The following is a 72089-nucleotide window of genomic DNA, read 5'->3' on the forward strand; positions in this document are numbered from 1 at the left end:
GTACAGGCTGCTGGAGCCAGAGCTAGTCTGCACAGAGCTCTCTGGTGAGTCTTCGCATGGCATGACAGGGCAGGCATACTCTTACCTGCTATGAATGCTCATTTAAAAAACATGAGTTACGTTATACAAGTGGTTGCCTGTTACTGATGCAAGTTGGGCAGTGTCAGAAGTCTATTTCCTGATGAGAAGCATAATGTCAGCACTAGCAGCAAATGAAGGGAAACCATGTTCCTCAGGTGCAAGCTCAGGAATGGCACTGCAGGACTGTCACTGTCTTCTGCATGTCTGGGTTCTCTACGAGCCCCTTCCTCACTCCCCCCCAAAAAAATTGAGCCCAAACAAGGAAAGCTGTGAGAGAGCTGGTTAATGTGTGAGCAGGAGAGGCTGTGGTGACCATCCCAAGCATGAATTCAATACTACTCTGGCCTGAACCCCTGCATCTGAAATTCTTTTTCTTTTGTCTTCCTCTCCTCTCTTAAGCAGTGTAGTGGCTGAATCTAGAGATATTTTGCAGAAACATAGAGATATGTTTCTATAATAAATCAAACTGGAAGCTGTAGATATGAATGTAGCTGCTTCACAGAAAGGGGGAGTGTTGGATTTAGATGTTGATTTCCACAGCTAGGTTTTTCCCTCTGATTTTAGCTTCTGTATAGCTAAGGATGCTTGTACTGTATGTGCGTGCATGAGTGCTCATGGAGGGTGCTAACCCATGCTGATACTATTTGCATGGTAATGAAAGTGCTTTCTCAGAATCATTAGCATTATAGCACAGGGACTCATGGACATGTATGCAATACTTGAGGGAAATGAATATTTCCAGACAATAAAATCTGAAATGGTCATATATGGTTGTAATAGCCAGAGCATTTATTTGTAGTAGAAAGTGAATGTATCAATTCTGTCTGGCTTGGTGTGGAAAAGATGTTGCCATCAGAAACATCTCCACTTGAAGAGAGAGGAGTTTGTTATTTTGAAGGACTGAAGTTACACACGTGCACAAATCTCCCAGGAATCTGGAGTCTGCAGCAGACGGCAGGTGAGGGTGAAATAATGTTATATTCCTTTGAACTACCTTTACTTACAATCAGAGTGCTGTGCTTACAGTGCTTTCCACAGAAAAGAGATATGCTTCTCTGGTTTTGGATACTAAGAGATACACAGTGGAGAGGGAACTGTCCTGGCTGTCCTCTGGGAAGAACACCCCTGGGGAAATCACAGCTTTGAGACTGGGAGGGCTGAGCAATGCTGAAGGCACTATCTTAGGAAAAGTGCCATGTATGGGAAGAATTGCATGCTTTCTGAACTGGCATCAAAGAATGGCTGGTGTGACCTCTTTGAGCGTAAGTGGTGGATGACTCTGAGGCATTAGGAGTATACAGTTTGCTGTGCAGAAGTGGGAGAAGCAGCTAATGTGCATAGCAGTTGTCGAAGGCAGGGGGGCCTTTTGAAGCAAATAAAAATGGAGTGATGAGATGAATGTAGCAGATGATGGGAAAGCAAGAGACTGAGCAGGAGAAACCAAAAGGAAGAATTAAAAGAACTACAGTATGATCTCAACTAATTTCATGCTCGCTAACATAGAAAGCTATGTTTAATGCTTTGTTTCCCAGTGGTCAGTGGAGACAGGCCACACAAGAGGCTGACAAAGAAATACTTAAGTCTCTTTCATAGTTTGTGATGCCCTCCTGCTGTTGATAGTATAGGAAAAGTCTCCTAAGTTGAGTTACCCAGCTGAGTAATGTGTTTATCCTCAAAAATCATGTTTCCCATATCTAAAGAACCATCTCACTCTTAAAACTGTCAGCACAATACTACCTGAGTTATGCTGCGCTGTGAGAGCTCACCTTGTGATGTCTTCTTTTCAAAACCATCTCCAAATAATGTTTGGCAACAAACCAGGCTGATTAAAAAAAGCAGCTGGGCTAAAGTTCTCTTCCTTTTTCAGCAAACAAATGACCAAGGCTTTTTACATGGCTTAAATTACTCTGCAGATGAAATTTTGTAGTGCCTAATTCAGCCACAGTCACCCAATCAATTTGGTTTATGGTGCCTCTATCTGTTTAAAGCTGGTCTTAATAAGCTGTCAAAAAGCTGGGTGCAGTGGTGGGTGATGTTGACACATCAGCTGAAGGAAAATGTAGATGACGAAGCTGATCTTTTAAGTGTTGAGGTTGTTTCTTCTCATCAGCTGTTGCTTTTTATATCAGCAAGCCAATTATATAGCTATGCAGATAATCAGCAAATATATAAAATAAGATGCTTCTTTACTTTTGAATGTGCATGTTCTGTTGATAAAGTGTTGGCTGCTTTTTGGGTTGGAATATTGTGGAAAGAAGAGGAAGGTGAAGTCCTTAGCGTTAATGCCACAAGGCATTAATTAGAGATGATAGTGTGAACATGCAGTAGTACACACAGGTAAGTCTTTGGTATGCATTGATTTGTACGATATTGAAACAAACTAATCAGTTACTTTCTGGTACCCTCAGTATTGAAAACTAGTGAGTGTGACAATGTATTTTTGTTAAAGCCAGACTCTGGGGACAGAGAGCATATTCTGTGACAGGCAATTAGTTTTCTTTCTAGTCTTGCTGGTCCAATTTGATTAACAACAGATTTCCTCACACATTCCTCTGCTGTTGTCTTTCACTGGCATAACTTTTTTCATTTTCCATCAACATATGGGTACTATGTGAAGGAGGAACTGGTTCTTCCATAATAAAGTGGATTAATTTCAACAGTTTTGGCAGCTGTTGCAGGAGAAATTCAGGATACAAATGGAACTCACAAAGTGGAGGTGGTTTAAACATTGCTTTTGCTTATAAACAAACTTGTAATGTTTGTGTCTTCACATTATTGTTTGCGAACTTTATTTGCTAACTGAGGAAAACAATACATTTTTTTCTCTACAGTGAGACAAATCCAAGCTCTAGGCTTTGTTTTCTGGAAGGGATAGTGATTCCAATCTGGAAACCGAATCCAAGGTTTAGTTACCATTCCTTACAACTTGTGAAAAAGTCAAAGAAGTGTTACCATTTTCTGCGCTATTTCAGGGCCAGTAAGTTCAGGGCCTAAGTAGTGGCTAGTGCTGGCTACAGCCTCTTCCCTCTTAACCCTGCTGGATAACTTCCAGTGCATAGATGATCCAGAACCTGAAATGGAAGAAAGTCTGCAGTAGACCAGTAGGTCAGTGGTGTAGAAGATTAACCGGGAAGAACAGTTGTGATGAGTCAAAGCTGAGACTGTAGAATGTATTAAATGCTCAGGGCAGTGATGGGAGTTCCCACTCAGACAGTGTTAACAGGTTTTGCCATAATTCAGTTACACTTTGGAAACAGTTGAAGCAATTTAAGAGCAAACTTGGTATAATTACTAGGTAATAGCCAGAGCCAATGCTCCTAAAGTGCAAATTGTTTCTGTATTGATCTAAGCTAACAGTGTCAGCATTCTGTAGAGACTGATCTTTAAGTGCTTAATTCAGCTGTATTCAACCAATAATTTTGTTTTCTATACCCAAACAAAAATGCCATTGTTTATTCTATTTTTTCTGCAATAATAAAATCAATTAAACTATCTTTTCAGCAAACATAGCTGACCTTTGTAATCAACGCATTTGAAATGCCAACATGTGGAAAGAAAATTATGACAGGATCTTATGCTTATTAAGAGAAATAGAAGACTTAATAGCAGTTTAACACTGTAGCTACACACCATGCCTCCTTTGAACTGATTTCTAGTGGTGCAAGTTCTATAGTCAGGCTTACGTGTCACAGCCTTCCTGCAGTAAGCTCACCATTTTGGCTCTAAACCTCTCCCAGCATAGTGTGATACTGAGTGCCAGGGAAGTTACCTCCTGGTGAACTTCAAGCAAAGCACTGAGGTGTGGCAGACTGTATCACCATCAGGACAGAGGAGTGTGAACAGTCAACACGTGAATAATTGGATACATCTTATTTTCAGGATCAACCATCCACCTCCAGAATGGAGCAGTCACACAATTAGGGAGACTGTCAGTCTGTTAGATCTGTCCTAACCATGAGACTGAAGATGGGGGGTAGCATGAAGCCTAGGAGAAGTTGTTTCCTCAGCATCCTCCCCCAGTTCCTCATGTGTTAGCAGAATGGTGCTACCCAGCCTTGTGAGAGTGAGATATGGAGAAGTATTGGATGATCAATGCTATTAAATAATTTGCAAATAGAAATTATCAGCTACATAGGTTTTGCGTCAAATGTTTTCTTCTTGAATAAAAGATCCTACTTTAATATGTTTTGAGGTAAATCTGAAAAACAGGGTAAAATAAAAAAGTAAAGAAAATGAATAGGTTGTAAATGAACAGATTGCTCCGTGTCACAGGGGTACCCACAGAGATCCCTGGTGAAGGAGGTGCAGTTAGTCCTCTGGGTTGTTTAATCTTTAGCAGGCACTAGTCTTGCTGTCTGTCCAAACCAGAAGACAAAAAGTTCAAATTTGAATCAGATTTCAATGAGACTCCGCAGACCAAGACCCCAGGCTGGTCAGCTCTCCTGTAAGGAAACATAGAATCATAGAATAGTTAGGGTTGGAAAGGACTTTAAGATCCCCCAGTTCCAACCCCCTGCCATGGGCAGGGACACCTCCCGCTAAACCATGTCACCCAATGCTCTGTCCAACCTGGCCTTGAGCATTGCCAGGGATGGAGCATTCACAACCTCCCTGGGCAACCCATTCCAGTGCCTCACCACCCTAACAGGAAAGAACTTCTTCCTTATATCTGATCTAAACTTCCTCTGTTTAAGTTTTAACCTGTCACCCCTTGTCCTATCACTACATATTGCTTTGTTTTTCAGGAGGGACTAGAGAGTTGTTAAAACTTCACAGAACAATTAAGAATCATGTTTCACACACCCCCCCCCCCCCCTTTATTTCCCCTATCTCCCAGGCAAAGCCTACTGTGACTTAATTTTCTCTCTTCCTCTGGTGTATTTATGTTTCATAGCCTTGCCTGCCTGACCAGCTTCCCCTTATCTGGCCATCTTTTCAAACTTCCATTTGGTTACTCCTATGAATATGAATTACAAGTTTTATACATAAGTATCTTTGCTGGGAAGAGACAGGACAGTCCATTGGTTTCAATGGGCACTTGGACACCAGATTTCCTTTGGGACACATTTTCTCAGTTTGCTAGCTACCTATCTGCATGAGGGTAAAAGAGTAAAATTGTTTCATACAGAGATGCTCATGGAAAAAAAAATAACAGCAGCGATTCACATCAGAGTGTCTGAAATGGAGACACCTCAGCTTGCTTCCACACAGAACAAGTTGAGGTGCACTTAAGAGGTGCACAGGAATGCCATCCCAGCTTGGGTTCCTCTGGAGTGAGGCAGGAGAGTGAGCACTTTTCATCAGTCTTGGTGGCAGGCTGCAGTTAGACCTTCTCTGTTGTAAACTGGGGTGGGGTGGGGGGTGGGGATACAATTTAGGAAGCCAGAATGTCATTAGAGGAGCTGGAGCTCAGGAGTGGAGGGGGAAGAAACCTGAAGCTCCTGCAAGGTGCCGAAAGGCACTGTCAGGACCTAATCGAGTGGAGTCATTTTGATGCAGAGATAATCAGCCACATTTTGCAGCCCAGTGTGTACCAAGGACAGCAGTGCACACACAGTAATCTGAGTGCACCCATCAATAATTTAAAGGAACAGCAGACTTTGAGACCTTTAGAAAAATCGATTAAACTTCACAAGCAATCACATTTTGCCACCAGCAGAGTTGCAGGCCTGAGAACGAAAGGCGTTATTGTACCAATGTTCAGTTATGCAGTTAAGGGGGAACATCACTGGCAAAGGTAGGCATTTTTCTATTTTTGGCAATATTGGTTTGTTTATTCTGTTGGGTTTTAAGCATCTTTTCAGTAACCATCTTTTTGTGTCAAACTGTGACTTCCTTATTTTATTCTCCCTGCTTCCTACCACAAATCAATGGCATTTCTTGCTTGAGAGGAGTATAGAGCATGTACTTTTGCTTCCCTCCTACCTACCCTCTATGTGAAAGAAGGAAAAGTCTTAGGAGAAAAGAACATTGATTGCTGGGCAATTTTTTTAGGCTTAAAACCTCTTTGCAAACTGGTACTTAGTTTATTCAGCATTTGAAGTAAGTATTTTGCCAGCCGTGCAAGGAGGAACCTCTAAGCTAAGTATGATTTTGGGATAGGTGGTGAGTAATGGCCAAAAGGCAAAAGAGAAAAATATCAGTGGATTCTAAAACAAAAATAGCATCCACAAAGGGACATAAGCACTTGGCCTTTGGCACAGGCTACTGCCCTGAGCTACTGCTTAGGCAATATATGGAAAAAGAGGAATGTTTGTCAGGATTCTCAAGCAAGCAGGCCAAGACAGGCAGAGCAAAATGCCTGGAGAGATGGATATCCCAAGTCCTGCATTGCTGCAGGACTTCATCACCTACGATTCTGTACAGAAGCTTTTAGCCTTCTGGGATTTACATTTCTGAATCTTCTAGTGGTTAGGTGCTTTGCCTGTATTTTTATGAGAAGTCCCCAAGAAGAGGCTGTTAATGCTGTTGAAACATTTAGAATGATGGGATGTGAAATTTCTTTGTCCCCCAGCTACAACTGACTAATAGTTAAGTGGTTAGGAGGGTCAGGATTTCACACAGGTGAATTCCAAAGCTTTCTGGGTGTTCCTTGACTGAGTAACCCATTCAGGTGAAGTAATCCTTGTTCAGAATATAACCCAGGATTGACTTGAGTCAGCGTCAAAAAGGAAGAATTAGCCCAGGTGAAGGGAGAGCTGGTTCCAAGGCATTTCCCCAGGGAGGGTGTAATTTCATGTACAAGAATGTCCTTGGTTCCAGGACCAGAGTGTACCTTGGAGAATTCCCTAAGTGCTGTGCTTAATGAATTACAGCCAGTGTAGTGCGTTCACTTTTACATGTTGTCTGATTTGGACCATCATCAATTATCCCCTGCAAAGTGCCACAGTACAGCCTGAACACAGCAGTGGCCAGAGCTGTATGGAGGTCTTCCTCACCTTGCCGCGGGACTGGAGGAAGGATGAGCACGTGCTCTATTTAAACTATAGCTGTTGGGTTTTTTTTTGTTAAAAGCTAGTTTCTGTTGCTTTCCAGACTGAACTCCTCTAGAAAATAGGTGGCATAGTGCTGGCATTTGAGGCTGAATGGTTCATGGCCATCAGTTGCACCTGACTTCTGCATGAAGTCTGTAAATAATGAGATACTCACTAATGTGGTTCCTGAATCCTTGAGTCTGGCTCTCTGTTTGCAAGGAAAGCATTGTGCTCAGCTCCAGTCCCACTTGTAGTGCACAGACTGTCTGAAGATGCTGGCCATGACTTGTTGAGAATATGATTTGGGTTGAGAATATGATTTGGGTTGAGAATATGATTCTTGGAGTTCTCAGATAGGCTGCCCTCCCAGAGGGACAAGACGGAGTTTTGCTTCAGTGTCTCTTAGAAGGAAGAGTCAGAATATTCCAGTGTTTCTATTTTGAGTTTCTTTGTGTGTGTGTGCTCAAACCTCATCTCAAATTCTTTTTCTTATTGGAGGACAAGAAAATAAAAGACAGTATTACATTCTAAGTGCTTGCAAAATAACCAAGCAGCTTGCTGGAAAAGTCGTGCATTCTTCAGTAAGGAATTGAAAGAACACGACTTGGCAGTGAGCTGCTCATTAAGTGTATGCCTGCCAGGCTGCATGCTGAAGACAGTCAACTGATAGGTAATTAATTATAGCTCAGTACAAGTGGTTGTGGTCCACACCGCTCTTCTCAACTATAGGACAAGTCCTTCCACACTTTCCTGAAGGGATTAATCAAGCTGAAGACAAAACAATATATAAACCATATAAAAAAACAAATAAACCATTCCAATTTACTGATAGCAATTGGTTATTTAATCCTTATTAGCTTCTGCACAGATGTTTCTTATTTGCTCTTCATATGTGGCATTGCAAGACTCGTTTCTTGAATTTAAAATCCAGTGTCTCAACTATTTATCAGAATTTACTTTTTCCATCTGCCTTATAGTGTAGTTTATTACAGAAACAATTCCTTTGTCCATGAATGAATGCATTTAATTCTCAGTTGCTTAACATAAACACGTATCTCTTGTGCAAGTGTAATACCTGTGCACTGCAAATGCAAAAGATATCATCATTCTTTCCGTACAGCCAGTAGCTGAAATGTAGAACAGTGGGTTCATAATGTTTTGATCAGGCTGTCTCATCAGACTCTGCCTGAAAGACAATGTACTGGCACTTCATTTACAGCATTTAGTCTGAAATCTCAAGTCCCGATTCATGCTTTCCAGATCTTTTCTTACACCCCATGAAGAATGAAGTGACACCCATGAAGGGCTAGTAAATATAAAAATGCTACCAAACATACTTTTGGTCCGATCTAGTCCAAGTTATTAATCAAATGCTCTCAGTAGCCAAAGATTTAACTGTCACTTTAAAAAGTTCTGAAGAATATGATTTCAGCATGTGTTTGAATTTTGCTAATTTAGAGGATCAGGCATCTGCCTGTGAGTTCAGTAGAGTAATTCTGGACATGTGCACATCCATCTGATAAAGACATATGGTCCAGTGACTTCATTGTTGCTCTTAATTTTACAGAAAAAAACGCTCACATTTTATTAATTGGCAGTATTAAACCCCCCTAATTTCGCATAAGGAATTAAAAATCATGCTTACTCTAGGAAACCAACTTTGAAAAAGCAAGCAGAATATTCAACACTAAGATAAAATTACATCAATAAATAAGATTATAGGAAAACAAAGAGATTACTGTAAAGTGGCAATAGTAATGGTGGTTAATAAGTGTTACACTTCATCTTGAAATGATGTATTACCTTGTCAGCAAAGAAAATTCTTAGTTCTCATCTGCTAAGAGCTATAACAAGCAATAAAAGAGAAGGTTTTGGTTCATTTACTCCTAGAAGCCATCTCCAATCCAAAAGTTATTTGAGTTAATGATGTATGGCCAAAAGAGTGTAATATAGATTTAACCAACACAAAGGTCTCATACCCAACATAACAGCATAAAGACAATGTGTAATCCTACCAGTCCTGCTGGTGTTATGCTATGTTCTTTCGTAGGAAGAAAGGAGGTTCAAGAAAGGAGTTCCAGCATGGCAGAATTACCATGGCAAAGGTAACATTAGAGTCGTCTGTACAGTGAGTGCTTCATCAAATACTCTTACAGTTGCTTTCCTCTATATTCTCATTGTGATTTTGCTTTGGAGAAACATTTCCATTCAGCTCTTAACTATGAGCATGCTGCTGGGTTTAAGCTGCCTCCAAGCACTTTCTACCAGCTGAGAAACTGTTTTCTGCCAGGACAACTGTAGAAGCAACAGCACACAGCCCATCTGGGAATGCTTGCTCCAATGCAACTAACTGTCTAGATACACTTGAATACATTGCTTCCTCCTGCCTTTAAGGTATGCTCCAGGGATTCTTGAATCTCCTGCCAAAAAAAGCTCTAGACATAACTGTTAGGTTTCAAGGAATGATAACTCTGATAAGAATAGGTTGTGTATATTTATGCAGCTTCTTCAGTATGGAGCTGTCCACTGAATTTTAGGAACTGTGTTGGACCTGAAATGTACAGTCTTATATTGGAGGGTATGTTCTAGCAGAGTGCTAGGGGAAGCTGGGTTTTATTCTTTGTTTTGCTTTCAGATTTTGCAGAGGAAAAGGGAAAAAAAGCACCTGCTGGTGCAGCATTGCTGCATTGTGCACAATTTTCAGGCCAGTGGTAAAGGTGTGGTGTAAGTCCTGACTCCCCTATTTGGAGCGAGATGTCATCAAAAGATGGATGAAAAGAACATTTCAGGAAACATATTGTGACTTGTTTTGCATCCTCACTAATCTTCATGGTCTGGTTTGTTGCAGACGTTGTTGTTTGTAGGAAGATTTTGCAATATGGTTCTATTCACTAGGATTTCCAGATGAAGTACTTGCAGTGATTGATTATGATCTTGAAAGACATATTTCATTTGCAGACAGATTTTGAAAAACACTCTCTATTTCTGGGGATGATATTTTGCAAAATGTACTTCTTCACAGCTTTTTCTTTCCTCCCACTGCATGGAGTTTCTAACAACCTAGAATTAAGGTGGGAGAGATGAGTAAGAATTGAGAATATTATCATGGCTCTTGCATATGCAACAACAGCTTTGGAAATGCTAGCTGATAAGTTTTCTCTGTATTTGCATGTAAAAGGACTCAACTTTGCTTTCCTACTTTCTAGTGAGGAATTTATGCATTTCTCTCCATAAGAATCAGATTCTGCCTCTGTAAAAGTGATGAGAACTCTGTTACTGTGTGATGTATGGCCATTTAAACAGCTCTAATTCTTTTAAAGGTTCATTTATCTCTATAACTTGGTAAGGGTGATAATACCATTTACAGAAGTCATGCCATATTAATAGGAGGGTCAGCACAGTATGGAAGCTAACCTGGGGACTTAGTATATGCTCTGCTCTCACCTTGCTGCTGACTTACTGTATGACCTTCAGCAAGTCTATAGCCTTTTCTGTGGCTGTCAATAATCTCCCCATTACTAAAGGTAATGATACCGAAATATCTTTGTAATAGGATAGGAGATCCTTGGATGTAATAGACTTGATGTACATACATTGCCATGTATGCTGCATTCTCTTCTGCTTTTATTATAGTGTGGCTCCCAAGAGAATATTAAGTGGACAGGGTGACATTTCCCATAACGCACAGTTCTGGTCTAATTCCACTCTTGTAAAAGTTTATGGGCACTTTGACTTCAGTGTCCTGTGAATCATTCATTGTGCTAATCTCTATATGAGAGCCATTACAGAAGATGGTAGAACACTCTTTCCTAAAATTTTCTTGTCTTCTCACATTACATAAATGCTTTTTAATATGAGTTGGAAGAAACCAGTGGAACTTAAAGGGATGATTCTGGGTTTTCAAGTCATAAATGGTTTAGATGCTGAGTGCCTGAAAGACCATTTAGTTTTTTTCAAGTGATGACATAATGTTTGTCTCAAGATGGTTCAAGTTCTAGCACACCTGGTTGGAAAGATATTAAGCTGTTGACAAGGCCTTATTTAAAATGAATCTGTCAGTCTAGGGTGGCTTTGCAAATCCAGTGGTCCAAACTAAAGCCCATTTTTAATCATAAAAGGAAATTGAAGAAGGGAATGTCATTTTCTGTGGGTTTATGGCACCATCTACAATGAGATCCAGGCTGGGCTGAATTCTGCTCATGACTGCATTAGCAGTGTTTTAAATCAGTTGCAATGGCATTGCAGTCACAGTGCTCCAAGGATGGAAAAAATTTAATGCTCACACCCTGAAGTTGTATCTTTTGCTCAACCAATGCAAACAGATAAAGCAGGTAAAACTTTTAGGCAACAGCAGTAATTGTAAAGTTACTATGTTTTAGTAAATGTTGATGCTAATAAGAATATTACATGTTCCTTAGCAATACAGTGTTAAAACCAGAAAAGCTTTATGCTGATATAAAATACTTGCTCAACTGAAAACGGCACCATGTTTGAATCACTGCAAAAGGCCTTGGCATTAGTAATCTGTTACTGGTTGTCATGAGACACAGTTATTGCAACAATAATTGTGGTTACAGGCTTAATTATAATCACTTTCACGTGGACTTCAACTGTGTTTATACCAGTATCTTAGTCTAATAATTTAAACTATTACTAAGAGAAATCTTAACCAGGAAAATCATAAAAATGTGTGGAGTAAATTAATATTAAACAGACTCAAATGAGCTGCAGAATACTATTGCAGCAGTCAGTTAAAAACACTATTCACAGCTAAGTCTGGTTCCCCTGCTGTAACCGAAATCTTACAGTAATATGATGGTGTAGTGTTCTGGCTCAGTGTCCCCTACGTGGTACATATTGGTGCTGTCTTGGTGAAATGTTGGCAGTCCAGTACCTTGTCACTGAAGCTGCTGTGCCAGAGGAAGGTCTCATCTTCCACTGAAGGGCAAGCAACCATGCTGATTCTTTCTTCTGCCACTGGTGGGGAAGCTTGCGAAGAGGAGCATGAGGGACTCAAAAGCACAAGAGAGTAATGGTGGATGTTGGGGTGAGACCTGTGATTTGGTAGCTTTCAGTACAGAGCAGGAGGAGAATGCACAAATCCTGATGCACTAAACAAGGGTGGGCATGAATTTTACTGGCAGTAGTTCCATGGCAATCAACTGACAGGTTTCTTCAGACTGTGTTGAACAGGACACCTTTCTCAGGTTTGTTCTTTTCAAAGCAGAAAAGAAAAAAAGAGGAAAGTGGGTGTGAGTTATTTTTAGCTGGTTGCATGCTGTTCTGCCTGTTGCTGTTGAATATTCAGAACAAGAACTCTACTTTTCCTGTCCATCATCTCTTAGAGACTGTTTCCACAAGTGAAGATATTTTTCCCTTTGTACATTAATAATATTAAAATAAATCTTCTCAGCAACAGACAGAGGTTTATCAGGACAGACAGGTGTGTAAAGCTCTTCATAGCAAAGAAAGGTGGCCCTGTGATGACCACTGTCCCGGACTGCTTACTGATGAACAATACAGTAGTTGTTCATCAGAGACAGATATGAGCTCTCTTGATTTTCTGTAACATCTTGCCACAATTTCATTTTGCTTAGTGGAACAAAATAATGCTATTGTGAAATATTAACGTGTCTGCAATTACTGCATGTCATTGCAATTATTCAGGTGTTTCTATGCTGATTTCAGAACTTAGTCAAGTGCAGCTTTAAATAAAGTAGTAGAGTACTGGTTAAGAATCACTTGGGTCACTAAGGAAGATTCCATGTCCCTGTTTACCTCCTGAGTAATATGGTGATATCCCTTTGGATCTGCTGCACAGTACTTGACTTCAGCCAAGGAGCCCCAAGGTGGAGCAGAAGTGTCAAAAAAATTTGACGACAAATGTAGAAGCTGCTTTTAGTGAAATATGTGTTAATGAGAGCTGAGCAGCCTGAGGGGGATAGAGGACTCCTAAACACCAATCTGTAATAAACAGGGAAGCAAAAAGTGTGGAAGTCTTTCTTGGTGCATGGATGCCAACAGTTCCACTGTCATTTGGGCTTTACAGGGATGAGAGATCAGGCCTGTCAAGAGCTGTTGTGCCTGGTTCATGGCCACCAAGCTGATGGAAGCTCCTGCATCACCCGTACAGTCTTAGTATGTGAACATCTGTATTTTCAGATGCCTAAAAGTGATTTTTAATTTGCCTTCCAAGGACAGTGCAGAAAAGGAATAAAAAAAAAAAAAAAAAAGGATATATTTCCTGATTTGTAACCAATGTCTTATCGTTCTTACCAGTCTGACCCATCCAGTTGTCTGCATCTTAACTGTGCAGTTGTTTCTGGAGGATGCTTCCTCTGCTTCCCCCCCGCCATAGAGAAACATACACTTTCATTGTAAATTATTCTTTCCCTACTCTTTTTGCAAAAAATATTTCAAAACAATTTGTCATTTTTCCTGCAAGACCTAATCATTATTGTGTGATTCGAAGCTCTGTCCAAATGTACTTTGTCTTATTAATAGCAGTTATGTTCTTCCAGGGGAACTTCCCAGATCACTGTTGAATTTTACAGAAAATACCCTGACTGCATTAATTGTTTCTGACATGTTGCACTGTGTTTTAAATAGATTTTGTGCTGTTCATATCTTGTCTGGGTAAAGGCAATGGAAAGATGTGCTGATTTCCATATTGTTCTCACTGTGTTGATTTAAACTTTCCTTGTATTTATTAGGCAATTTCCCTCAGTGTTTTATCTTAGGAGATATTTTCACTGCTAGGAGGAAACATAGATGGCAAGGTGATGAATTTGTTACTCAGTGCATTTATTATAGAATCATAGAATCATAGAAGAATTAGGGTCGGAAAGGACCTTAAGATCATCTAGTTCCAACCCCCCTGCCATGGGGCAGGGACACCTTCCACTAAACCATGCCACCCTAATACTTTTGGTTTTTAATCTTTTTACTCTGTGGGAATAAGCTTGGAAAAGACATCAATGTTGGACTTCGCTCATGGTCTACAACTGCATCAGCATTTCTAAGAGCTGTGCTCCAAATCAGCACTAAATAAGGGACAAAGGATTTCCAAAAGCATCCAGTATTCTTAGCTCTATTGGAAATCCAGCCCAGTGCATCTGCAAGTTAAACTTATTAAATACTTTGTCACTGTTGTCAGCATTTCAATATTCAGTGATGAATTAGCCAAGTAGAAACATTAACTTTTCTCTGGGATGCTGATTTGCTGTTGCTATTTTTTCCTGCTTATTTTTGAAGCATTTATTTTTATAAAAAAGTCTGAAGTGATGTTGATGGAAAAAAAAAAAGTGGCTTTCATGACTTTCTCCTTTTCTCCAAGATCAGTTCTGCTCTCTAATGCTAATGTGAATGAAGCCGCTCAAATATTAACTATCCAGTTTGGTGCATCCTTCCAGGGGTATAGAGTCTCAACTTGACGATGAATTAATTGCTGGGGAAGCAATCCAAAATATATGTGTTTGGCTCTCATTTCACACACGCTCTCATCTTTCACTCTTCATTGACAATCTTTTTTCCAATGTTATATTACTAACCCTTATTCAGAACAACTCTGAAGAGGAATGCCACTACTTATCTAGCTGATATCTTGGTTGCTTAATGAGACATAACTTTTTCTTAACTTGCAAGTGCCTCCCCTAAAAAGCAGATTAGAAGAAACAGAGTTTGGGAAAGGGATAAAATGAAGAGTATTTGACAGTGTCACTCTGCTTTTTTCCAGCAAATATTTAGAGCAGGTGCTGGAAGCTCCCTTCAAATCAAGGTGACATGCCTCCAGCTGGGATGGGAGTGCTGTTCTTCACTGAAAGTGCAAAAGTAGCTTTACAAGAGCAAAAGGTGCACTGTCTTCTCCCTACATGTATAGTTGCAGGGAGAAGACAATCAGCTCTGCACTGTTTAATTGGTACTAAATAAATGTTTTGTGGAGACAGAACAGTTGAGAAACCTGGAGATCCAAAAGGTGCATTGAGTGTATATATAACTGATGAAGCAATACTGGTTTGCTTTAGAAGTGTACCACTGTCTTGTGAAAAACTTAGAACATTTTCATTACAAAAGGTTTTGTTTCGTTTTAAAAAGAAAGAGCTTCGTGTGCTCAGGAGGTGATGTCTTAAGTGCCAGACGCAGCCTACTTTTTGCTGTGAAGAAATGCAGAGGATTGCTTTCTCTTCTTCTCTCAGCCTTTTCCTATTTGAGATCCTTGGACTGGGGGGAGGGTGCCTTGGCACTCTTGAGCCACAGCATTGGGATTGCATTCACTGGTATGGAAAGATGGGAAAGAAGATACACTGGTCACTCTGCTCTTGGCCTTACTTTTGATTCTTTTACCCCAAAATATAAGGAGAATGGGATGTCAGCGTTTATTATCTTTATCGCAAAACTATAGCCAGTAACAGTCACTTAAAGTGAGAAGATGCAGTCCCAGCTGCTCGGCTCCTCCCTTAGGGTAATCAGATAGCACACTGGTGCTGAATTCTAATTGAGTAAGTCTCTTCAAGTGAAATTAATCTTATGATAATTAATTTTACTGATAACAAAAAAGCTTCATACATGGATGTACACACTGTTAAAACTAATACTCTCTGCAAATTAAGTTAGCATTGACAGTGCAGTTCCCCAGTACTAGATGGCAGCATTAAGAGCACTGTACAGAATTTCCATTAGTTTTCTCTGGTTTTGCTTTGCAGTCAATACGAATGAGTGAGAAATATGTTGCATTTGCCTTTCTTGGAATGTAAAAAGGTGAAAGTATAATTTCTTATTGATTAGTCTAACATACCCAGACACAAAAGAAAACAGTGCTTCAAATGCTAAAACAGGGAGGAAAGGAAGTTAAAGAACACAATCAATGTATTGAATTTCTAGAAGTGTTTGTAGTCTGTTAAAAAAAAAAAAATCACCATGAGATGTCAGTGATTTGATTGATGAAACTTTTCCTTGACAGTCTCTGGACAGTGTTACAAAGAAGACAAAATTCAGAGGAAAGTATACCTAGAAAAGCTTGTCTCCCTTAGAGATGGGAAATTGTCGTCCTTGCTCTGTTAGATTGCCTCAGTAACAGAAGAGTTAAAGGCTAACTCAATTACATTGTGGAAAAATCTTCTATACAAACTCTTCCAAAACCTTTTTCCATTAAGATGTAGCACCTAGGTCAATGACTCATTTGATTTGCTTTGTATTGTATGCCCTGAGTTTCAAAATACAGTTTTTACTCCAGTAATTCTCTGATCTTGTCATTCTGTCTCTTCCAATTTCAGCCTTGAAGCTTCACATTCTGGTTTGGGATTCTTTCCAACATGAGGGCAAAGTTGAGCAGATCTTCATAGTGTGTATACTTGGAGGTATAAAGATAGAAATCTGGGAAAATGTGGGGTATTTCCCCTTCTCATTGCACCAAACATTGAGATCCCTCATCTCTGTTGTCAGCTATATCCTTCTGATGCCAACCTTAGTGGTTTATTGCTGTATTTCTGCATTTTCTAAATTTTGGGATGTTACTTGGATGAGTTTTGTTGCTGTTAGCTACAGCAGTCTTAGGGCCTCTCTACCTAGATTACTCCTGCATCTCTCTACATATCCCCAGTTTCTCTGTGTTGCCCAGTTTGTATTAGTAGCCCATAGTGTGTTAATGAAATGCATGCTGATAGAGTTACTCCAGCAGCAAGGCTCCCTCGGTTTCCTCCCTTGACTGCAGAGTCAGTGTGTTAGGACATTTCAGTGAAGTTAATTTTACTGGTTTACCTCACCTGAGGATCTGACCCTCAGCTTCCACATTCAAGTAACTTGTAGGATTCACTGATTTCTGTGTGAACAGCCAAGATATGGGTAGCTCAAAGATATTCAAAACATAGGTTTGAAACTAGACCCTCTGTATCTGACATTGCAAGTGAAATCCTATTAAAACCAAAGGGCAATAATGCAACTGAAACAACATGCTGCTTGCTGCTTGCTGCTTCTCTTCTCTGCAAAAAAGTACGATAAATCTGATGGCATTTTTATTGGTGGTGACTTCAATCCCTGTTGATATGGATGTCTTATAGTTCAAACAGTTCTGGAGGCACAAGCACTTCACCTTTCATAATTTCCTCTGCTTATGCTGTTTTACGTCATATCTTCAGTATGCTATTCACAAAATGACCATCCACATAACAGAGAGCTCTGAGTTTTCCTGTGATTTATGTTAGTATGTAATTTTCTGTTGGAAGTTTTAATCACCATGCAGTGATTATTGTTATAATCACCATTGCAGCAATTGTAACCAAAATATCGAACGTCCAAGCCATTGCAGTGCTAATGTACTAAAAGGCAAGGACCCTTGCTGGTTCATCTTAGCTTGCCTCTTCCAGAGGAGAAAAATATACTCTTCTTTAGACAACAATATATAAGAAAATAGTTGCAGACCAAGTAAATGTGTGCTCTCTACATACATGCTCTAGATATTAGCAAATCCCTGAGCGATGTGAATGGGGAGTGGGTCAGCATTTTGTCCTCATTCTGAATTGTAATGGAACTTGACACACATTTAAGCATTTTACTGCTGAGGTGTATCAAGGGAGAAATTTCTAAAATATTTTCTCAGATAAATTAATCTAAGAAATTTTTTCCAAAACCTTTAAAGAACTAAGATTTTTGTTAAATAAATTAAAAATAGTATCATTTGATCTCCTGTATACAGTAAGAATTTTGTCTGATATAATATTGAGGAGTTGATCTGAGGGTCAGAATCAGGCCCTTACTTTTCACTCACCTGTGGTGATTAATGTTGGAGTTAGCCAGATAGTGTTGTTCACTGCCAATTACTGACTGTGGTTGTTAGCTACGTGCTGAGTAAGATTTCCAAAATCATTGAAGGAAATTGAAGAATCAATTCTTCTTGGGGATGCAGTGTTCAGGTTCCCAGATTGCTCAAGTAGACTGGGCTTACACTGAACTTTAGCACATGATGGATGGGTGAATTTGTGAATGAATCAGGGCAAAATTAATCACAAAGCTTCACATTTGTGTTGTTTCTCTGGAACATGCAAACATGTGTTCTGTAGACTTTAAAATCAAGCCCTGCATCATGTAGTATAGAGATGCGTGCTTGGAGGTTTGCAGTCTGTGTTGGATGTGGCCTCATATTTGTAGAGTTAAGGAGTACAGATGCTATTTAACTTGGGAGTTGGTCATTCATGCATTCATGAGTTCTGGTTCTTGATCTGCTATGCTATCTGTCAAAGGTTTGCAATGCTTCAGGAAGCTAAACCAGCAGTTGTTAGTGAAGGGCACTGTCTGTCTCCCACTTTTGCCCAGAAAATCTCTCCCCAGGGGATCTGCCTAGCTTATAATTTGTGCTGGAATCCTTAGTTATTGTTTAGACAGGAAATAATGGCCAGATGATCAACCTCTTTTCTGTTCTGGATGAATAGTTCATTTTCACAAGTCTTTTGGTTTGTCCAGGGGAATTAAATATTGCAGAGATATAATGTCTAAATGAATACTAAGGAATACAGATTGTGAATCTGATCTTCAGAAGTTTTTTTGGTTTTGATGCCAATAGCAGTATTTTTTATCTTCTATTAATGGTAATTAGATTATTGTGTAATTTGATCTACAGAAGCGACTGTATCCACCTATGAAATGCAAGAGAACATTGGTGAGTACATACTATCAAGGCATTCCTATAGTGTTTATATGAATGTATTCAAGGTAAGTATTTATTTAATTAATTTTAAAGTAAAGTAAGGATTTGCTCACAAGTATGTTTTCCTAAGTTTGGCCGAAATAGTGTGTGATATTACGTGGTTTTGAAGGAATATGGTAGAGCAATATAAGTATCAGTCTCTCCTATCAAGTTTCTGTAACCCTCATAAATCCTTAGTGAGTCAAGTATTCTTTCAACCATTTGAAACAGAAGGAGCCTAGGAGTTTCCTGATAGGAGCAGTAGGGATGTTAATTGCTCTGTAGTACTTTGTTCCTGTATCTAGAATATTTGTTGGGGATTACATTCTGGTTTGGGGATAGTGCTGTATGAACAAGACAGAAGTGTTGTGTCCTGGCTCTCCAGTGATCCTTGGTGCTAAGAGACTGCCATTTTTTACTCTCAGCAAGGGCAAAGCAGAACAGGACAAGCTCCAGAATCTTGTGCATTTGATCTCAGATACTTGTTATCTGTCTGTGCATTCTTTACTCAGCATTCGTGTATGGTTTTGTGGCAGGTTCACCCACCCTGACAAAAGCCCACAGAAGCTTTTCCACATAAACAGAAGCCCGGGAACACTCCCCACATGCAGAGCTGTTGTCGCACCCACGCGATGGTGGTCAGTGGGTGCAGGGGCAGGAAGTTGTATCCTGAGCCCATGGGGCCTACAGGACCTTATCTGATCACAGCTCAGATCTGACCCAGGTATAAAATGAGCCCCTTGGGCAGCCATTTGGAGTTGTCACCATGGTTGTAAGGACATCAGAGGGGGTTATAACCTCAAATTCTGTTTTGGAAATACACTTCATGTGGCAGCAAAATGCTTTGACAGATAGTGCAAATAGCATTGTCAATCCATTTGGGCAGTGCAGATCTGGCACTTAAATTTCATGAGGAAGAAAACTTCTGTAAAACATCCCTCCTGCTGTACCTAGAGTGAATCTGAGGGGGCCAGCACTTAGGGTAATATCTCTGTCTTGGAAGAATACTAGGAAAGTAAATGAAAGATTATGCAATGTGCCTGCAATACAGCATCTGGCTGTTCCCGGAGATAGTCACTGTTATACTGTGTAAGCATTAAGATGGGGATCTGGTCCTTTCTTGTTAGAGTCCAGTTTCTAATTGTTTTTCACTTTCGTTGGGAAGAAATGTAAAAGCTAGAAAGAGGTATTTTGAGTTGAAAGATGTTTGTCAGCATATGTCTACAGAAATTGTTGTGAAGAAATGGTAAGAATGCTTCTCAAACCCGGCACTGATTGCCCTCTTCCTCTGCCTCCAGCCCTGCCAAAGACTCAGTTCAAATCTTACAACTGTGATACAGCTTATGCTGAGAGTCACCCTGTTCCAGGAGATGCTCCTGGGAGCAATTGCAAATAAGATGTAAAACTGTGCATCTTTTCTTCCTTTTTATAGAATATCTTACCAAGTTTATTGGCTTTTCTCCATATGTTGGCTCTGATTTACTTGTAGATTAAGGCCATGTTGTTTGACCTGCACTGTAACTTTGCCTTCTCAACTGTGCCTGGGGAAACTGGCCTTAAGGCACAAGTCCCACAGACAATCAGAGAAGCCTTGTGTTTGAGCTTTCAAATCCTCTCATAATTGGAATATGTCCCTAATACAGAAAGACACTGAGAACACCAGAATATGTGAAAGAAATCTTTTCCAATTTGAAATATTGTCATATGCTCTTTGCTGGAATATCAAGTTAAATTCATCAAATGGTTTCATTAATCGAACGGAATCATTCAGTAAGACATTTAATGACATGCATTGACTCATAATGGCTTCCTAACTGCTTCTGAAATCATCTGAAAATCTATTCCTGTCACAGAAGCAGTAACGAGATTGTAAATTTGAAATGCAATAGAAAGGCAGATAATTGGATCAATGATTTGTTAATGATGATATTGAAAAGCTCCTTCACTCTTGCTCCATGATAAAATATATATAAAAAATTAGTGTGGATATCGTGTCCAAAACTGACAAGGTGCCAACACAGAGCTTGTGTGCAGGGAGAGTGACTGCTCCTGGGGCTCTTGGCAACCATGCCATGGAGCAAAGCTTTTGGCACAGCTGGCTGTGGTGGAAACCATTTGTGTTTCTCCCTGCACAGCTTTTGCTTTTGTTAGATGAGAGGGAGCAATTTTTCCTGACCATTGCTTTTCAATATGCTGTGCAGGAATTAGGAGTCACAAACCCAAAGCCTGTATTAGTTCAGCCTGTAGGTCCTTCCCCTGGGCCAAGCCAGCTATATATTTCAGAGCAGCTGCAGCCCAGTGTCACGGAAAGATGACCTATGGCTGCTTTGTGCGCTGCTTTTGATATTAAAAATGAAAATGTCAGCATCAAACTGACACACAGCAAATCCTGTTTCTCCACCATCACTTTTGCCCACACAATGGAAGAGGCTGAGCACTGCTGGGCTGTTAGCTGTTTGGCTGGTGCAAGGAACAGCTCCGACCACTGTTGTGTGTGGCTGTGACCTATTGAAGGCTGCTCAGATGTTACCATTTTGAGGCCTGACTGTAAATGAATTTCTAAATCCTTGCTCAGTGTCTAATACTCACATGTCTGGGAAAATAAGCCAGATTTTAAGGTATTTTCTTTTTGGGTACAGTGACTCAGGAGTGCAAACCTGAGTGTTGACTAGGTGGGTGAGTGGCAAATAGCTGACTCAGTATTTAACCCCACCTGTGTTCTACAATGCATTTTATTACCTACAGTCTGATACTTAGCTAGAAGAACAGTAGGTTGTTGCCCAAAACAACAAACTTCCTTCAGATGGGCAGACAGGTCCCCAGCACCTCTCTCCTTCTGGCTTCATTATTGCTCTCCTTGCTGCAATTGAGGAATGCAGGGGAGCAGCAAATGGCAGATATCCCCATCCTGCTGTGCCCCAAGCATGGGGGCAATTCCCTGGCACCATAGCCTGGGTAAATCCCTCTGGAGAAGTGGAGAGCATCCCCAGGGTTTTGCTCACGCTTCTCCAAATTCTAGAGCTGGTTCTAGTGAATTAGATCTGTGGTACTCATTGTTCTGTCTCAGAAAAGACACACAGTGACCTCTTACACAGGACCACTTTCAATTTCATATGGTCTTCAGCTCCTTGTTCCTCTGGGCATACATGCTAACTAGTGCCACTGTTTTGCAGCCCTGTTTGCAATATATATTTTGTAAACTACTTCTGCCTAAATTTCCCAAACAAATTCAGTTTGCCATTTAAATGGGTCTCTCATACAGTCCTAGGCTTTGCTTTCAGCAAGCGGTTGTCTGAACAAAACACAGTGCTCATAAATATTTGCTGAAAGCAAACAGCTGGGGCTAAATTCTGTTTTTAAGTGGCTGAAATGCTGCTGAATATATTTGTTGTTTGCTCACTTTGCTTATGTATCAGCCTTCATCTTAAAAGGAGAATGGAGCTGAAATTATATGCAGGGCTGCCAAGTAAGGGAAACAAAGGCTTTGTTAGTGAAACTGGATGCTACATTCTCTTTAGGTCAGATCCCCTTTACTGCTTGTATTTGCTTTATCACTAAAACAGTAATTTCAGAAAATACAGCTTGCTTACCCTGTGTGTTAACTTGTTTTGGTTGGCTGGTTGCCCTATTATCCTCCCCACTGCCCAGTATCACTGTCATAACAGTTTGGTGATGAAATACAGAGTCTGTTGACTTTTGCTCTTATTTTTTATGTGAAATCTAACATATCGTTATCACGTATCCATATCATTGATGTCAGCATCCAGTAATTACTAATGGCTGGCTGACAGTTATGCTGGAGTTTCCATAGGCAGTCAAGTGCTGTGTTCACTTCATCTTACGCTGAAGCGATAGCTGCTATCCTGCTAAATGCAGGTAATCCCATTTTCATTTCAAGCTTATTCTGACCTGGGTCTATAACAAGAGAGCATTGCCTCGGTAAGGCCAAAAAGCAGTGTACATTAAAGGAAATATATTTCTTACCTAAACTGTCTTTTTACTACAGACACTATTTAAACTCTGATTAAATAATTATTTGTTCTGAGTTTTCTGTTTCCAAGGAAATGGAAAGATCTGCTTTTCAGTGCTAGAACTGAGGGAAGTCTGTGAATCAGGCAAACCACTTGGCTGTCAGATAGCTTTACTGTTTCCTTGAGCTTGTGACCAGTTTTTATTTATTTTATATTGTTTTAGTCCATTTTACAGTGGAAACAGGAATTGATGGATTGGATTGTTTGCCTGCAGTCATCTCTGATACCTTTTTGGATAATTTCTGTTTCCAGTTAAACCAGAAGGTAAAGGAGTGGTATGACTGGTAGCAGACTTCAGCAGCAGGCAGAGGTAATCACTGCTTGTGTCTTTTTAACTTGTATTTATTTTATTCAGAAACTTAAATTTCAGTTTAATCTAGACTGTCACCATGACAATAGATCTGTCTTCTAATCTACTTATTCAGGATTTTAGTGTCTGTATGGATACAATCACTTTTGCATTTACTCAGAAACATGGAATACTTTAGGTTGGAAAAGACCTTTAAGCTCATTGAGTCCAACTGTTAGCCCAACACTGCTAAGTTCACCACTAAACCATGTCCTCAAGTGCCACATCTATTCAAATACCTATATTCACATATACACATGTATTCAAATACCTCCAGGGATGGTGACTCCACCACTTCCCTGGGCAGCCTGTTTCAATACTTCCACCAGTATAATTCAGTATATGCTCTTTGGAAAAATTTCTGTTTAGGAACATGAGTAAATGTGGTTTCGAGGCAAAAGCTCATTTTTAAGGTAGAAAGACATTCAAAACAGCATTATCCAAATACCCTACACAGGTACTCATCACTGTGAAGAAAGCACTGCTGTGTGTTTGCTCTGGGAAGCCAGAGACCTGTTGGAACTGGACATATGGCATTTGCAGTGCCAGGCTGTCAGGTTATTTTGTTTTGTTTTGGAGATCTGTTTGCTGTTGAAGGGCACCTCTTCAGGTGAACTCCTGCTGCTGAGGCCTCTGATTCAATCAGTAAAGTGTAACTGCAGAAACTGCACGCCTAAGACTTCTGTTGCTATTAGCAATCCTAGTTCACAGACGGGCTGTTGAATCCAGCTTGGCAGGATGTATCCTTCCTTTATAGACTGTAGTGTACTTGTATCAATCATTTTGACCTTTGCTTACCAGAGGCTACATTAACACAAGCTCTTCAAAAGTGGACATGTTTGTACTTCCTTGGTGGGTGCTGTGCTGTAGGTTCTCTCTCTAAAAGTCCTTGCAGGCAGGTTAGCAGAACATGCTTCCCTCTTATGTGAGACCATTGGATTAGGCATAATAGATACAAACTGGTGAGTTATCTCCCACATCACACATTTAGGATGGCTTCCTCACCACCTCATGTTTGTGCGGGAGTGGTCTTTCTATTTTTGTGGTAGTTGAATATTGTCTTTAGGCTACTTGTTCTTGCTTGTACAGAGCAGTCTGTTTGCCACTAAAGCACAGAAAGTAAGGAAAGCCCTCAGAGGTGTTTCCAGGAACCAACTGATTCAAGCTCAACACAAATCATTTTTATGTCTAAATCTTGCTACATAATTGCTCTTAAATCCTATTTTATTACAGGTTTACAGCTGGATCCAGTTAAAGATGATTCAGATGGGAAGCAGAAGTGAAGGAAGAAGTTGGCTTCTACCCTTCCTCACTAGCTTCATGTGTGTGTTTCTTTTGTGATCCTTTTCTTCCACTTGCCTGTCTGCCCTATTTCCCACACCAAGAAGCAGTTGAGTGGTGGATCCCACTTGGTGCCCACTTACTGAATGGTTTATTAGTTGGGGTTTTTTGCCAGCACTCACATCTGGCATGGAAACATGGACAGATTGACTAAAAAATGGCAGCTGCCTCAATCAGCATCTGGGATGCTTCTGTAGGTAGCTGCAGTTTTACAGGAGGGGAAATATCCTAAATCCTGGAGGAGACTGTATGGATGCTGTACAGGCCCTTGCCATGCCAGCTAGAGTAGTTATAGCTGAAAAACAAACATTAATTACAAACGTCAGACAGAAGTTGCACAGTGAGGAATCATATGAAATGAAGGCTTTGATATAGCAGGCTGGTTTTATTCTCCATATGCCAAAGAATAAGATTTGCTTTAACTCATGAATTTATAAATTGGTCTACCAATTTCTTTTTAAAACATTGTCTGGTTTCTAGAAGAGAATAGAATATTAACAAGGAAAAATTACTGTGCCATGAACCATTTAGAGTTTCATCAAGAACTCTGTGAAAGCAATCCACTGATGATAAAGTTTGGACACTAAATTACAGAGGGTGTGATTTAGAAAAGAGGTTGTATTAATGTTTAAAGAAATTGCCCAAATGCCAAACCCTTCCAGTGTGTAGCAGTCACAGGTATGAATGTGCACTGATGAGTTTCCCAGCGTGCTGGATAAGGTGTAAGTGAGAATGACATGCCAAAGAACCTTGGGGTTTTACTTCTAAAGTCATTACTGTGCATTCCCAGTGCCAAAGTCAATGAAGCAGCTGATGTGGATGGGGATGTGGTGCGGTCGGCATGTAATGTGTGTGATGTGTTGTATTTTCTAGTGCTTTTGAAGAGAAGGAGCTCATAGTTGTTAAAGCCAGCCACCGGAAGATGGATTTCTTTGGTACAAAAGAATGGAAACAACAAAAAACATTTTTTTGACCAGCTTCAGTAAACAGTTGCTGGAAGACTGACACATTTTCCTTTCTGTTTCATCAAAGAAACTGTTTAATTCAGAGGATGGTAGGGTTTGACCCCAAAGTCTCATCTGTGATGCAGCTCACAGGCTTCACAGGCTGTGTAATACAGGGGTCTTTTTAAATGCGGAACCCCAGACACACATAGGAGTCTTGTGAAGCTGTCTTTCATGGACAGCGCTTGGAAAACAGAGAGTTGAAACTGGGGTGTCTTCTTGTCAAGGGAAGCACTGAAAGCAGCAGAGTTGAATGTTTCTGCTAACGTAACGGGCATAAGGCTGAGTGTAGTATCAGTTCCAGAGGAGGAGCTGTGCATCAGCCAGCATGTTTGGACAAGTGAATGACAAGAACATAAAGTGAGTGCAAGAATGTATGCATGTATGACAGCAGTAGCTTCAGGAATGCTTGTACTTGATAACACAGGGTGCTGACAGTGTGGTGAATTGGACCCAACACAACAGGAATCTAGACAGCTGACTAGATGAATAAAAGGAAAAAAGGGAATCGTTGGGGTCTTCGCAGTGTGTGGGAATCATTGATGTGATTCCCAGCATGGGGCATAAGCAGATAAAAGTATTTCCTGTTGTCTTCATAGTACACTGTTCATGTGAGGCTCAGATAGTATTTGTCAAGTGCTTCAACCTGGAAAACTCTGAAACAGCCGTTAGTATTAACAGCACCTTGCATTAATCCTTAGCATGAAACAGCAGTAATTAACTGCTAGTAAATTAATAAATAATGCAAGCAACAGTAATAGCTCACAGGTCAATGTACATTGAAAGTCTGAAGGTTTTCTTCCTCTGTGAGCTGCAGAGACTCACCTCAGGGTCTGACTGTTCAGATGTGTTCAATATGGCTGGGACTGGGCAATGAGGGGTGACATCAGTTTTGGTATGCAGCTGGCAATTAGCTAATTTTCCAGTTGCTTATAAAGCAGCCTGCATCCCATACTCCTGCTGTGGAGTTTTGTTGGTGGGATCTGAGTGATGCTCATGACACTCACCCTGATTCCCGTCTCCCTTGCCCTTCCTCCTGTTACAACGCATGTGAGTGTTGCAAGATTCTTGATTTACACTGTTGTTAAGTAGAACCGGAGATGGACCAGCTCTTTAGAAACCTGCCATTTTCTCCTAGCACTGCAGAGATTTAGCCTTCATCTGGCAAAGCATTAAAGCATACATTTACATTTAATACATACTAATGGCTTTCTGGATCAGGGTCTTTAAGCAGGGTCCATGGCTTGATGTAGCTCTTTTGGAGCAGGTGAACAGATTGTGTAGAAAATAATTGAGAAATAGGTAGAGAATGTTGGAACAGGAGATGGGAGCTCAACAAACACGTTAATGGATTTTACGATGATCATGGTAACTAGCAAGGTTATACACCAATACTGCTGTTGATCCATGAGTAATATGAGCCTGCTCATGAATCACAGGGGACATCAGAAGAAGAAAAAAAAACCACAATAGTGTTCTGAAGTTCTCTGCCAGAAGATGCTAACGAAACCTGAAAGTGGCTTAGATGAGTTAATACAGAAAGCTCTGTCACTTATGTGGGGAGCAGGCAAACGCTGGCTCCATTTTATAGACTTGGAATTTAAGAAACAATGAAAACAATCATTCTGATCAAGGTTTTGAAACAACCCAAGAAAAAGTACTTGTGTTTTTTACCACAGTCGTTTGTTACCTATGTAATGATCTGTGGAAAGGTGTGGAATATAATTACAAAGCCAATACTTCAACTACACACACAGATATAAGGAGGAAATTCTTTCCTGTGAAGGTGGTGAGGCACTGGAATCGGTTGCCCAGGGAGGTGTGAGTGCTCCATCCCTGGCGGTGTTCAAGCCAGGTTGGATGAAGCCCTGGGTGGGATGGTTTAGTGTGAGGTGTCCCTGCCCATGGCAGGGGGGTTGGAACTAGATGATCTTGAGGTCCTTTCCAACCCTAACTATTCTATGATTCTATGTATGTATATATATGTGTATATATATATAAATATATATGGGCAAAAGTCATAAGAACCATAGTCCAAGTTAAACTTTAGGAGAACTAGAAAATTAATAACACAACTATCAAATCTTGCTTCTTGTATCAGCACTAAGCCTAGGATTTATTTATTTTCCAGTGTGTCCTGACTTACTACGCCACAGCCAGACCTGTCTTCTGAAGTAATGTGAATGTAAACTTCGAAGCTGATACAGACATAAACAACTTTGGGTATTCTAAGAACGTAAGCATTTTTGCTGATTCTTGTTCATTTTTCATTTCCTTCTTGCCAGTTGCTGTAGTGTATGTGTCTTGTGACAGGACTGGTGGAGGCAGAAGGGAAAGTGATGCAAGAGGAAAATCATTAGGACAGTTTTGAGTGTGCTAGAAACTTTGTGTCTGCATCTGAAATGCGACGGGCTGAGAGCTGCTGCTGCAGTAGGGGGAAGTCAGGCTGGTTTCATTGAAGTTGGATAAATCACAGGCTCTGGTTGAAGGGCAGTCACCTATAGTAGACCTTTCTGGGGTAAATGCAGAAGAGTGGTTCACGTGCTGTGTGCCTGGGTGCGATGTTCTCCATGCCTTCCCAGAGCAGGAGGACTTCCCACACCACCAGTTTTTCTCTGACGCCTGGCAGTGGCGGGCTCCCTAAGAGGGGTGTTGTGTCTGTGGAAAGTGGCATTACTCCTGTGGAAACAGGGAAAGGAGAGGACATGATTAAAGCCCTGTGAGACCCAGAAGTGCTTGTAACCAGCTGTACTGTTCAGGCTGGCCTCGGGAGGCCACAGCCTTCCCCTACACCTCCTGTTGTCTCTGAGTGTAAGTGCCAAGGCTAAGCTGCGTTCAGACAGGACAGCGCAGTCTCCAGCTTTTCTTTCTTTGAACCTAGCCTGGGACACATAAATTTCTGCAAAATGGTGTTTCCAAAAAGCTATCCTTTGGTGTCAGTTCCAGGACCAGACGTGAGCCCTTTTTATGGGACCTGTTTGGTATCCTGGAGCAATTAAAGGTGACAGCAAAAAGGGACACGTGAGTGGAGATCTTTGCATACATTACTTTGCCCTTTGTAAGAGTGTTTCCCAGCCTGCAGGTGGGCCGGCTGTGCAGTGTTTGATTTAACGGGTCGGGAGGGCTCAGTCCAATGCAGACAAGCAGGCTGAGATTTCTTGCTCCGATCCTGCCCTCCTGTTAGTCGCTTGGTGGCTCTGGTTGCTGAACCTTCCTCAGGTGCCCTGCAGAGACAGTAAAACTGTGTACAATAATTGCCTTTGATTCTTAAAATCTAACCTAACTCTGCTCCTGCAGGGGCCCAGCTGGTGGCTCAGCCCACCTCCAGTGCGCTGTTCAGTTGCAGATGCCACAGATTTTAACAGCTAATACTCCTTTTTTGCTCTCTTGGAGTTAAACTGAGGCCCTTGCTCAGGCACTGGAGTCACTCGGTAGTGACTGGAAGCATCAGCATGGTGAGGAGAGATAGATGACTCGTGGAAGGAGGAAAGGGGAATAATGATTTCTGCCTCATGATAGGGTTGAGGTTTTTTGTGAGTCTTAAAAACATTTTTTTCTGGTGGTGTAACATTCTGAATGAAGGCTTCCTTCAGACCTGGTTTCTGTGAATGAGTGGATATTCACTGCTAAGTTTAAAAATCTGCTGGCGTATCCAGCTGTGCCTGGAGCAGACACAGCTGCTGTGGCTGTATGTTTTTAATAGCTGGAGACTTCGGGCTTTAAGCACCGAGTGCAATCCCAGGCAAACCTGTCCGAGGCTGCGCTTGTCCGTAAGTCACCAAAAGCAAACAACAGCAGTAAGAGTTCTAAAAAGAAAGGGAATAAGTCTCATATTTAATAATAATATAAAGGGGGGAGCGAGGGGGAAGAAGCAAATGTGAACGATTTCTCCATTCCCGTGTGCCTCCGCCGGCGCCTCACTCCCGGCCCGGGCGACGCCATCTTGTGGGGCATGTGGCCATTGCCTCCGAGCCCCGGCGGCGCCATCTTGTGGGGCATGTGGCCATTGCCTCCCAGCCCCGGCGGCGCCATCTTGTGGGGCATGTGGCCATTGCCACCGAGCCCCGGCGGCGCCATCTTGTGGGGCATGCGGCCATTGCTTCCCAGCCCTGGCGGTGCCATCTTGTGGGGCATGTGGCCATTGCCTCCCAGCCCCGGCGGCGCTATCTTGTGGGGCATGTGGTCATTGCCTCCCAGCCCCGGCGGCGCTATCTTGTGGGGCATGTGGCCATTGCCCCATAGCCCCGGCGGCGCCATCATGTGGGGCATGCGGCCATTGCCTCCCAGCCCCGGCGGCGCCATCTTGTGGGGACAGGCGAGCATTGCCCGTGGGTGTGCTGGTCCCTTTCCCTTTCCTTTTCCCCGGGGTCCCTGGCTCTTCGGCCAGTCAGCGCGGCGGACACTCGAAGGAGCACGCGGGGCGCTGCGCGAGGCAGGATGGGGCTGGGGCTGAGGGAGCTGGAGGCACCGGGGCACCTCCGCCAAGGGCGACATGTGTGAGGTGGAGGTATGGCGAAGGTGGGGTAAAACCCACGTTAAACCAGCCTGTGGTCTGCAGCAGGAGCTTCGTCCCACCGAGGATCCCTGGAGAGCATAGGCCTGTCCCTCTAGTGCCGGGTGGCCCTCAGCCAACCTAAAGGGTTCTGGTATATTGAGGTCTCATAAGGAAGTATTAGGGTTAGTTACAGTTGGTGTTCTGACTCCAGACCAGTATTTTTAAATGTGCCTCGAGTGCAGCCTTTATTCAGCCTCAGGGATCTTCCATATCTTTTGTGGAACCACTGAAGTAAGACCAGAATTCCTGCTTGGGAGTGGAACACCTCCGTCTGTGTCCATTTGAGAACCCCGTTTGCCATAGATAGGCCCAGAATGGAAAGCACAGCTTGCTGCTGCCTATTTTATTTTATTTTATTTTATTCTTAAAAGTTGAATTTCAGAGAGAATGACTGATACGAACAAAACCGTTTTCTCATCTCCTCCAACACAATGAAACTTCAGTTTTGCTCTAAACTGTACAGAGTGTTTCTTTAGATGAAAAGCATTAACTGGAATCTAAACTGCTGATTACACATTCACAAGCAGAAATGTGAGTTTCTGAGGAAAAAAAATCAATGCTTGTATGCTTTATTGTCCTTTACAAGTGAAATGCAATCATTTGGCTCATCTGAGAAGTTCTTTTATGCTGTGTTTGTACCTTAGGCCATTGAAATTTAGGCGTGACTGTATCTGGTGTCTACTCTGCAGCGATTTGTTAGGACACTAGTCAATCCTTTTGCTCTTTTTGAATTGTAATACTGTTTCTTCTGAAAACAAAAGATTAGAGATAGCTATTAAAAACTATTAAAGACCTTTAGTTTAAAAAAATGTGTTAATTTTCTATCTGTAACGTACACATTAACATCCTAATAGAGTTCAGACATACACAGTTTTACCACATGTAAGCTGATGGGATTTACTTGGGATGTTGAATGTATACTGCCCCGTCTTCATAAGATTGATCCTATAAAAAGTTTCTTTCTCCTTCTTCCCAGTATTCAGTTATTTTTGGTGGATCCTTTGACTTGCAGTAGTTTTTTAATCCCATCCACAAAAAAACCCCACACAATATTACATATGAAAAGGATTTCTGTTTTTGTAAGGACAGTTACCTCCAAGTGTTTTCCATAAAAGCCTGTTCATGGTTGTTTTAATTTGTGAGTGTCCTGCATTCCTTGGGGTAATTAGTGGTGTACTTTAGCCAGGTCTAGATTGTCTTTATACCTGCTAATATTTCCTCAAATGCTCAAGTACAAGCAAAGGACCTACAATTACATTAGGTAGTCATTTGTTTTCTATTAATCAAGTACAAGCAAAGGACCTACAATTACATTAGGTAGTCATTTGTTTTCTATTAATTAGGTTTTGTTCTAATTTTGTTAGCACCAGTATACATTTCCTTGTTTCAGATACTTAATCTAGTTGATCTGTTATTGGAAATGTTGCTCTTTTATTTAGGTATTGTACATGGATAATTAAAAAGTATGTCATCACTGTACTTCATTTAGTTGCTTGCTCTTAACGTCTGATCCGTGCTTCATGTGCCTCCCTGTACTTAATGGAGTAAATTACATGTCTCTTTTTGGACGACAAAGGTTCTGTGCCCAGGCACGTTACTCTGTGAGCAGAAGGAGAGTCACCCGTGAACTAGAGAGATTGCTACAATCAATTAGGGACCACAAGTCCCTAATGCACAGTGCCCTCACCTCCCCTTCAGGCTTACAGTTAGTATGGTGGTTTTGCACTGTGCAGCTGAGAGTTGCCAGAGCTAATTCCTGTGAGCGTAAAGCAGCATCAGATTATTCCATTTGGTCAAAGAATATTCAAACAGATAAATCTTTCTCTTCTCCCCAGCCTGCTCAGAGTGTGTTCTAATAGCTCTGCATCATGATTCCACCCGTGAGTTGGACTCAAACCTGGTGTGAGGGCCAGGTAATGTGTAAAGAAGCAGTTTTTGGAAGAGTAATAGCCAGTTCTAAATTTTCAAGTGGAATCTTAGTAACACCAAAGTAACTTTAAATATGAAATAAAATGCACGTTCCATTTTAATGCAGTAAGTCTTGAGACTAACAAGATAAAGTTCAGATCCTGCAGGAGACCCAGGGTGTACAGGGTATCTTAGAATATCTGCTCTAGATGTCCCGGTGAAGTCTGCTTGTTCAACGTTAACCCTTCAGAAACAGAGTAGGTATTTTTCCAGTGGATGAAAAAATAACAGCTTTTGTCTTGCCTTCATTTTGAGCTGTACAGATGTATTTGCAGAGAATTGTGCTGGATGTTTTAAATCCATTTTGCATTTTCTCAAAGATGATAAGAATTAGCATTAAAACTACTGAACACGTTTTCACAACATAGACCATGTAGTTTCTATAAATCAGTGCTCACACTCCTTTGTTCATATGCTTTTTGTTTTTTTTAAGTGAAACTGCTACAAGTTAGGCTGTCTCTTTCCAGTCACTCAATGTGTGTCACTGAAGGAAATTAATGTAGAAAGAAACTGCAATTTGTAGTTATTTTTAAAAATAGTGTCTTGCAAGTCGTGCTAGTCCCTAACATAAGTTCTCCTTAGTCATGCTGATTGCGTATCAGTCTTGGCTGTTTGGAAGAAGCTGGTGCAGTCAGAAATACTAAATGCTAGGTTTATAACAAAAGTAAGTGCTTTCAGAGTATTTGTTCAACATAAAGGTGATAAGATATATTTTATTATTGTTGTGTAATATACCTGTATTCTAGCTTACTGAAATGAGTGTTTAAAATGCAATTTTTCTGTCCAATAGGAAAAAGGCTTGGGTAAAATTTGCCTTGTAAGGTTAGATAATGCATCCTAGTTATAGAACCGGAGTCCAATAGGCTTTATCAGAATACAGTAAGTGATGAAGAAGAAACTAAAAGAAAACAATTTTGTTTGAGTGATTGGAGCTTGTATAAGAAAAGAAAGCAGGGGAGATTAGTTTCATAAGGTAGGCTTGAAGCAGCATAAAGCAAGCTAAAATTTCTGGGTTATGGGAACAAAGAGAGGTTTAAGGACTCTGAAGAGCTAAAGATGCAGCCTGTGTTTGTAATGCAGCATTTAGAATGAATGTGAAAATGGTTTGCATCCCCTTTACCTGCCCTCATTACACCAGGAGGATAAAAATAAATTGTGCATTGCTTAAGCTCCTCATTGGCAAGATAAACATTTCTTGGAGCTATTTAAAGCTCCAATCTAAAAGTATATCATCATGGGACTTGAACATCAATTGGCAAAAGCTGTTGATATGATTAAATTATAAATCTAAAAATACCTTGTAAATAGAGTGCCTTGTGCAGGAAGCCAGTAAGAGTGAAAATAGTGTATAAATAGTGTATGTTTTGTATTAAAGATAATGTATAAGAAGCCATAGATCTCTCTGGTTAGTGAGCACAGGAGCTAAATCACTCTGATTATTTTTGTGTTGAATATAGGCTGGACCTGTGAGACCTCTTCTTGATGGCAAGTTCGTTGCGTTTATTGCTACAGTAGATCACATTAGAAAACTGCTCCCACCCATTGGAGTAGTTTCCAAATAATTTATTAGTTGCCTTTGTGCCCTGTCATCCCAGCTGCCAGGACAGAATTCACAATCCCAAGATTCAGCCCTGCTCAAGGTCGTATGTGAAATCTGACATCTGAATCTACCTTTCTTCAACTGGAATCAATGCTTTAGCAGCAAGACAATGCTTACTCTGTTCTTACCCGAGTTTTTCTCTATTGTATCCTAGATCAAAAGCCCAGTATGTGTGGGTTAGACATTTTCATGTGGATTAGACATTTCCATGTGCACAGCATGGTATTATGCAAAGTCCTTGTTTCAGAACACCTTCTACCAAAAGGTGAGAATTTTTATGTAGTTGTATTACTTATATTCCAGATAGAGCTTATTACTAGCAGCTGCAGAAGGACAGTGTGTGTTAGCATGCAATGACCCTGTGGGTTAAAGAGTGCAGCTATTTCTCCTGTACATCTGTGGTACCTGCAGTATCCAAGGGCTGTTCTTTCATCAGTTTAGAAGCTGAAGTTCTGAAGAAGTCCAGGTTTCTTCTTTGAATAGAGTGTCTTCCAGAAAATGCATTACTTTTGAGCTTTGGGATCTCGCGGGTTTTTTTTTTTCTCTTTTTCTGTGTACTGCTTTCACACTGGTGTCACTTTAGACCAGTTTGTCCTCAAAATCTGAGCCAAAAGCCACCATCCAGAGCCCTTGCTTTGACCTCAGGCGTTTTGAAACCTGTGTATTTTTACATGTGTAACTCAGCAAATCAAGCAGTTATTCAGAACTTCTTTGCTTGTTAATAAATTCAGAGAAGTAAAAGGATTGTGCTTGGTTTCTCCTGACAAGTCAAGTTTACCAGGTATTTATTTTGCCCTGCTTTTTTCTCTTTTTTTTTTTTTTTTTTTTTACTTTTTTCCTCATTTGGAAGGAGGGGTGCGGAATAAACTGGTTGGTTTGTCTGTGTAAGAATGTTGTAATCATTAGGCCTTGTTAGTGAGTCCTTTCCCTGTGGATCTGGGGAGGAGCTGGGAAAACCTGGGGAGTTCAAAATCCTGAGTTCATCATGTTGGGCATTTTTAACTCTGTCCAGGCCAGGGAGGAAGAGTAGAGACTTTCTGCCAAAACCACTCTGATTTCCTATCTGGCCTACTTGCCTGTTAGTTTGCATGTTTGTTTTTCATTTCTCTTAAGCCTCTTTACCTCAATTTCCAGTTTAATTACAAGTTTAGATGGACATTCAGAAAAATGCTGCTAAGTTATTTCTGGAGTCATAGTTCAGCTAAAATGAGTCAGCCTTACGTCACTGATAGAAACAGTATTTATCATGGTGCTAATTGTTTCTAACAGCTTTGTGTCTCTGCAAGATTGGTTAACATGCAATTTTATCTCATTTTTCTAGGCATAAAAACCTGCTCTGCCTAAAGGTTTAATGGTTATTTGTCATTTTCAAGGGTAAACTGTATATCTGATCGTTTGAAATGCTGCTTCTGCCTTGCCAGTGATTCCTTGAATTGATTTTATTGCAATTAATAAGGACACTGTCTAATCCCTTTTTACCAGAGTATTCTTTTTTGCATATGCTTTTCAGATAGTCTTCAAGCCAGCTCGTATCTTTATACCACTTCCTGTGCTGGCCAAGTCAAATCAGCAGACAGCTGCAGGCGTTCACATTGTAATTTTTTTAGGAGACAAAAGATAGCACTAGTTCTGTGGCATCATGTTCCACAATTTAAATGCAGAAATGCCCTTCTCCTAAGGAGCTGTGTGACAGCAGGAGGGACAAGGCACAGGAGCCACTCCCAGGGGGCAAGCCTGGGAGCAGCGGAGCAGTTCTGAGTCTTTGCTGGACTTGTTCTTGGACTCCTCTGTAAAGAAACACAAAAAGTGAGGAAATTACTGATCTTCTGCTATGACCCAGTGCTGGAACAGCTTCTGGTCTGGAGAAAGATTAGCTAGTTTGGGGTGCATGCTGGGGTCAGGATTTGGGCTGCTTTTGCTTATTTTTGGAGCATTTGCAGAGAAAAGCAACACATGTTCCACTGTGTTAGTCTGAACTTGCTTGTTTTGCTATCAGACTAATGAGGCTGTCACATGAAGCTGCATTCCAAATGTTAACAATTATTTGGATGAAATAGTACTAGAAAGTGTAAGAAATTCATATCCTGTTTTTAATGTAGAAGGGGGAAAAATTACCCAGCAAGATAAAGCAGCATCTGCTGCCTTCAGGTTATTGCACAATCGTAGGCATCTGGATTTTGAAGCAGAGAAGTGGATCTCAACACAATTACAAGGAAGATGCTGTTTGGATCTGAAAACCTGGCACTTGCAACACCATTTACCTGAGTACTTTGAAGGTCACACTTTTTAGAAGTTTTCTTCAAAAACATTGCAGCTCACTGAGTATATAACACAGTCCCAAAATAATAACCATTCTGGTACTGTGGACTGCCTGGATGAAAGCAGTGATGCTTCCAGCCCTTGTTATGTTTGGCTTATATTTTGGGTGTATCGTGCAGTGAAAAACTACAGATTTACCAGCAATCACTGGCCTGAAAACTTAGCTAAAATATGGTTGAACGTGTTTTGATTATTAGGATTGCTGGATAGAAGGTAGGAAACTGCAAGTAGATTTGTTTGTTGGGTTTTTTTTCTAAGGAAACTTGGGATAATACTGCCATCTCAACTTATAATTGATAATAAAGGAGTGTGGCTCTTTGTGGTTCCCAGGATCACCCAGTGACTTTCAAAGAAATGGGGGAAAAGATTCCTGAGTAATTAGTTCTTAGCATGGTGGTACTTTAAGGATCATTTACAGTATTTTGTTACTGGTTTCAGAGCATTGCATAGAGTTAACTGAAAAGTGAGGTCTCTGCTTGAGAGGTGAAAAACATAGTGTAATGAAATCTAGAAGGTTGAGTGGTCAGAAGTATGAAAGAATGTTTGAAAGCCTCTGAGATTTCTTTGACAGAAAAATTCCCTCTAAGAGCAAAATACGTTGATCTTTCATCATAGATAACCTGACTTGCATAAGTGAGTTCAGTGTGGTCATACAGACTAGTATTTAGAAAGGGCATCTCCTTAAAGACAGCTGGAGGAACTGTCCTAGCCACACACACGTGCAATTGGCTGTAGCAGAATGAAATATGGGGGTGGGAGCAAACCAGCTTTGCCAGGTAAAGAAAAGGGAATGCATGTGGCAAGGGAGCAAACACTCAGAACACTTGAAAAGGAGCAAGGCTGCTGCTTGTGATGGAGACCACAGAAGATATCTTACAGGCAGTCTTAATAACAGCAGTTTCCAGCAGTCCTTATCAGGACCATAGCAATTGTTGAGACAGCTTCAGCAGAGCAGTTGATTTCCAGAGGGCCTAACCTTTGTCAAAACATCAAAGTCTTGAGTTAGTTTTAGATTCAAAAAGAAAGTGAAGGGGCAGCTGAGTCTTCAGCCCAGCAAGTTCTGAGACTCATTTGCGATCAGCTTCTTTGCTATGTCGACATTGATGTTCCGCATCCTTTCTAATGCTCAGGAACCTCTGCTTTCTGCATTTCTGCTTGGAGCAAATTTATATTTTGCAAATGAACAGCTATCTATGGGTGTGGGCTGTTACAGACAATGATTAATGCTCTTCTGGTTGAGATAAGCCTTTCTGCTTCTGAAATTTTAGTTTGCATTGCAAGTTTTATTTGTAACCTTTTCTTAGCATCCTTGAGGGCTAAAAACTTGGAAGGAACTGAATTTCTCAAGAAACGTCATCAGTCTGGGTACCAAAGCTTCAACAGCTGCCCTAAAACATTGCAGGACTTTGGATAAAGTTTGTGCAACTGAGATTACATGTTCTGGGAAAGGAATTACAATGACAAGTAAATATGGCATAATAAAGAAAGATGGCCTACTTGGAGTTGTATTAGCCTCAACATATGCAAATGCATTTCCAAGCACCAAACAATGTTTATTTCAGGTCAGAGCACAATTAAAAGGAAATAAAATTTAAGGTCTTTAAGCAAATGTGAAGTTTTAAATGCAACTAATCAGTTCCAACAACAGATAATACCCTCTTTCTCAGCACACAGGAAGAATTTTTGTAAAGATATCCCCCTGTACCACTAAATACTGGCAAATATTACTGCCAGATTAAGTAAATTGACATTTTTTATGATAAAACTGTTCTTGCATTTCAAGCTTGCGTTTGTTTTTTTGTTTTTTTTTTTTTCTCAATGAGCTTTCAAAACTCTGCTCCCAAATTTTAAGCCTTTTCGCAGGCAGCAGTCTTAAAACAAGGGTTGCTTGTAAGGCGAGGATAAGTGTGGGAGCTCCTTTTATGTGTCACAATCTCTTCAGTAAGCAGAAAAATTCCCTGTGAACGGCAAGTCTTCTGTGAGGCCACGGTGGGGTTTCAGGAGGTGTAAGGCAGTGTGGTGCTTGCAGGGCAACTGAGGCTCTAAAATACCTGGTGGGAGGATCAGTGCCTCATGATTGTCACCTATCTCCTGACCAGTTCCCTGTCCAGTCTCACCTGAAGTTCCGTGTGTGCCTGGTGGGGTCTTCCGGGGAGACTTGAGGCCCAAATGCCATGGTGAGGGGCTGCTGAGCTGCTTGCCAGCTGAGCTGTAAAACAGAGGCCTGAAGTGGCAGAAGGGAGCGACAGAGACCTTTGGTGTGCCAAACAGGGTAGGGGTTTTGATCATAGATCTTTGTCTCCCTGCTTTTGGGAGTAGGGGTTGATGGAATACTCATTTCTGTACACAGCTCAGCATTATAGTGTGCAGCTTCACTGTTCTTAGTGCTTCTTGACATGTTTTATTAAAGCAGCAAGTGGGAAGGGAGCTATTCTGACAAAAAGGAGAAGTGTTTTAACATGGGAGAATACATTTAATACATTGCCCTTTCATTAAACAGGCAGAGAATTCACTCTGCTTTATCGATGCAAAAGGCCATGCTTTTATAAAAAGAATAAGGCATTGTATGCATGGGAAGCAGATCATTTTTGGGAATTTTTGCCTTTATGAAACTTTAATTGCTTTATATGGGAAATAGAAGGACTTGAAATAAACAAGCCTGTGCAAGGCCAAGATGTTAATGGTCAGTCAAGGGAAGGTTGGATAAATTTGGGAACAATCATTGAGTGCTGTATACTGAGAATAACATCGACAACGAGCACCAACACTGTGGTTACAGCCTGGATTCCTGCCTGTGATTTGTTCTTATAGAGTCAGTTGTCACTGGAGAAACTTATTTTGTTGTGAAGGGGCTGAAAGTTATGTTCCAAAACATGGTTGAGCTAGGAAACATCTCATGGGTAGATTTCCCTGTGAACGCTACCGATGACATGCTATGGAAGTGGTTCTATCAGAGGCTACTGTGACGTATGGGATCGTAAGTGGTCCGTGATCTGTAACTTGCTGTGACCTTATCTCCCAAAAAACAGTTTCTCTGCAGTCTCCGTGAGGAGCTATTCTATTTTGTTGCCTTTTGTAGTACCCTCCCAAGCTGGCACAATACCCTCAAGACTCTTGGGACTTTTGTATCTCTGGTTGTTCTCGTGTGTTTTTTCACTGATGATCAAAATATCCTTTAATCCTCATCCATCTTCAGTGTCCAGACAGTACTCCTTACACTAGCAAGCAGAATTCAGCTGCATTTAAAATCGTTCGATCAGAATGTGTTTGGGAGCAGAGATCTTCAGATGCAGTGGTTGTGGGAGTTAAACTATCAGGTGGTTTCTGTACTTTATTCAGGCTTCATGGCAGCAGCTGGAAAATACATTTTCCTGCAAGTTTGTAGAATTTTCTGAAGCTGCAGTTTAGGTTTTGTGATATGTTGAAGGTGATGTCTGCAGGGTCTGCTTAGGCTCAGGAAATAGAAGCATGCACTGGAGTCTCATAAAGTGCATTGGAGGAGTCTAGGCTCCTCTACTGTAGGTTTAAAATCATTCCTCTCGGGGTTGAAAAACAATTTTTAAAACTGCACAGAAATGAACACCCCGGCTGGGAGGAGATACAGCAGTCTTGAGATAGAATGTTCACATTATCACCTTCCCATGTGTCCATTTCCATCACAGCTTCTTCTCCAGACTTAGAGGGACGGTGGGAAGTTTTACATGTGCTTGCTTTGGGAGCAGTCCTGGTGCCCAGCAAACCTCAGCTGCAGTATGTCTGTGGCTTTTGATGGTGTAGAACTGGGTCTTGCCTGTGCTGACTTACTGTGCACATGCATCTTGTTGCTGAAAAGCTGAATTGCTTGAGAGGCTTTTTACTATGAATAACAGTTTACCTGCTCCCTTAGTGATGAGTGAGTTTGGTGGATCTATCAGCAAAACATTTCACTGACCAGACTGCTTATCCTCAGGTGACCTTTCTATAGGGATGTTGCCTCTAGCAATGCCAATACCAGGCGTGTACCAAGGAGTTAACTCTTTGCACTTACTACAGATGTTCAGGGATTTAGCAAAAGGTTAGTATTTAACTAGGAGATAAAAAGTGTGTGCAAGGTCTTAATTCTACAGAAATCCATATGGAATTTTGGGGGTTTGTATGTGATCTTATTGCCTGTGTGGAGGCATATCATACTTGGTCAATACTTTAACCAGCCAAACCGGTGTGGTGGTGTAACAGTAACTCTTCATTTCACCATTCTTTACTTGCATTGCATTTGTGTCTCTGTTATTATGAATCATCCTCATTTGCCTTCCATTTTTCACTACCTGTTCTGTCTCTTTTTTTTTATTTTTTTGTTTGTTTTACGCCATTTAAAATCTATTTCTCTTTCCAATACTTCTACAGAATATTCTGAGCTTGAAACAGTTAGCTTTTCTTTGCAGTGAGACTTCTGGCCTCATAAAAACAAAATTGGGCAAAAGACATGTATCCTTCCCAAACAGAAACCAAGGAGAATTGCAGCTTGCTTTAACAGTTTTAAGAAAGTTCTTCCCTTGTAGATAATTCTGTTTATTATTAGCATGATAACAGCTTATTTTCAAATTTGAATGCAGCTGGGTTTACTTGTCACACATTCAGGTCCACTTTTGCAAACAGATATTTTATACTCATTACTTAAATAGACATCTTAGTAAAACTTGAGGTTACCACCTGTCCTTTGGAGAGTAATACCAAATTTGAGAAACATCCGAAATAAGAACAGGGGAAATAGGTGCCACTAACACCTGACAGAAGATAACTGAGGAGCTTAGAGTGGCTATGAAAAACACACATGCATGCCCAATTGCATGAGTTTGGAATAAAAACACTGCAGAGTTTTTATATGGATTTATGTTGCTGTTTCCTGTAATTTCTAGGACCTTTTTCATCAAATTAATAGCAGGAGCTTTTCCTAACATTCTCCTCCAGCAAGAAAAGAAAACAATGGAACCACCACCACCCTTATCTCAGTGTTTGCATTAAACTTCCTGGGAAAAAGAATGCCTCGAATTCAAAGCGAGCAAGGTGACTAGAGGGAGCAGAGGCAAATGTTATAAGCTCAGTCTGCAGGTGACATTAGTTTTGTAGTCTGAATTATCTGCTTTGATTTCAAGTACTTAAGGTCACCCCGTGGCTTTATGCAGCTGTCAAGTCTGTTCTGCAGTTCAGAGCTAAGCAAGGAGCAATGCAAGGTGGGAGATGTGTGGGTGGTCTGCACCTGTGAGCACAGTGGTGGTTCATGGAGCCAGCTTGCAAAGGGGAGGTTTTAATGCTGGGTGATGCTGTTTTTAAATAACAAAGTTCAGAGGCTTTTGTTCTACAGCCGTGAAGAATGAGTTATAGTAACCTAGATGTCATTATATGAAAACACAAATTGTGGATTGTTACTGAGGCTTAGATCTTTCTTCTTTTACACCATCACACACTATGGTAGACTATGTGTCAGATCTCCCTCGAGTGCTTTTTTCACAGGAGAATGTGTCTCATGAGCGCTGATCGAGTCAGGGTCAAGAGTAAAATTTATCAGTGTATAGAGGGGAAGAGGGTATAGTGGCTGATAAAACAGCTGGCTACTATTATAAATGAGACTTCATAAAAAGCTATAAAACCAATTACCCATTCCCCAAACACAGAGCGTAAGCATAAGAAGGACTATTACTCCAGATCGTGCTCTTGCTACAGTGACATAAAAGTGAGAAACAACCTAAAGAGGCAGCTTGCTGTTAACAAACAGGGCTGAAGTCCACTATAGCCAATACTGAGTCCCAGGGCTGGGGCCAGATTTTGCTCAGTGGACTGGCAGCAAACCTCCATTGCTGGATTTCTCTCCCTGATACAACTGTGCTGCGCTTTCCTTATGGTAACCCATGCCAGGAGTGAGTTGGAAGAGTCTGAGAGGTACCCCAGGCTTTGCTAAAGCTGCTGTCTAATGTATTATAACTGAGACATCTTGAGAATAGCTGGAGAATAATGTGTTTCAGCCAAAATTATCATCTCCTCTGTTTTCTAAGTCTTCTGCCTGCCCCACTGCTTGCACTCTCCTCCATCCAAGCACATAGCCATGTCTGTCACTGAGAGCTGGAAGTTCTCTGCTCAGAGTCCTATGCCTGCAGTCCTGCAGCTTGGACTGCTGGGCTTGCAGACCTGTGACTTCTGCACATGCCCAGCTCATAGAACTGTGTGTGGAGAAGCATCAAAACTTCAAGTGATGCTGTCTGACCTAGATCCATTGCAATGACTTTATGCTTAGCAGGGAACACTTTCATTCATCATCTGTTTATTCCAGGAGCCTGTTTCACCTGTCCTGTGGCTCTCTGGCTCAACTGGGGCATCACATCAAGTTTCAGAAGAATGAAGAATTGCTCCCTAGCACCACATGCTAGCAGCCCTCCGGGCTCTGCAAAACTCTAGGAGTGTAATTGTGAACAGAATTTGGTGCTTAGAAATTAAGTTTTACTTGGCAACCGAAATTTGCCCCATGCAAATGATTAAAAAAGGTATTTATTAAATGAAACTTTTTATTAGGTCAGGTTTGCTACACTTGGAGGAGAACAATAAAACATGAAATGGGGGTGACGAGCTGAATTCAGTGAATACATACGCTGTACATAGTACTGTACAGACCTACCCCTGTTTCCTGTTAAAGCATGAATATGCTGCTTCAGCTTCTAGCAAAGTGACCTGACGTTTGATGAAATGTCAGTCATCTTTGAAAACTGAAAACTGTTTACATGTGTTTTGGTTTTAAATGAAGATATTGTTGTGTGTCCGCACTCGGACTCTTCCTATGTAAGTTGCAATGCTTAACAAGTAATTCAGGTCAGGGACCTTCATTAAGGGGTGGAGGGAAGTGGGGCCCCACAAACTGCTGCAGGTTGCATAGCGTCCTGTATGAAGACGAGGACAAAGCTCTGTTTTGGTTGAGGATTGCCATACGACTGGAAGTTATTATTCATTGTGCTGGGTCAGTTCAGGATAAGACTATGGTTAGGGTTAGTTTCCAGAAAAGCAGGAGCTGCAAAACTAGTTGAATTCCTCTCTATTGCAATGTTACCCAATTTAAAATGAAGCTTCACCCCAGTGTGTGGGTGTATTCTCTCATTTATGGGTTCTGACACCACACAGAATGCTAATTCACACAAGATTAGTTTTCAGGTTGGGGTCGGGACAACCAGGTGTCACAGAACTTCCTGTGTGCTGCAAAGATGAAGATCTGTGCCAGCTGATGTGGAGGACTCACCATTCATTTCCGTGTTAAGTCCAAGCACAGTATTAAAGATGGAATTAGGTCTGAGCATAGTGTGTTTGTTATACAGAAAATGGGATTTGCCTGTATCAGTTACAGACAATCTGATATTCTTGGGGATATCTGAGAGGCTTCAACTTGGCTGGTGGGCTTTGGAAGCCCATTCAGAGAAGTGTCTTAGGACTGGGCTCTCTGGACCCGTGGCTGCAGACAGTGTGGTCTCTACTGTGTTGGTGAGGCCCAGGGCAGATTCTTAACCCTAAATTAAACAAATTTCAACTTTAGGTGTCATGGTTCCATTTTCAGTTGCAGCAAATACATTGTGTCTCAGTAGAAGAGCAGTCAGGTTTTAGAGTTAGCCAGGACATGCTGTTAGCTTCATGCCCTGATAGTTTCATTATTCAGTGGGAAATTAATGACCTCTCCCCCAGAATGATGCATTCAGGATGGGGACTAGGGAAGAGATCTGATTCCTAGCTCTGTTCCCAACACAGTGTGAGTTCCAGCAGGTTGGTTTGCATTATTTTATTGTAAGATTCCTGTCTGTGTCAGGTGGGTTAATGTACCAGGTGGCTGGAAAGTTCAGCAGGAAAAGCAGAAGAACGTTTTAAGAAGCATGAGTCACTGTTGCACATGCACACTTTTCTTGTAGAAATTAATTTCTGGGAAGCCTTCTCAAGCATTCTGAAAGAATAATTTCTGATTACTTTTGTTATCTATTGCTTTGGTTTCAGCTTTACATTCTTAGCTGGTCTGGTTTAATTTTTGATAATATACCAAATGTTTAAGATGCAGTATTGTGTAGCATTTATTTTCTTGCTGTGTGTGGATTGGTCTCAATGGATGTATTTTTGTGAAGGGAATTGATGCTCTTCACTAGGATAGAAACATATTTTGTTAACAGGTATTCTCTGATTCCTTTTTTAAAAGAAAATTTTCAACACACTTTGTCAAGCAGAAAAACATAGAGACTTATTGCTCCAGTGTTCAGCATTACTTTCAGTTTGTAACTTTTATTTCAATAGCTGCTCTTACATCAGATGAGCATGTGACCTAGAACAGATTTCAATTTTAATACTAATGGTGGACAATATAAAACCTTTAAAGGATTACATCTAAACAGCATTATGCAAAGAACTAGGAATAATAGAAAAGGGCAAATAAAAAGAAAGTTAACCCATTCCTTTCCTTTTGACTCATATTTCAATGTTTCTAAATGAGGAGGTCTCTTGAAATCTATTTACAGAATATTGAGTGTCAGTTAGAGGAAGATAATTTGGGTCCTAAATATTGCTGTTCAGAACTTCAGCCACATGCATACAGTTTATGCTACTAGCTCTTGCTTTGGAACTGTTGTAGAAATTTTTAAGCTGGATAAAGGAGCAGTGGATTGTAAAACAAAGACTTGCTGGTGAGAGGAAGCATTTTTAGTTTCTACCCTTTGCACATATATTAATATATGTTTGATTACCATGCTGGGGTTATTTTTAACTTTATGTTTACATGCAATCTGTTGGAGATGCAACGAGTAGAGAGGCAGAGGGAGAAGGTTCTCCCTGGTTGAGAGTTACTTAATTAAAAGCTTCCTGCTCTCCAGGTTTGTTATTTGGAATTATCAAAGTGGTATCTTATAATCAGATAGTACTTAGCAAAAACAAAACAGTGAGGATTTCTTAGACTATATAACACATAACTGAAACTCCTTTTATCCCTCATTAACATGTATCTCTAGAATAATAATAATTTATCTGCCTTTCTGCTTTGTAAAGCAGACAATTTTGTTGAAAGGCTGCTCTGGCAAATGCAAAGTATGCCTTTTCCAGAAGCATTTTCTCAGTATTTCTTTACTGGGTCTGACCTTTAGTATTAATTTTTGTTCATTTAGAGTTTCCACGATGTTTGTCTGATAATGGCAGGTTCAGGAACTTAAAAATTTACTAAGTGTTTGCTTTGATTTTCATCAGCGGTCTGATTGGCAAATCTTATTTCACAGAAGCAATGCTTATGTGGGAGCAATTAAACCTGGAGTAGGCTCATCAGGAAATAATGTGTGTATTTTAAATATCACTAAGGGGAAGACATGCAGTTACTGGATGTATAGGTCAGAGATTTTTTGCTAGTTACCAAAAAGTCATACCTATATATGTAAATTCTGTTGTTGTCTCTTTTCAGCCTAGTTTAAGAATTTGTTCCTCCTCTTTTTTGATTTTCATGTTTAAAAGAAACCTTTTAAAAAAAAGACAGTATGTAGTTACTTTGATTTTTCATAACACAGACAACGACCCCATGTGTATTTCCTAACTGGCCTCATAAATATCTCTGGTATACTCCAGAGTCTACAGTGGCATGGATGATTATGAAATGATGATGATGCTTCATCAGTGTCATTCAGATTATGCACAAGAGACATGATACTGCAAAGCCCACAGCTGAATCATTAGCCCAGTTTCTGTATAGTTCTACTTTCTATGCTATTAGGAGACCTGGCCTCAGTTCCCTCTTGTGCAATAGATGTACTGTGTGACCTTGGATGAGAGATGGGGCATGTTTTTTGAAAAGTAATCCCTTATTTTTGTGCATCCAACTTATTGCAACGTATTTATTTGGCTGTCTTTAATTATTTTTTTAGAACTGCTGATAACGTGCAGCTCCCAGTGATTCAGTGGGATTTGTGTGTGATTGGTGCTTCTGTAAGATGAGATCTGTTAGCACAGAAAACACAGGAGCACTACAGAAATTTGTAGCCAGTTTGGAAATGTGGGTCCTCAGTACTTGTTGCCTTGCTTCTCAAAACTCAAAGTTGGGATAATATTTGACCATGCTTTTAGAACTGTGAGAGAAAAATACTGTCATAACTGAGTATTGTTTGTTACTGAAGCACTATGAGTGTTTATGTCCCCCAAACGCTAGTGTAACTGGCGTAACTTGGTAATATCGTTACCAAGATTCAGTTACCAAATGTCAGCTGTGTTTCTTCTCCATAGTGTCTTTGGAATCACATCTTACTGGACTGAAGTGGTTCATGAAAAACTGATATAGTTTGATAGAAACAACAGAAAATTCACCTCTGTTGTAGAATTTAACAGCTCTTGGTGAGAGGAAAATGGGTTCAAATCCAGGAACTTTGGTACTGTATCTCCAGTACACAGTGCTGCAAAGTGCTATCCTGGGTCTCAGTGTGGAAGCTCCCTGCTGAAAGGGCATGCAGCTCATTGAAGGAATGGGCCCTGATACCTAGCTGAAGGTCCAAGAGGGCTGCATTATTTGTGTCCTTAGTTGTGTCCATAAAATGCTTAGCTGTTCCTTCTGCCATCAACAGACTGCTGTGTGGGCATTATTTCTAGAGATCCATTTTAGAAATGAAGCAGTAGTTTTTTCACACCACAGAGAGGTCAGGCTTCCTCCTCCCACTGCGATTTGTGGAGAATTCACTTTGTAATTCCCACCTCTATCTCATCCAACCCAGGCACTTCTTGAGGTAATGCAGTTTTTCAGAAATTATGCTTAAATTATCACAAAGAAGGGCTGAGTTTTAATTGAATTTTTTCTATAATCCACAAGGGAATAGTGGCATAATTAGCCTAGTTTGACACAAAGATATTTCTGTACATGCACCTGAATGAGTCACAGGCATGGGGGATATAATCCGCTGCTGTTCCTCTCAGAAAAGGATGCTGTTTAAAAAAAGGAGGAAAAGAAAAAGCCAACAATTAGATTTCTTCCAGCCCCTGACACAACGGTGATGTTCACTGAATTTCAACAGACAAACAAGGAATTCAGTGCTGTGGATATTGAATAGATAGTAAAAAGGAAAGTTCAAACACTACATCTGTCCAATTCACCTTCAATGCATCTTGCCAGCAAACATGTATTTTGTCCTTATGTCCTGATTCCTCTTACAGGAGGTTACTGTGAACTATAACTGCACCTATATGGGTTTCCAAATCGGCAAGCCTGGAGTCTAGAAGAACTATCAGACCTGATTCTTTGGCTGATGTCAGTTGTTGTCAAACAACTTCACATCAGCTGAAACATGCCCCAGTACACTTACAGCTTCAGTGGGTGTATTTTAGAGCAGATCAGTGGTTGCATTGCTGTATTTCATCCTGTCTAAGGGCAGAAAGATGTTTTGGGAGACTTCAAGTCCCTCAAACTCCACTGCTTTTTGCTACAACTTTGTCTTCAACATCTTGGTGTAGAAGACATGTTTTTAGCAGGAGCAGGATCAGAACATAGCTGAACATTTATCATTCATGTGGTTGATGTCTGTGTCTCATGGGTTTAACCATAACACGAGTTTCATCCTACACATGGATTATGCAGTGTCCTGCCAGCGCAGAATCACATGGGTGGGATTATTGACAAAGATGATAATCACCGTACTAAAGGAAGTAAAGTCATACACTTGTGTGGATAAACTGAATAGCTGTATAGCTAGCAGTGATAAGCCTCTTCCAAAACCCAAGTACCTTATTTATGAAAAGTAATTTTCTGCCTGACCAACTAAATGCAGTAGCATTAGAGACCTAAGGAATGGAAAATATCACCAAATAGATTTATTTTTATACAAGCTAAAATCTTGACTTTTCTGCACCCCTGGTATCGAAATCTGTGGTGGGACATGGGATTGAGCTCGCCTGTGCAGTTTGTTAGCTATTTCATCAGCAAGTGGATGGACTTTGCCTGTGCCCATTTGTCCTGAGCTTCTACATCTCTTTCCCCCACACAGGCTCCTTTTGGTCAAAAGCAGCTAGGAGCAACACAGAGGGTCTAAGCTGATCAGCCATAAAATCAAGGTTATGGAGAACTCCTTTTGTTTCCCTGTCCTTTATCCTACATTGAACACAGCTTGGCCAGGAAGAATTTAGTTCTTATGTCTTAGTCATTAGACTCACTCAGGAGATTGTCTTCTGTATCTATCCATGCAAGCTGGTTCTCGTTTGCTTTTATGGAAAATGGAATTTTCTGATTGTTGGGTTTTGTCCTTGCTTGTGGTTTTTTAGCTTTTTAAATGAAATGTTTATTGCATTTTGAGGAAGAGCTAACTTGTACAACATAGGCAGCAGTAATTCTGTACCATCTTACTGGTACAGGTCAGGACTAAACCTGCTAAGAATGGAGGCATTTTTCGCTGTGCAGCTTGAACACAGAGGAATTGCTGGTGCAAGTGAAAATAGCAGGGAAATTTCCCGGAAGCTTCTGTTGGATTAGGCAGGAGGTTAATGGCTGAAGGAAAACAAACCCAGGAGTGACTCTATGGACTTTGCTGCAATGGGTTTGGCCTGTTCTTCCTAGCAAACTTCAGTATGTGTAAGTGAGAGAAGCCCTGGGGTTGGCTTTCTGGGTTGTCAAGGTCCTCAAAGAGTAAGACATGTCAAGACAGGCCCAGGTTTACATCCCAGGGAATGAAGCGTTTGATACCACAGTGTCATTTTTTATGAACTCTATGCAATGCTGTTGACAGGTAGTGTCAGATCATCAAATGTGTGCAAACTCCTAGGGAGCAGTTTGAGGTGATGTGGGAAGGAAGGACTTGTAGGGAGTAGCTTTGCAGAATGATTTGATAGCAAATATTTGGGAGGTCTGTGGCAGATAAACTTGATTTTCCCTGGAGAAATGAATAAGCTGCCTTGAAAGTTGCCCCTTTTTGTAATAAAATCAAGCCCTTTGTTCTGTGTAGTTCTGCCTCTCCTATTCGAAATACACACAGAAATGTTGAAAGTGTTGCAAGATTTAGATATTAAAGTATCTGTTAAAAATGCTAGTGATGCACCCCAGTGGAAAGCAATAGCACAACTAGGGGATCCATAATTGAATTAGTGTTTGAATTTGGTATTGAACATACTGTTTTGGTGCTCTGGAAGTGATTGATAGAGAAGTATCTGAGACTGACAAGCTGATTTTTACATTGTTGATTGCGGCTTTCTCCCCTCAGCTGATACTGTATTCCTTGAATGTTTCTAGAACAGCTCAGGACAATTAATAATACATAATATGCATAAATAATACATAAGTAATCCTCCATTGTTTCCAATTGATTGAATTTGATTTTTGAACTGGACTTCTACAGGAAAGCAAGCCTTACTATTTAAAATGTGAAGTATTGCCATGAAGCTAACACAGACAATGCAAGGGCTGGATCCCCTAAATCGGTATTTCCTATTGAGAAGTCTTTCATTGCTGATGACATTGAGATAGTGTATCATGCTGAGCTATGGTAACAGTTAAAGAGGTTGTATTATTGAAGCCTGTTTTAATCATAGAGTCCCATTGGATCATAGCACTTTAAAGTCTTTCAGCTGCTGTATCTCAGAAGATTTTGATCTTAGGGAAGGGATTTGGTGTGATAAGTTTAGCAAAGAATGAAAAATGCTGGAAGACTTCTGAGCAGCAAGTAATGAGTTTAACAAGGGTCTTGTAATTTCAAGGATTTATCCCGCCTGCAGGACCTCAGGCCACAAAATCTTTTATTTTCCAGTTTATAGCCTGTGTCACTTACTGTCCTAAGTCCAGATGTGATGATCTGCCCTTTAAAACTGGGTTCTTTATGGTGGTGAAGCTTTTTCTTCCCTTGAGCAGTCACTTCCTCCAAGGGTGTAACCAAAGTGTGGGGTGGTCTGCTGAACTGGGTGTTGCACGGATGCAAAGGTCTGTGAGAAGGTGCAGAATGGTGTGTTTGTTTTCCTGTCTTGGACAAGAGAAGAGAGAAGATAAAGGAAATAAAGGCAATGGAGAGTTCATGATGTCTCATCCTTTGGAGATTATTTATTTATTTATTTATCTCTGCCATTTTGGTTAGTCTGACAGCAAAAACATTGATTGTCAGAAGTAGCTTTGAGATAGGAATGAAAGTTATGCCTGGAAGGCTTAACACTTTCCAGAGAAGGCAGCAAACTTTCCCATGGTGGAGAAAGCTGTGTTCTTTCTACTGCTGCTTGGGAAATGCTTTTGGAAGACAGCATCTGGGCTCACTCATTTGGGGTTGACTCAATCCTGTTTGCTTTTTAACAGCAAAGAGCCCATAAATCTAAACCTTGTTCCTCATCCCCTGCATGTGCTGTGAGCCAGCACATGTGCCTGAGAACACTTTTCCAAAGAACTGGAGCTTGGGAAATGAAGGTGCAGTGACCACAGGTATGCAGGGCAACATGCTTCAGCTCCTTTGGCAAGACCACCATGGGTTTTAGGTAGGAGTGCTGGTATAGCTGGCCTCAGTTATCAAGCAAAGTGAGAAGAGCTTCCAGGATTTCAAATTGGAAAATGGTAGATGTATTCATGTAACACACTTGCCATGCAACAGCCCAGAGGGTGCCCTGGGGAGCCCTGGTGTAGGTACTGTGTCTCTCCACATAAGCTGCCATTCAAAGAGGCATAACTGAGTCTGCAGAATCCTTTTCTAACTTTGACTAAATCCTGAACCTCTCTTTCTTTTCCCTCTGATATCCAAGAGGATATGTCTCAGTGTACCTAAAGTTTGTGTATTGTCAGAAGGAAGTTTCTGTACTTTGAAGTCTTCTTCTGTGCCATGTAGGCTTGCATCATTTGAACTCATTAGCCATATTCATGAGGAAATATTGTATTAGTAAACATGGTTGGCTGCTGTTTTTCCAGATTAATATACACAGAGAAGTCTATTACTTTTTTTGATTGCCTGATTGATTTTATATTTTTTTCCCTCAAAAGGAACTAGTCCTTTTGTTTATTGGAAAACCTATGTAATTATTAGAGTTCTATAGAAATGGATGTAATGATCTCTGAAGTGTAATAGAAAATTACAAGCTTCCTGTGGGGTTTTTAACCGTATGACAGCAAAGATACAGTGTGAGCTGCAGTGGGGGTTGGATGCTTTTATAACCCACCCTGTCCTATCTGTGCCTGTTCCTTTCAGAGTGGAAGAGGAGAGAACAGACCCCTGTAGCTGCTCAGCTGACACCTTTGCTGTTTTTCCTTCACCCCCTTTCTTAGAGTGCTTTTGTGAGAGAGGGGCTATTGCTTGTAGCAGATGGCAACACATCAGATTTCACCTGGAGCTTTGAGGGACACTTCTCCTTTTACTAATCACCCTGTCTAAAACTGGCTAACAGCAGTACTGTGCTTGCTCAGCTCCAACAAAGACTGTCCTCAAATGGCAGCTATAAACAATCCTTTTCCTCTGGTGAGTTTGTATATAGTGGGTCTGAGCAAATCTGTGGCTAGAACAGGTCTACAGCCAAGGATGTGGACTTGTCTGGGGAGGAGGCTGTTTTTGCCTCCTCTGCAGACAGCTCAGTGGCTGCTCAGACTTGCAGAGCTTTTTGACAGATAAATTTTATGAGTTTTATCATTTATTCATTTCCCAAAATTTCCATAGCAAGTTGAGTCTAACTGGCTTTTGCTAGCTGTGAGATGTTCCCATTCACCTGTGTGCTGTGTGTCCCTCTGGATTCTTTGGCTTATTTGCAGGCAGTTAATGCTATCTAACAGGCTGCAGTTTTGGCAGAGACGAGGTGTTTAGCTGTCCTGTAAGTCAGCACCTTTCTGAACGCCTCCATGTAGCCCTGATTTGTATCCAGAACATCCACAATCTTTTGCTGTAGATTTTTACCTCTTAGAGATGCTTTCAGTGTGAATTCTTTAAAAGCAGCCCACAATCTTTCACCTGTGTTCTACATTCTTCATACAAACTGCAGCTGTCTCCCATACTGGTAAAATATTTCTGTCGCCAGGGCAGGGTAGAGAGGATCAAGACTTCTTGATTTAATGACTCCCTTGCCAGTTACTACACTATCACTAAAAGAGCAATATTACTCTTGAACACTTTTGTGAACAAAAGTATCTAAAATGTGATTGTACCACAGCTGTAATGTGTCTTAGGTTGTGCAGCTGTTGCAAATGCAGATGTGACCATGGTGTGGAGATACCAGCTCAGCTGAGCAGTGTGTTGGGTGATAACCATCATGAAATACCTTAGCGGGACAATAAGCTGTCTCATTTTAGGTCTAGAGGGGGACACTACAGCACTATACATGCACTCTTCAAATAATAGCATAGTTGGGGGTATTTAATTGTTGGATTGTAGGTATGTAAGTACTACTGTATATTCAGCTGATAAGGGGGAGAGGTAGTCCTGCATTTCCTTGGTAAAGCTCTAATCTGGCCAAATGTTGACTATAAAGCATAACTTTTCAGACTGCTGTGAGTGAATAGCCCCAATTCACTTAGATAAGTAACCAAGTAAAACAAAAAATAAAATCAGAACATGAAGAACATTCTTTACTGGGTACAAGACCAGGGTAGTAGGTGTTTTATTGTGCTTGGCTGCCTGAGGTAAAAAATGGAGGACAGTCAGTGGTCTGTGTATCCTGAACCAATACTTAGCTGCCATGTTCTGAGATGGCAGTGGTTTAATAAGCACAACTCATACCAGCAACCTGGAAAGGAGAAATATATCACAGTGATTAAAGAAAACTAAACAAGATATTAATATGTCCTCTTCAAGAAAAAATTGTCATCATCTTAGGTCCAAGTGTGAAAGCCTTTCACTTGTCATTATTAAAATGAAATATTGTGTCAAAGCAGCAACAATGGAAACCTGTTTTTACCCTTGCTGATGTTTCTCTTCCTGAAGACATTACCTTTGAAATGCAGCAGTACAATAGCCCTATGTTAAACCTGAAGATGGGATAAACTCTGAAAGCTGGATTGTATTGTCTCTCTATAGAGGATCAGTAAGTTGTGTTTCTGCATTGTAGCTGTAAGGAGCTTATCCATTAGAAAAAGGTGTTATGAAAGAAAAAGCCTTGTGGTTTGCGACAGGAGTGAATAGTGCAGTTTATTCGTACCCACTGCTGAACGAAGTGGGTACCCTGGAGACAGAGGATATAAAGAAGGCAGAGGTGCTGAATGCCTTCTTTGCCTCTGTCTTTACTCCTGCAGACTCTCCCCGAGGGCCCCGGATTTCTATAGCCCCAGAAGGAGTCAGGACAAAGGAGGAGTTTGCTTTGGTAGATGAGGATTGGGTTAGGGATCAGCTATGCAAACTGGACATCTGTAAATCGATGGGTCCGGATGGAATGCACCCACGGGTGCTGAGGGAGCTGGCGGAGGTCATTGCTAGGCCACTTTCCATCATCTTTGGTAAGTCGTGGGAAACGGGCGAGGTGCCTGAGGATTGGCGGATGGCAAAGGTCACACCAATCTATAAGAAGGGCAAGAAGGAGGACCCGGGTAATTATAGACCGGTCAGCCTTACCTCCATCCCTGGAAAGATGATGGAACAACTTATTCTTGACTCCATCACTAGGCATATCAAGGACGAGGGGGTCATTAAGAACAGCCAACATGGTTTTATGAGGGGGAAGTCATGTATGACCAACCTTATAGCCTTCTATGAGGAAGTGACTAGGTGGAGGGATGATGGTAGAGCGGTAGATGTAGTTTTTCTTGATTTCAGTAAGGCATTTGATACTGTCTCCCACAGCATCCTCATAGATAAGCTAAGGAAGTGTGGGCTTGACGATCAAGTAGTGAGGTGGATCGAGAACTGGTTGAGAGGAAGAAGGCAGAGAGTTATGGTCAATGGCGCAGATTCTAGCTGGAGGTCTGTGACTAGTGGAGTTCCTCAGGGGTCGGTGCTGGGACCGGTGCTGTTTAATATTTTCATCAATGACCTGGATGAGGGAACTGAGTGCACCCTCAGCAAGTTTGCTGACGACACAAAACTGGGAGGAGTGGCTGACACACCAGAGGACTGTGCTGCCATTCAGCGAGACCTGGACAGGCTGGAGAGTTGGGCGGGGAGAAACTTGATGAAATTTAACAAGGGCAAGTGTAGAGTCTTGCATCTGGGGAAGAACAACCCCATGTACCAGTACAGGTTGGGGGTTGACCTGCTGGAAAGTAGTGAACGGGAAAGGGACCTGGGGGTCCTGGTGGATAGGAGGATGACCATGAGCCAGCAATGTGCTCTTGTGGCCAAGAAGGCAAATGGCATCTTAGGGTGCATTAGAAAGGGAGTGGTTAGTAGGTCAAGAGAGGTTCTCCTCCCCCTCTACTCAGCATTGGTGAGGCCGCATCTGGAATATTGCGTCCAGTTCTGGGCCCCTCTGTTCAAGAAGGACAGGGAATTGCTTGAAGGAGTCCAGCGCAGAGCCACAAAGATGATTAAGGGAGTGGAACATCTCCCTTATGAGGAGAGGCTGAGGGAGCTGGGTCTCTTTAGCTTGCAAAAGAGGAGACTGAGGGGTGACCTCATCAATGTTTACAAATATGTAAAGGGTAGGTGTCAGGATGATGGAGCTAGGCTTTTTTCAGTGATATCCAGTGATAGGACAAGGGGCAATGGGTGTAAACTGGAACATAGGAAGTTCCACGTTAACATCAGGAAGAACTTCTTTACTGTAAGAGTGACAGAGCACTGGAACAGGTTGCCCAGGGGGGTTGTGGAGTCTCCTACACTGGAGATATTCAAGGCCCGCCTGGACAAGTTCCTGTGTGATGTACTGTAGGTTACCCTGCTCTTGCAGGGGGGTTGGACTAGATGATCTTTTTAGGTCCCTTCCAACCCTTGGGATTCTGTGATTCTGTGATTCTGTGATTACACTTTCTTCTGTGTTTCCTAGAGCACCAATTGCCAGTCTTCTCATTTGGTTTACTTGAGTAAGCGGTTTTTCATGTTCTTCATGCTTCCTGCTGTTAATGATTTTCCCAATACTGTCACATCTTCTCTCCAGAACATTTCCTCCAGCTTGAAGGCTTTTGCTATGCACAGCTGAAGAGGTTGTCTCAGGCCTGTTATGCTGGGGAGAAGAAAATTAGCAGGGCACCATATTGGTAAATGTGTTGCCTTAAACTTCCACTGGACCCCTTATTTGAAAGTCACAGCTTAAATTCTAAGCCATTTGAAATCAAAACTTAAGTATTAAAAGATACACGGGTACCACTTAGATCTCTGAATTGGACACATGATCAGCATAGTTTTATTTTCCCTTGAATCTTACATCAAATGGTTATTTACATCAAAGTGTCTGTACACTTTTACAGATCACTATGCTTTGCAAAAATATGTCTGATAAGAGGAGTTGCTGGGCCATGAGAAATGCAACTGTGAGTCTCTGAGTTTGAGCAAGATGCTGTGGCAGGTGAGGTGCTGAAAATAACTGTAGGAGCCACAGAGGAAATAGAAGAAAGCAACCCAACGTTGTTGAAGGCTTAGCTATTGAATTTCAAAGTAGCAACGTGTCTGGCTTTACCCCTTCTGTTGATCCCTTACAGTAATTTAGAACTGGGCTCAAATCAGTCACAATTTCAGTCTGTCATTCTGTGTTCAAAGGTTGAGGTTTTCCATTTCAAAAAGTAAACAAATTATAAAATGAGCTTTTTTTTTTTTTTTTTTTTTTTTTTCCTATTTTTCAGCTTCAATATTTAAAACAGGCTTTGGAATTTGAAGGTGTTACAATTATGGTGTATTGTACCAACAGAAATACGCTGACTTAAATTAATGAATCTGCTCTTTTGAAGTGTATATTTTATTCTTGCATACATGTTCCCCTTTTGTAAACAAACACAATCACAATTCCTTTAAAAGGAATATGGTGAGTGCCTTGTATGAATGCTATGTCCCGAATAGCTTTTTGTGTGTTAAAGCGATGCAGTTGTATCCTGTTGATTTCTGTCTTTTTTTGCCTCCAGAAGGACTGGCTCCAGCATTGCTTTCAAGAGCAAAGATGCTATGGTAGTTGGCTGAAAAGATCTTTGTAACAGACATTGTAAATCTAGTTTGTGTTCTGCCCTTTTTTCATGCTGTTCAGCCAGCATGGACTGTCTTAAATAGAAAATCCTCACTTCCATGATGCAGTGTTAATGAAAGCCTGATGAAGCTAAATGAGATTCCCTTTTTTGTTAGGTTTTGGATTACATCAGTTGTTCTCAAAATATGAAACTAACACAACTGACTGTTTCTGGTGAAGCTAGCAAGTTTTATTATATGGGAGAGTTGTTTTCTCTTGTCATTTGTTTAAATCTTCTCCATAAATCATTTTAGCCTCTGTTCCTTCCATAAATTCACTGTCTTCTGCCTTAGCCACATTTTTCTTTTAAAAAGACTAAGGCTGACCTTCTCCAGGTGCTATTTCAGGTATCAGTCTCACTTCCCAGTCTGAGTCCTGCAATGCACAATGAAGAATCAGAAGATGAAGAAGTTCCATTCCTCACTTATCATCTAGGGGACTAAGTCTCTGTTAAGTGTTAAGTGAAAGAAAGTCAATGACAGCTGTCTGTTAATTAAAGCAGACAGTTGGAGTTGGATATACCCACAAGACTTTATTGTAATAGAGACAGCCTGAAGAAGTGGTATCTGCAGACTCATTAGTAACTGTAGAAAGAAGGTGTTAATTAGGGAATGTGTGATCCTACCATCAGGCTAATTTGGGGGAAAAAAAGGTGGATAATATGGAGATGAGCTGTCAGTGATATATCATAATAATTGTGCACGTTGCACTGGCATTAATGGCAGTGTCATAGCAGGGTGGGATGCTGGTTAATTCACATTAGTGTCAAGTCAGGCAGTTAAACCCCTAAAAACTAAATGAGAAAGTCTAATTGCCTGTTCAGAACCAAATAACTTTCACTTTATTACCAAATTCCACCATTAACAGCCTGGGAAACCACTTGTGGCTGATGAGAGAAGGGACATATGGATTGTTGAATGTAAGGAGGGGACCAGCTGGCTGGGGTTTGGGCACAAGTAGTAGTACTTGGGATAGCAGCACTGTAGAAGTGCAGGGCTCTGGAGAGCAGTTGTTCTGAGTAAATACACACATGTTGTCATTGTGCTGGAGACCCTAAAAGCAGAAGTTAGCTGCACGTTGAATACAAGCAGCAACTTTATGGTGTTGTAAAGTGATTTCCTCAGAGATTTGGAATAGAAAGCAATGAAACTTGGTGTGAAAAAGGTGAAGATCATGTGTGAGACTAAGCTGGAGAGATTAGATGTGATCAGGAGCTTTCATGATCTAAAGATGTAGATCTGAAGAATGTAGGTCTTCTTTTGTCTGCATACAAAGCAGAACTTTTCACCACCATATATCTTGCCTTTGTGCTTTTTGTGACTCAGAGTTAATGAAAAACTTTGCTTTTAGGTGGCTCAGAAAAATGGTAGAGTTGGAGTTCTTGATAGAAGGAGATTTCCTGCTAAGAAAACATTGGCTGTCCTCAGAAACACATACCAACAGTATGTTTTGATGGGCCGTTTTTTTTTTAAGTATCCCTCATGATACCCCAGCCATAGGTGGTTTTAGTTCCTCACTGGAGCTGCCAGTCCTTGAAATGACTTCTGGTGATCTGACAGTGTTGCACACTAACATGTAGGCAATGCTGACCTGCTGTTATGGCCATCTTTGGTGGTAGTGCTGTAGTTCAAGTGATAGGTTGCTGGAAATTGGTTACCAAGTTTGCGTGTCACTGTGAGCAGTCATGTTCAGAGTGGACGTAAGAAATAGTGACCAACCAGCATAAACAAGTAGGTTGAAGACTTTAAAACCAAAGCCCAGTGGATCCAAACCATTGCATGTTTTACGCTGGGTTCAATAGGAAGTATTTCTTTCACATATTTCAATATGGTGGTATGGTGTTTGCATTTTCTAAACAGGCCTCTCGTGACATCTCCATACATTTTTGCTGGTGATAGAAAAACTTCCTCATCAGTTCTTACACACCAAAGGGTCCAAAGGTCTGGTCTGGTATTTGGCCAGAGGCACGTGTGGTAGATGGTGTAGACACATTACAGCAAGGATCTTGTCAATTTTCTGGCCACATGGGACATGTTCTTCATGCTGTGGTGGCATCCTGCTGTTATCAGTCATTCTTACATTGCAGGGCCACTAACTTCTGCCAAAGAAAATCTTCTGTTAAAAAAACCGCATAGCTGATTGCTGTTCTCCAGTTTTTCTCCTTTTTTTCTGTCTTATAGCAAAAATTTAAGCAGCTTTTTTGTAATTACACATTTTCCCCCCTCACTTCCACAATATGCTCTTTAAAATCAAGATTTACTTAGGCTGCTTCTGAAAAGGAAAAGCAGAGTTGGTTTAATGCAATGGAAGAGCAAAGCTATATTCCTCCAGAGATAATTACTTTGAAGATAATTACAGCTGAAAAAAAGGGCTGTCAAAACCTTTTCACTTTTTTTTCATGGTTTTTTTTTTTAAAAAGCATCTCTTCTCAGCAGATACAAGTTCTGGCTTTGCTTGCACCAGACTTCAAACTCAAAACAGAAGTTGGACTATGCTCATCTTGTCCTCTCCCTGGCAGGGCCAGCACCAGGCACCTCAGATGACAATATAGGAAATCCTGCAATAGGCAGGAGTGGAATAATCTTGCCCAAGGAGAGATTTTTCTACTAACTTTTAAATATTTAGAGTTTGAATCAGAAAGTGGCTTCACAGCATATGTCAAACTATGTTGATGGAACAAACCACTAATTTCTATCCTTGAGAACTGGGCCCCTGATCTTTACCTCCAGGTAAAAGCACTCAGCTCAGCTGAAAACACCAGCCAGCTTGAAATCAGATTCTCTCTGTAGGTCTTTCAGGATGTGGGTGTATAGTCTGTGATCCTCTTAACCTTCACTAATCTTCTTTGCAAAAGTGTATTCTGAGGTGGTTTCCCTTTAATGCTGTTCAGTTCCACTGCTTATATACTCTCACTGCCAAATGAAGTACCTCAGTCAAGCAAGTGCTACTTCTCATCAGAGCCAGTGTCCCAGGGTAATTCAGTGATTTCCTTCTGGGCAGTATGAAGCCATTAGCAGGTTCATGCCATTTTACCCTTATTTAATTACATCCCAAGGATGATGAGATGGCAGGATGGCAGGATAGCTGAAGGCTGAGGTGACCCAGTAAGGACTCCAGGCATGAAGGCTTCTTTTTAATATTTCATGCAAAATCCTTGCAGCAACCTACAGCAAAAGGGGCTTCAATTTCACTCAATATACACATGCAGTGGCTTCTATTCATTGCCATGGAAATATTCATTTCTGAGGCTATCATACAGAATCATCAAATGTGTATTAGCTTTTTGAGGTCCAGCAACTCTTTGCAGACTAGGTGATTGAGCCAGATAGAGATATGATGCTGAGACCTCCCTTAATTCTTTTGGGCAGGTTCAATGGCAGTGTTGCTGCAAACAAAACAGTGTTTGCGTCTGGGGTGGTTAATGAAACTCATAATCATAACAAAGTAAAGTCTGCTGTTCTGTGAAGGCATATGTTTTGTCTCAGACCTCCATGCGTGTGAGTGGTGGGAGTGCTCTGTTAGCATGGTGCTGTCATGGTGCTGCCAAGCGTATGCCTGGTGTGACACTGCTGCAGGGCTGTGGTGCCAGGAGCTGACCTCTCTGTGCGGGGAGTGCTCCGTGGTAATCACCCCAAGCAAGCATCAGGGAGACATTATTTCTTCTCCCCTCTGCACCCTTGCTCGGGCGTATGACTGCTTTTCCCCTTGGAGAGGAAAGCACTCTCTGGAGGACTATTGTGGAGAACAGGCTGAGAGAGCTGGGCTTGTTCAGCCTGGAGAAGTCTCAGGGGAGGCCTTAGAGTAGCTTCCAGTGCCTAGATGGGGCTACAGGAAATGCGGAGAGGGGCTTTTCATTGGGGCATGTCATTCCCCATGTCCATGGACATGGGGGGGGGGGGGGGGGGGGGGAAGGGAATTGCTTTAAACTGAAAGAGGGTAGATTTAAATTAGATATTAAGAAGTTCTTTACTGTGAGAGTGGTGAGACACTTGTACAGGTTGCCCAAAGCTGTGGCTGACCCATCCCTGGCAGTGTTCAAGGGTGGGTTGGATGGGACTTGGAGCAACCTGGTCTAGTGCAAGGTGTCCCTGCCCATGGCAGAGGGTTGGAACTAGATGAGGCTGATCTGGAGAATGTGGAAGCTGAACAGTGGAAATGCAGCTTTGCTACTAGTGTTTATTTAGATCCTGTGATCATCTCTTCTTACATAGACATAGTGCAGCATTTTTTAATTTTTATATGTATGATTCACTTTTTGCACTTTAAAAAAGGGCTGTTGCAATAATGGGATACTTAATAGAAGCAGCATGACAGAGAGAGGGAGAAAGGAGAATAGTTGGAAAACAAGTTGAGTATTAAAAAACAGGGTTCACATCAAGGTCTGTGCCTTTCATTTCAGCTACAAGTTCTGCTTACGAATCAATGTTCTCAAGAAATTTAAGAGTCTGCAAAGCCAGAAGTCATTTTCTCTAGCGAGGAGCTTTAGTAAAGAAATTAGAATGCATTCATAGCTAGAGAGAGACTTCATCAGTGAGTTTACATCTGGCATTGCAGAACTGAGATCAAGACATTGGATAAGTCAGACTTGCAGTGTCTTGAGCTTCTAGCGCTTTGCACAGATCTGTCTCTAGTCCAGTGTGTGTGTTAATGAAATCTGACTAGAAGTGAATTCTCAGCGTACATGCCCATTTGGTTTGTACAGCTGGCCAGCTCAAACTGAAGCTCCTTGCCATGTCATAACAGCATTTTTATTTGATCACTTAATCCTTGCTTTTCTTAAACTCTGACATACTGAAAGCACACCCAGAGACTTGTTCCATGAGCAGAGGTGACAGAATATTCCTGTTTTCTCTGGTATTTAATGTTTTTTTAGCTTTAGTATTTTTGTTAGAAATGCCTACGAACAAATTTGAGCAGTTAACCTACAATAAAATATCTTTGACTTTTCTCACCTATTAAAAAAATTAGTTCTGAAACTTTCTTTTGAACAGATATGTGCTAGGGTTTGTTTTTTAAAGGATGTAAAACAATTTCATAGCTACCTTTGCATGTTATTTAAAATACAGTTATTTCAAAGTGAAGAAGCAAAACATTTCAAGAACATGTAGTTTTGTAATTAGGAACTTTGCAACCCATGGTGTCTTACACTGAACACTCAGACTAGAAACTGAGAAAGCAAATGAGAGCTTTTAAACACAGACCTTTCCTTGCTTAGGAATTGAAATTTTGTGTATCTTAGAAAAGGTCATTCGTTTCTTTAGACTAAGTGTTCCTTGTTAATGAACACAGCAGTTTTCGAAGAAAGATTACCTCTTGTTATTTCTGGCATATAAAAATGTAGCCCTGGAGAACAGATTAAGCTTATTTACAGCTGTTGCCAGCTTTGTAGGCTGTGGGCATAGTCTGGCTCTCACTGAATTCAGTAGCAAAATCCTCATGTATTTCACTGTGTGATTAGATGTTAATTGTACGTAACCTTTTATTTTAGTGGTCAAAGATAATAACGGTGATACTGTTTTATGCCATTTTTGCAAAGTCCTTTTTTTGATGCCATTGCTATAGCAGGTACTCTGAAGGAGTCTGCAATGATGTCTTGGGGAAGGCACGATTGTAGGATTCTTTTTCAATATGCTGTAGCCCAAGACTTTGGTGGGAGCAGTTTTGATTACGTCTAAATAGCTGTCAGTGACTGGCAGTCAACTGGCTTCACTTTTCACGTGGCTGCACACACCTCTGGATGTGTGTTCATTAGAAACACAGAATTAAATAGAAAGTAACGAAACAGTATGCAGAAATTACAAGTGCTTGATATTTCTCCAGTTAGAGTAAAGATAATGAGAGAAAATTAGCAAATAGAACTGTAATCACAGGTAAAAAAAAAACAACCAACAAAACAACTCAGAGATAGTTTGGACTGTTTCTATTTCTATTGTAAAGAGAAGCTTAGGTGACTGAGTGCTTTAAAGTGTAATTAACATTTTCTCCTGATAAGCTTCATGCTGTTTTTCCTCTCTTATTTTCTTTTGCCTTTTATTTTCTCAGCTTTTTTTTTTTTTTTCCTCTAGCATCCCAGCAGAGAAAAGTAACTAGTAGCTGCTAAATTAACACTCACAGATGGGCAATTTAGCAGAACTTCATCCTCTCCTGTCTAATTAATGATCCCTAAACTTCCACAGGTCCTTCCAGTGTTTCTTTGATAAAGAGTGTCTTTAAAACCTATGGAAGTTTGAACTTTACAAGGGGAGAGTGAAGTGAAACTACAACTGTTTAGGGTGGGATTAAGCAGGAAAGAGGATTAATAACGTATGTGCTTTGGAGTGCCTTTTTGATAAGAGAGTCAATCCTACATTAGCTTCTATGGAAGGTTTCCTTTGCTAGACTGATTCAAATCTCACTGGGGCTAATCAGAGTACTTCTTTTGATTTCAGTGCCCTATGGGTCTGATTCAGGGACCAAGTTCTGTCTTGAAATTGCTTGAAATGGAAGGAACGGTGGCACTTCAACATCACTGTCAGGCACAAAGAGCTGGTGAATGTGCAGATCAGAAGCTGTCACCTTCAGGACCACGTATCTGCATTATAAAAGAGAACAAAAGGTGAGTCTGGCTGATAACTCTATAAAGAAAGAGTACCTGTAGTAACTACAGTACCTGTAGAGAGGGATGTGAACCACATAGGAATGGAAAACTACACAGAATCTTAGGTTTGTTTTGGTTTATTTATTTTATTTTATATTTAGTCATTGCTGGTAAGACACACAAATGGAACTGAAAAGAGAAGTGTAGCATTTGGCATTCTTGTGAAGTTCCGTTGGCATATCTGCTTTCTGGCTACCTTACTCCCTGCGATGTGGGCTTGAAAGGCTGAATGGCTATTAGGGATGTTCCTTTTGCTGAGTGTCTGATTGAATTCAGTCACAAGCCTTTGATAAATAATGCTTGTACAGTCTTCTTCCAATGAAATCAAATTCAAACAAAGCACTGGACACTGTTTAGCTGCTAAATTTCTGAAAGGTGATCTGAATGTTGAGCTTCTCCTTTCCTCCAGAACCAGGACTGCTCAAACTGCCTGGGCAAGCTGCTTGACTGGGGCAGGCGAGCCTGCATGTGCCAGACAGGCAGGGACAGAGTCCTCACCCACAAGGGTGGTGTCCCACGGTACCCAAGCAAGTTGAGCAGAGCAGATTTGGTGATGGCGACCAGGACCTGTTGCAGTCCAGAGGTGATGAGGCAGGGTAAGGTCAAGCTGGGATGTTCAGTCAGCAAGCCAGGGCTGAGACTGGTAAGGTATGTCACTTAAATGCAGCTGCCAAGCAAAGCCAGAGAGACCTCTGATGTGAAAGCTTCTTACAGCCTTCACCCACAGCTCTTCACAAAGCGGTCAGATCCAGAGTTATCCAGCTGCACCACATCCAAGCTGGTTCAGAGCACAAGCAGCCAAACCCCAGGGAATGGGAAGAGGTTGGAGAGCCTCTGCAGCTTACTCAGGTCCTTGACCATCTGACATAATTTTCTGATGCTGATCAAAATCAGATTAGATAATGCCACATCAGGAGGGCTGAACAGACTGGAAAGAAGTCTAGGAATGGGGAATAGCTCCTGAATCTACTGCTGGAAACAGTAGCAAATAGCTTGACAGGAAGATTAAGATATGAGGAAGGACTGGAGAAAATGGTTGATTGAGAAAGGGGACTCAAAAAGGAAAGAGAATGGAACAAAAGAGTAAACTAATCTGAGGGGGATGTGTCATAGCAGAGGTGAAGCATCTTTCTTGGCTTTCCACCCTGACAAGTCTTTGTGTAACTATAAGGGAGTGTTCAGAAGCACACATAGGACTCATGCAGAACTCCCACTCATTTTCATTTGTGAAAATTTTGAAGCCACTGTGGTTTTAAAAGGGTCTGCTGCCATTGAATCGGAAATAAAACTTATTAGTTTATCCAGAGCCTGCTGGAAGCAAAAGAGCCTCCCCCATTAATTTCAATGTATCTTCTGCTGAGCTCTAATAGAATGTCAGTCTGCCATGGCAAATTACTAAAATGAAGCTGTCAGTCACTATTCATAACATGAGACTGTATTTCATGAGCTGGGAGATACATCACCCAGAAAGTCTGAAAACACAGTCAGCCGAATCAGCTTCTACCACATAATTATGGTAAGCCCATTGATCAATATTGTGTGCATTTTTAATACCTTTATATTGAGGCTTCTGATCTCTCTGTATTAATACTGATAATAGTTTTGCTTCTATCTGCAATCAAATACTGTAAGTCTGAGGTCTCTTCCTTCTTGCCTCTTGCTCCCATAGTTAATTACTCCTTCAGCTCTGAAAAGCAAATAGGGGGTTCTATTACTTTATTTTTTTACTTACTCTGAAAGAAAAAAAAGAAAATGTCAACACCAGGAGATGCGCTGGTGGAGTGCAGACCCATGTAGACTCTGTGAATGCAGCCCTTAGTAATAAGCCTTCATAAATCCTTTTAAATGTCAAAGTTTAATGAGCAGTATCTCACCAATAAGAGCTCATTATTCACCTGTCATGAAAATGCATTTAGTAGTATAATCCCCTGTGTTCAGCCTTCTCCAGAGCTTGGCTTCAGCTCTCTTCTTTCCCCTTGCTTGGTTTTCACCCTGTGTTGTGCTATTACCTGTCAGTTTCAACAGCATCGCAGCTGCCCCAGCTCCAGCATTGTGGCAGAGCAGAGCTATTGCTGAGGAAGTGGTTCATGTTTCTTGAAGGAGCTATGAGTCTACCTGCCTGCCATACAGCTTGCAGTTGATGAGATTTTTTAAAGGCTATAAATGATCATCATCAGAGCTTAATTTGAAGACTAGCATATTTGAGTTCCTAAGACAATGTTGAATTCTGTTGTGTGCCAGTCAAGCTTTAAGATGGCTATAGACAAGGAGTTTGGGAGTCATTTGAGTAGCCAAGGATGCAGTGGGCAAGGACTTCAGGAGTTGTTTGAATAGCCTTCATTGTCTATCCAAATATTTAAGTAACAAATTAATAGGCAAAGAGTAAGGCACTTCTTTTCTCTTACATATTCTGATTTATTGAGTCACTAAGTTAACTAATTGTAGCAAACTGCAGATCTCATCTCCAGCTCGTAACTTTGCCTGTCATTACTGCAGTGCAGTACATACACCTCAATATGAATTGTACTTTACGCAAGATTTTAGCTGAAACTCAGATTTAACCCTCAGTATATTTTACGAAAACTGTTCGTTACCCTAGGGGCTAGTTGCTACAAAACGTGGTGCAGACAGCCTCCTACGTCAGTTAAAACCCACCAGTTTCATATGGGCACAGACGCTCTGTGGAGGATTAGAGCCATGTTTGGCATAACAAACTAAAAGCAATGTCAAAGTCTGCTAAACCTACTGCTTTTAATCAGAAAAAGTCATCTTATAATTACCTTCTCATATTAACTACAGAACTTTCATGAACTGCACAATACATCCACAGCACTCATGGAAATGCCTGTCTAACTTTCCTAATGAATGCAAATCCTAATAATCCAATATATGTCAGAATACAGCCACAGACTCATAATCCTCTCTGTCTGCCATTTAATTCTTTCCATTCAGATCCCAATTTGGAGTAAATCTTCTATTTAGAAGCTGCTGTGGCTCATGCCATTTATATCAAAGCCTAGCTAATAACATGACTGCTATCTTCTAAGGAATTGGTTTTGCTGGTTTTGAAATGGAAAATTGATACATATTTACTTTCCCTGTTGTGTTACTGCTTTTTCTAGTGAAAAGAAGGACTGAAGTCATGGCCATGCAGTCCTAAAGATAGGATAGGCATGAGCAAAGAGGTATACTTAGTGATTTCAGAACAGATGTATGACAAGAAGCCTGGTTTTACTGGTTCGTTTTGTCCTGGTTTGAATAATTAACACACTGGGCACAAACAGTAAGCATTTAGAAAATGTCTAGGTTGGATAGGAGCTTTTATCCCATTTTCCAAAGTGGCAGAGGCCTCCAGAAGGTTATCTCAGCTACTTTCAGTAGGATTGAACTCCAGAAGTCCTTTTCAAAAAGGGACTGGTCTAAATCTGCCAGAGTTTAGCAACATTTACAATTTCTTTTCTGGGGAAAATGTCAACTTTTAATGTTTCTTTTCAGCCCAAATAGTTTGAAATTATAAAAAAATACTTTTTTTCCTAATAGAATGTGAACTTCAAAAAATAGATTTGTACTTGGCAGTGTTTGCTATTCGAGCAAAATTTTATTATTTAAAATGAAATTCAATGTTACTCTTCTAAGTTAGTTTAGTATGTAAATTCCCTTGTCCACAGTAGCACATTACATGTTGTTCATGTAGGTTTATGTTTGTTTCACTTGATGATTGTGAACTAAGAATATTGATTCAGTTCAGCATGTCACTACCATACAGCTTCAGCTGGAAAAAGGTAATTTGATTTTCCAAAAGAAGACTTTCTTGATATTGAAATCAATTATTTTCTGAAAAACTGTTGTTTCAGTGGAAATTAAGTTTTTAGTCAAAAATCATTCAAATGGCAGATGTTCATTCAGTGCTAACACAAGAACTGGACAAATTTTACTGTTCAGATACACCTGTACCATAGTCAAAGCAGTGCTTCTAATACAGTATTGATATTGCCAAGGTGGATTTAGAGTAACCTGTTTGGATGCTGGGCATAGTATATTTGCAGCAGCACTATACCAGAATCTGATTTGGCCTGCTGAGAAGCAGAGCAAGTTATTCTGTGCTGAGATGTGACTTGGGAGTGTGGGCATAGTCCATCTTCTTAGGATGTGTTTGAAAATGTGCAAAATTACCTGAAGAGCTCAAGCTGCACCAGTTCAGCTTTCAAAGGTCTTGGTGCTTTGTTTGCATTTGATTTCATTGGATGTCATGTGTCCCACTGCTCCACATTTTCTCCTGGTGAAATACTTGCATCTCCCTTAAATATCTCGTGGGATGAGATCTCTCTCACAGCTTCCATCAGTAAAATGCAAACTGTTAATATTTTCTTACTTTATAGAGTTTTAATCACTTTGAAGTTAAGTGATAAAGTGATGCTGTATTATTGAAGCAAATAGCCTAAGTACCTAATGCATAAAATAGCAGCTTGCCAAATTCTTATAAATTTCAGGGTGAATCACGACTGATGTGGAATGAAACAGCATTTGCATTTCACACAGTGACTCAGCCTCTACTAAGATAGCTGACAACACCTAGAACAAACCAGTAAGGATCATGTTGAGGTACATAATACTGGCTCCTTTGAACAAGTACTTATAGTAAATTTGTGCTTTTAACATCAGGAATGTAAAAGTATTCTTAGAAGTGATTCTCTGAAGGTGACTGAGGAGCAAAATATGGTTTTAGGAAAGTGCAGAAAAGGAAATCGTTTCCAAGCTGAAAATGGAATTTATTTTCTTGCACAATGGTTATTGATTTTCTGTTTTTAAACAAAAATCTCTTGTGGAATGAAAGAAAGCATTGCTGGTAACACACTTCTGGCATAAAAATGTTCTAGTTAAAAAGTACTGGCATAAGAATTTCAGGACTTCCCATTTCCTGAGCCTGCTGCCATGTTTGTGAAGTTCACAGTCTCCAAGACACAGTGCAGAATGGTGTTTTTCTAATCTCTATAATTAGCAAGGAAAAGACAACTGACATTCCTGGGATTTTGAATAAGAGCTTCTCTCAGCACATTCTTCTCTCAGGTGCAAGTACTCCACAACACACATTTAAGCTCTCCAGAAAAAGTAATTTGGGAATTAGCTGGAACTTTACTGAGCAGATTATTACGAGATACTACATGTAGAACATTTTTTTTCATATACGAAGATTGAGGGGTTTGGAAATAACTAAGAGGGACTCATTAGTGGATAAGAGCTAAAAAAAGAGAAGGTACAAAGCAGAGCCAAAGATAAAGGGAAAAGAGGCTCAGAACACTTAGGACTGTAAAGAGGGCTGGTAGCTTGGGAGCAGGATATTTTGAAGACATGGAGAGAAGTAGGAATGCTGGTTATGAGGGTCATAATTTTGTATGTTAATCGTTTCATTGATGTTGATCACCAAAATGCAATTTAAATTGGTCCTATAAGATCTTCACTTTAGATGTAGCATGAGGATTTATAGGTTTTGTTGACATTCATGTTGAACAGTCCTAGGTAGATGTGTGATCTGATGGGTAAGGTTATACGCGTTGTAGCATAAGTCCAGTGGGACCTATTGATGTGTGCCATAAATTTTGGCCACTATGTAGTTAAAGATGTATGCATGTACTTGAGCCATGTGTTTGTCAGGTGCTCAAGAAAGGCACGAGGAATCTCTGAAGAGGGAGAAAAAAACACCTTGAGATGTTAAGTTGTCATCTGTCAGGACATTTACCTTGCAGTGTTTGTGAGTGTGATTTGTAAGTACAGGACAAGATTAAATACCTTGGGCAGAACCACATCCATTTTATGAGAAATGAATGTCAGAGATGGCAGAGAAATTCCATGGCAAAGAACTTGAATCAGTTCCACAGCAAGAGCTAACTGCAAAGTTTCCCTGAGTCACAGTACTAGGAAAGCTGTCTCAGCTTCACCAGCAGCTGTGGCCAGAGTGAACCAAGTCAAGCACTTGGTTCCCCCTTGAAATATGCCAATATGTCTGTGCATTGGGGTCACAGTTAAGTACACATCTGTGGTATATTTTCCATCTTAGAAAGTTAGGCTCTGGCAACAGAACTTCACAAAGTGCCAGACACTGCTTCTGACTTCCTTCCTATGCAAAGTAATTAATTCATTTTCGATTCCAGAAAACAAATTGTGCAGTGGTTTCAGGCACATGCAAGCTGTCAGCAGTACCAAAACCTTATTTTTTTTCCCCTGAAGTATTTGTTGTAGCAGTAGAGCAGTAAATGTTGTTCAAAGTCTTCTAAAGCAACAAACAAACCCACAGTGTTAGTAGTTATTTCTGTTTTTACATTTCTATATAGGCTTCTGTTTTCAAAAGTGCCTTGTGCTGGATTGTCCGCTTAAGATGTCATTCAGGGCTGGATTCATCAGGGAGTTTGGTGCCTGATGAAAAAGCAAGCCCGTTAGGGGCTTCTCAGATCAGTCACTTTGGAATCTGCATGGCTAACTGTATTTTCTAGTTTTGTTTCTTCATAGGGGAAATCACAGAGAAGCTGAGAACTCCCAGCACACTCTAATGCAGTGAGGTTACTGGAAAGTGCATCAAAATAGTGCACAACTGGAAAACACAAAGGATCCTAAGAGGACCCCTTTGAATACAACGTGCACTCAGAAGATGGTTGTAACACCAGAAGTTGACAAGTAATGTCATTCTGGCATGTTATTAAACAGTATTTTCTGCCTCATAGACTGTGCAGGTAGCAGTACACGATTTATGGAAAAGTTCATAGCTAGCCTTTATCTAAAAATGTTTTTTTTTTCCTACTTCCTCTTTGAAAAATGTACTTTTAAATGAACAGCATTGGTAGTACTGCCATTGTCAGTGTATCTCTTTTAACCATGGCATAATAGATGTCTTTTGGCTTCATTTTAATGCACAGTGCAGCCATTGCAACATAGTTTTATTGAGATTTTCCTAGCATTAACTGTCATCATTTCCAGTGTTGATTATTTATTTGGGCCTATAAGTGACCAGATAAAAAGTAAGTATGATGCTCTCACATAACTGATGCTGTGCAATATTTTAATTGCAGAAATGGGTTCTATTGGATTTTTGCAGTGTAAGTAGGTATGTGGAGAGATTATGCGAGGGATGAATTGCACATAACTTTCCATTTTTTAAGAAGACTACTGAGAAAGCATTTACTCACTTGGGTCTCTTGGGGACTTCTGTTTTCCTTAATTTTAGATCGTATTGTGCATTTACGCTGGTCATTCGGTATGAAGGTTACAGTTTTGTGTGTTTGAATCATTATCTTGAATGTTTTGTTTCTGCAGTGTGACATAGCCTCATATATAAAAATGCCAAATTTCACCAGCATAAACCAGAAACCAAATATTGACTGTGTTGATACTCCATGTATATGACTGATCTTACCATTTTCCCAGCTAGTGTGTATTAGAAGATGCTGAAATCGGAGTCAGGGGTATGTATAAGAGCAGACAGGAACTCTGCACATCTACAGTTTCTAGGAACCCAGGAGCAATAAAAAAGTCCATGAAATCTATTCTGCAACTATCTGTACTCTATATCTCCTGTAGTTCTGCCCAGAGCCGGTGTTGTAAGGGTAAAAGGTGGCTCACATCCTTCTGTGAGATCCCACAAAGCTGCACCTCAGTTCCAGGTGAGGAACAAGGGTGGGAAGGCACATGCACTTCCTGAGGCCAGTGCTGCTTATATTTGACTCATGGGGCATTATTCCCAGAAACTCCAAAGGTATCAGTTCCCATTACTGCACTCCTGATCTTCATTATCTAGACTTCATTACAATAACAATGTCAATAGTGACTCATCATGTGCGCACTCAGTTGAGCACTTTGCATGTGAAGTGAAAGTCAGGAAACAGCTGTATGTGTTGGGGGAGGAAAGCAGTGCTTCTGGGCTTTGTATTTCTTCACTCTAGACTCCAGGCACTGAAACATCGTGCCTCAAATGTGTTATCATACAGTGGTATAGGAGTGATGATCAAATAATCTTACTCTAATGTTTGGTCATTAGTAGTTAATAACTGTCCCCTGATTTAGTTGTTGCTGGCTGCGTAACACTGCTTTATTCTTATGAATTCGGATAGATTTTTTTTTTACATGCTAAATAGGTTAATCCCTCTTCCCAGCTGAAAAACAAGAAGTTAGGTGCAAAAGTCCCCAGAGCAAGAAGAATTACTGGGAAAAAATTACAGAAGTGTAAATCAAGAAAGTAATATTGAACTTTGGAAGACAGCGTACAATAATATGACACTTTATTCCGCTGCTGCCTGAGGTTTATATATTCTACTGTCACTTCCTTACGGTTCTCTACCACTAGTAATTTTCTTTCAATCTAATTTTTATTTCCCAAGGGTTTGCCAAGGTTAAAAGTACTAGAAAACCAATGACTATTCACTTGCCGAAGGACAATAAATTAAATTTAGTGTTGTTGGTAGCCAAATCAGGTCAGAACTATTTATATGTAAATAGGTGCAAACCCCTGATAGCAATTGTATATGATTATTAACAGCTCATCACAGACTCCATATTGAAAATTAAAGACACTGGAAAAGCACTGTGTTTCCTTTCAGTTCTGCCTGCAAGAAAAACATCTGAATGTCTGCTTTCATGGTAGCATGTTATTAGTGGCCTTCCTATGAATTTGAAACCTAATTATTCAAGGTCAAACTTGATGGGATCTGTTAGTAACTTGCTTTTTTTTAATTATCTTCTCATAACCACCATAATGGTGATTTACAATTGATGGTACTAATGTGGGTAGGTTTAATATGGGCCACATCGTTCTTCTGTTGGCCAGGAATTGAGTGCTACTGCAAGTGGTATTTAGCAACCATGTCTGCGTGCTGAGGTCAAACTGCTTAGTGACCCTTTCCCATATCCCATTTTGGGGACCAGGTAATAACAGTTCACCTGTTAGTGTCACTTTTGTGTGCTGCATGATTTCCTTATAAGATCATTTGTACTTCAGATACGGTATAAACTGTTCATTCTCTCTTGGATCTCTAAGATGGCAGTTGGAATTATACCATGTCAAACTTAAGAACATTAGTGTCCTGGGTATTACTGATGGTTCCTTAGCGCCCACAGCACAGTCCTAAAGAGGTAGTCACATCTGTATGGCCTGCTTAGGGCAGTTTGAGAGCTTTACTTTGGTGTCTAAAGCAATAGTAGCTTTAAGGGAAGGAGATTGAACCCCAAGCCCAGGGGCTTTCATTGCCCTGAGTGAGGGCTTTTCTGTGCTGTTGCTCAATCCCTGTTTTTAGCTGTGTTTGCCCCTCTTACCTCAGGCTCTTCCTAAAGCACAGAGCAGGTCTTGGCTATTGGTTCCAGTGCTGACAGTGAAAATGCTGCCTTCAGGAGCACAGTGATGATTTACAGCTGTAGAGATGCACATGGTGGTGATATACAGCTGTGGGTCAGTACTTTGATGTGTAGCAGAGAAATGCAGTCTTGAAGGAAAACAGCTCTAATAATATTAGTATTGGGTTTCTTTCTTGAATCATCTGT

Source organism: Lathamus discolor, chromosome 6 (genome assembly GCF_037157495.1).
Source record: "Lathamus discolor isolate bLatDis1 chromosome 6, bLatDis1.hap1, whole genome shotgun sequence".
Classification (NCBI taxonomy): Eukaryota; Metazoa; Chordata; class Aves; order Psittaciformes; family Psittacidae; genus Lathamus; species Lathamus discolor.